This window comes from Cervus elaphus, chromosome 22, assembly GCF_910594005.1.
Source record: "Cervus elaphus chromosome 22, mCerEla1.1, whole genome shotgun sequence".
NCBI lineage: Eukaryota > Metazoa > Chordata > Mammalia > Artiodactyla > Cervidae > Cervus > Cervus elaphus.
The window spans coordinates 59,877,492-59,933,285 of record NC_057836.1 but is presented as its reverse complement, the minus strand read 5'-3'; the positions used below and the strand labels follow the sequence as shown (position 1 = coordinate 59,933,285).

The following is a 55,794-nucleotide window of genomic DNA, read 5'->3' as shown; positions in this document are numbered from 1 at the left end:
CTTTTCTTTCAGGATTGTGATGTCAGCTTTTCTTCCTAGACTTAAAGTGGAATAGGATTTCTGAAGAGTGTCTAGTGTTAGTGGCTCAGTCATGTTTGACTTTTTGTGATCCCAGGCTCCTCTGTCCATGGAATTCTCTAGGCAAGAATACTGGAGTGGATAGATATTCCCTTTTCCAGAGGATCTTCCCCATCCAGGTATTGAACCTGGATCTCCTGCATTGAAGGCAGATTCTTTACCATCTGAGCCACCAGGGAAGCCTGAAAAGCATCCATGTCTGCTAAAATCAATTGCACTGGGAAGACCCAGAGGGATCGGGTAGAGAGGGAGGTGGGAGGGGGAATCGGGATGGGAAATACATGTAAATCCATGGCTGATTCATGTCAATGTATGACAAAACCCACTATATTTTGTATATATATTGTAAAGTAATTAGCCTCCAACTAATAAAAATAAATAAAAAAAAGAAAACTCAGATAGATCATCTCTGTTCCCCAAAATGCTGTGAGAATGTGGATGGGTTCATGAAAGAGTTACTTATGAATGTATTGACTTCACTTATACATAGTTTCATTTTGGGACTAGAAGAATTACATATTCAACTAAAGCTATGATTGCTAAGAGCAAGTATTTTCTTTTTGGTAATATCAGTTTTTCTCTTCATTCACATTTTATTTACTTCATCTCTGTAAAATATCAGATTTATGTTTAAAAATAAGGCAATAATTAATTTGGATATCTCAAGGGAAAAAATAGTTCTGTCTGATATTTTTTTTTCTAGAAAATTAAAAGGTGAAGGGATTAGACTCACTGGAGATATTTATTACACACCTCAATTGAGACATGGGTTAATTCCTGTTTAGTCTTTTTAAATTCAGGAGTAGATTGGTACCAATCACATAATAAGTTTTCAAGAAATTTATCTTGAATAATTTAATGTGTACTCATTGGAGCAGAATAATTGAAGGGACAATCAGAAGTGATGTGCTCGATAATATCACTGTCATTAATCAATATTTATACCAAGATATAACTATTTCATTCTTCATTAGAATGCCAGATATCTGCAATGCTGTCATCAGTGATTACTGAGCTGTATCATGTAAATAATCATGGAAGTAAATAGGAAATATTAATTTCCTATTAAATAGTAAATGCACCTGAATTAAAACAGTTCATCAGCATTCACTAACATCTAGATATGACAGAAGAGAATTGTGGATGTGATAAGAGCTAATTAGAATGGGAGAGTTTTAAAAATTAGATACTGCTTTGAGTTTCGTTGCCACAGTGAAATCTCAAGGGCTTAAGAATTTTCTAGATTTATTTCAGAAGTGTCACTTTCTATGGGATTTTATCTAAAAAGGTATGAGAATATCAGAAGAGTATTTCTCCCGAGCCTGGACAGTACCTCTTTCTTTTGATGGTAACTATAATGGCACCCCACTCCAGTACTCTTGCCTGGAAAATCCCATGGATGGAGGAGCGTGGTAGGCTATAGTCCATGGGGTCACAAATAGTCGGACAGGACTGAGCGACTTCACTTCACTATATACCTATAGGTACTTTCCTAACTATAGAAGATAGATACTGTCAGTTGTTTCAGTCTCAATGGAAAAAATTACCTAAATTAACAAAACACCAAAAAAACCACACGATGGGTTTTTTTATGGGTGCAATTTGTAGCAAATAAGTGAAAGCCATTTATATGACTAATGATGTTCTCCATGGGAAATCCTTTTCTGCCTCATTATGGAGGAAAGTAAGAAAGCTTGTGATCTTTACAAATGGAAATATCTTTCCATGCTATTAATAAATAAATTATGGCTGAGAAAGAAATGTGGAACACCTAGTGCGTCCTATGCAGAACTGCAGAGTCCATAACTCTGGCATTAATTACTTGTTAAAAGAACATTGAACATACCCAGTCACCAAAATTCTCCTGCTTCGTGGAGAATGCAGAAAAGAAAATCCATTTGTCACAGTGGCCATTGCTTAGCGCTCAGATGCATTAACATAACTTCTGAGTAATTTGGGGTCAAAGAAAAGAATATGAGAACAGAGAGGAACATTAAAAAGAGAAACAATTAGAAGTTGAGGCTTTAATTTGCTGTCTGCCAAAGTCTCTGTATGGATTATAGAATGAATGCTCAAAATAATTTTTTGAACTACAGGTTATTAAGTAAACTGAAACTAAAAGGAACAAAGTGGAATAAGAATTCAGGCAGTCTAATTCTAGAAACTGCACAAAACACAGGATGTTTACTTTAAAAAGACGTTAGTCCATAGGAAAGCAATACAGAGATTTGGGGTCAGGTTTCCATAACATTAAAGTTAGTCTCAAAAGTCAGTGCAGTTTTTTCTGATTAACTTTAATAGAAAGAAAGAAAATAAAAACTTTCTTTCTAAACGCTTTTTAAAATAGTTTTGTTATTTTCTTACTAAAGTTATGTTGACTTACATTTTTTAAAATAGTTTTAAAATTATAACTTGTTCTTTGTCTATAAGGCAAAAATAAAATTCACTCTGATTATTTCTATAAACTTTGGATGAACACTGACTGTGCCCTTGGCAATAAGATGCTGATGAGAACACAATGTTTAAAATGAAATTTACCAACATGACTGGAAATCTAGTCATAAAAGCTGCTGTAAGATAATCATAGGTTACAGTAGGAATAGTTAGAGGAAAGATTAACTCCATCTTGAAGTATTAGACATGGATTCCTGGTAGAAATGATCTCCAAATAAAAACTCAGAAAAGAGAAGGAGGAGACTGGAGAGAGTTCAAATAGAGACATTGTTAAGGAGAGAAGGACTAGCACATGGGAATTTCCACAGGGAATTTAAGCATAGCCTTTTGTGAAAACCTGCAACTAGATAAGTTAGATGAAAAAAAAAAGAGGAGACATAAATTAGCTGTCTGATGCTGTAGACTGACCTGTTTATCACTATGGTGTATTATCTCTTGATAGCATCCAGAATCATTATACTGGTGGGATAGGGCAAGAAATTAGGCAAATTGTATGATTTGCTACTGGAAATATTAGAATGATTCTCATACACTTAAATTTTATGATGAGGCCAAAAGAGACTAATTGATAGGATTAAAGTTAAATGTGCTAGTTACAAAAACTCAATTTATAAAATATTTTAAAAATTAAACTTAATACCCAGTCCCCCAGGCCCAATAAATAGTGAGATGGACAAACCTCCAGGGGTGGAAAGCAGATCCAGAGGAGGAGGGGTAGAGGAAACTGAGGGGTCTCCAAGGCATCGTGACAGTCACCCACTCCATAGCAGCCTGCCTCTCACCTGCCACCCATTATCAGAAGGGAGTCCTGCCGTGGCCACTATGTCACCAGGTACTTAAAGCCCTGGTCTTTCTGAGCTAGCTGCCTTGCTCTGCTGCCTACTTCCTACCTTAGTGTGGGTGTTCTCAGTTTACTGGGGAATGGGACAGAGGGAAACAGACAAACCCAGGATGGGCAACATTTAGGCCATGTCCAAGGTTGGCCAAAGTCAAAAGACTGGCTTCCCAGCAGGGCAGGAAGTTGAGCAGTGGTTCCAAGTCTATGTCTCCTTTGCTTGTTGCTTTTCAAAATTCTGCAATTGTTTTAAGCAATACAGTTTTTTAGACCAACACTTTTATTAAACTTTAAAATTTTCTTTACTGTTTTTTTTTAAGTTAAACAAACAAAGAAAATTAAACAAAAAACCTACCACTCTTACTCTCCCCAACTTGATCCATGAGAGTCCCCCTGCACTCCCCTCTGCTTTTGCATTTGATCATTCCTCCCTTTTCCCTCAGCTTGAAGCATCTATGACCAGTGTCTGTGAGATGATGTGTTTTTTAGTGTCTCAGGATAAGAAATGGCAATCATTCCACCAGCTGCTGGAAACTGGTTAGCCTTGAGACAAGGGTTTCTAGGGCTTCAGCTCAGGATGAGTATTTAATCACAGGGTCTCCAGAAATCCCTCTTCTGGCTACCACAAGCAATGGCTTCTTTTCTGGGCTTAGGAGCCAGACCTGGACTGTTTTGTCAGAGACAGGACCCCACAGACTATGCTGGGGCTTCCTCTTTGACCAAAGCTGGGCTCGCTTGAGACTTGAAGACTTCAGGCAGTCCTGTAAGATGAGCCTCCATGATCCTGCCTCTACCGACTCACATGATGCCTGGTCCCTCTGCCTAATCCAGTACCACATCTGGCCTCCCTTCTCTGGGCCTGCACCCCTCCATGGGCTACAGCCCGCTCAGGGATCAGTTGCAGGCTCAAAGGGAAGCTATGAATCAGGCCAGAGCTTGTTTCAAGTCCAAGAAAAAAGTTGTCTTACTGGTGGAGGCTAGTCTCCCAAATCCTGGAGCCAGCCCTGCCAGCCAAAGGATGATTTTTGTTCTTTGGTGACCATTGTTTTCCTTCTCTGAAATATCTTAGATGATAGTGTTGTTGACTCAGATTTCTATGAAAAAGAAAAAAAAAAAGAAAAAAGCAACAAAAACTATACCTCTTGAGTGACAGACATCCTGGCCTATTCCTCTCTGAGGAATCTTGAGGGGAAAGAATACTGTAGTTCCTGCTCTGTTTATATGTTTCTGTGGAGACAGAAACACTGCCTGCCCCGGGGTGTTGGGTGTTTTTGTCCATGTTGCCATCCCAGGCCTGTGATAGGGGCTTGTGGCTACATTGTAATGTCTGGGCCATGTCTGGGGAGTCCTTCCCACCTGCCCAGCCACCTTGAAGAGGACTAGCCACCACCTTGAAGGGGACTAGCCACCCCCTTGAAGAGGCCAGCATTTCCTTCCTATGATTCAAGTCACAGGGAGCACCATATCCCGTGACACCACCTTCAGGAGCTCTGGCGACACGTGCGTCCATGATCCTCCCCCTGGGCTACCTACCTGAGCCCACCTCTGCCCACAGTCCTGCACAGGAGTCAATTAAACAGGATGTCTCTGAGCCCATGTCCCCAAAGAGTCGGCCAAGGGCTGCTGGCCAACCTGACTCCATAAGTCCTGCATGGCCAAGTGATAGTTGGCAGGTTCTGCTACCCAAGACCTCTGCTACCTTCCACCCTGCCATCTGGCAAGGAATGGGCCCTTTTATGTGAATTGACTACCTTTGGAAATGTGACCAATTAGTGTGAAATGCATGTTTAGGAAATGTTAGATACTGTATTTGAACCAATAAATGTGAATCCTTCTGCAAATAAATAAATAAACCTAATTTCTATTTCAAAAAAAAAAATTCTATTTCTTTCTTGCTTTGTGGTGTTGGTTTGGTCATTAAGTTGCATCCAACTCTTGCAACCCTATACCTGTAGCCCACCAGACTCTTCATCTATGAGATTTCCCATGCAAGAATGCTGGAATGGGCTGCCATTTCCTTTTCCAGGGGATTTCCTGACCCAGGGAATGAACCTGCCTCTCCCATACTGCAAATGAAGTGAAGTGAAAGTTGCTCAGCCTTGTCCGACTCTTTGTGACTCCATGGACAATACAGTGGAGTGGGTAGTCATTCCCTTCTCCAGAGGATCTTCCCAACAGAGGGATTGAACCCAGGTCTCCTGCATTGCAGGCAGATTCTTTACCAGCTGACCCACCAGGGAAGCCCTTCCTATACTGCAGGGAGATTCTTAACTGACTGAGCCATCAGGGGATGTGTTACCAAAATTCATTATAGGGCATTGTCTCAGTATATCTGTGTTGCTGTCCTCTGTCCAAATTTGTATTAATTCTACTGCACTTATAGTTTTGATGTGATTGGAGTAGAGGGATGTCTGTATCCATTAGATATAGAGGCATCCATCATATCTTCTGGTTCTCAGTTACCTAAGTGCATGCATGACTCTGTGATGCCTCTTGTTCCTCTTGATTATTTTCCTTTTCAAGTTCAGTTGTTCTCTGTGTAAGGTTTAAGACACTTTCATATTCCTGTAGCATACTATGAAAAATTGTGAGATATCTGAGATTCTTCTTTACCTCCATGTCACTGCTTCAGTTCAGTCGCTCAGTCGTGTCTGACTCTTTGTGACCCCATGGACCTTAGCAAACCAGGCCTCCCTGTCCATCAACAACTCACAGAGTTTATTCAAACTCATCTCCATTGAGTCAGTGATTCCATCCAACCATCTCATCCTCTGTCATCCCCTTCTCCTCCTGCCGTCAATCTTTCCCAGCATCAGGGTCTTTTCGAATGAGTCACCACTTTGAATCAGGTGGCCAAAGTATTGGAGTTTCAGCTTTAACATCAGTCCCTCCAATGAACACCCATGACTGATCTCCCTTAGAATGGACTGTTGGATCTCCTTGCAGTCCAAGGGACTTTCAAGAGCCTTCTCCAACACCACAGTTCAAAAGCATCAATTCTTCTGCACTAGGCATGAAAAAAGTCATTTATTTATTAATATATCTGTCAATCTTGGGGCTTCCCAGGTGGCACTAGTGGTAAAGAATCTGCCTCCTCATGCAGGAGATGTAAGAGATGCTGATTCAATCCCTGGGTCTGGGAGATCCCTTGGAGAAACAAACGACAAACCCCTCAAACATTCCTACCTGGAGAATCCCATGGACAGTGGAGCCTGGAAGGCTACAGTCCACAGGGTCACAAAGAGTTGGATATGACTGAAGCAACTTAGCACATGCACATGTCAATCTTAAGAGCAGGAAAATGTGATTAGGCTTTCCAAGATTTTTTTATCTATGTTCAAGAAATAGCTAAGTATTGCCTATTGATATTCTACTTAGATATCCATATGGGAAAAAAAATCCAGAAATCTGTCAAGTTTCCTTCTTTGCTTGTGTTAATATCTGTGGAGGCTGGCACAGAACCCCCAATCTGATTTAGAACCACTAAAATCTAACAATTATTCTCCAGTTCTCTTACCCTCTGTTAAAGAGATTTCGTAAAATCTCTGAGGATGAATATACATTCTGCCCACAGAATAAAATGCATATTGATCAAAAATATGTCATTAATCTTACAGTTTCATAGACTTGAAACACAAATCCCAAGAGTGTGCTCTTTCATCATAGCTCGTGATTAAAGCTGAAATTTAGCCCTGTCTAAATAGGAGATGATATAAGTGGTTTGAGGAAAGATCTAGCAAGGAAAGAAAGTCATTTATAAGTACTTTAAAAGCTTTGTCCTCCCAGAAAACATTGGGGTGTGTTCATCATATCTGGGCTTTCTTGAAAATAATTTTGATTGTATTGCTTTTAAAAGACTGGATAAGGGTCACAAAATGTATATTTTGAGTATGTCAATATGTTTTTGAAGTATCTCAGCACTAGTATAAGGCAACCTAAGTGAATTAATGTTGTAAGTGAGAGAAGAAAAGGAATAAATTAGGAAGATATTAAGGGCACACACATAATAAGACCAAATGACAAACTAAATGGGAGGAGGAAAAAAAAAAAAGAAATATAGAATGCTACTCTGAGAAATTTAGGACTGACAGGAAAGGAGTGAAAACAGTGAGTATCACATTTAAAATCTTGAAATATGCATTATGAGCACAACATAGAGTGAGAAATTCATTGGTTTTGCCACCAGAAATCCACCTCAAAAGCTATTTTTCCCTCTTCTGAGTTTCTTCTTTCTCTGATTTCCACACAGTTTGGGAGAAAGTGTGGAGCCAGGAATGAGAAACCATATAGCAGTCATCACTTTCATCCTACTGGGACTTACAGATGACTCACAATAGCAGATTCTGACTCTCATATTTCTACTCATCACCTACATGTTGAGTGTAATTGGAAACCTGGCCATCCTCATCCTCATATTGGTCGATTCCCACCTTAAAACTATGATGTGCTTTTTTCTCCAAAATTTTTCCTTCTTAAAAATCTCATTCACTTCTGCCTGCACTTCTGCCTGTACTCTTGTACAGTATATCATCAGGTGACAGGACCATTACCTATAATGCTTGTGTATGCCAACTATTTTTTACAGACCTGTTTGAAATAACAGAATTTTTTCTCTTGGATGACACGTCTTATGGTTGCTATGTAGCCATCTGTAAACCCCTGCTTTACATGACCATCATGAACCACAGGGTCTGCAAAAGACTCATCTCTGCTGTTGGATGACCACTGTGTTGATCATGATCCCACCATTTAGCTTGGAACTGAGCCTGGAATCCTGTGATTCTAATGTTCTTGACCACTTTTTCTGTGATGCTAAACCTGTCCTGAAGATCACATGCTCAGATACACGGTTCATGGAGAAGATGGTTATCATCTGTTCTGCATTAATCCTCATAATGATTCTCATGTTTGTGGTTTGGTCCTGTGTAAGTATTATCCAAACACTTCTAAGATTCCCCTCTGCCTAGCAATGGAAAAAGGCATTTTCCACCTGTTCTTCCCACATGATTGTGTTTCCATTACCTATGGCAATTGTATATTTATCTATATCAAAAATTCAGCAAAAGATGAAATGGAAATTAATAAAGGTGTGTCAATATTAACGACTTCCATCTCTTCCATGTTAAATCCATTTATCTATACCCTGAGAAACAAACAAATGAAACAAGACTTTAATAAATTAGTCAGAAACATTACATTCTTCTCAAGGAGTTAGGGAAATGTTGAAGTAGGGTTGTGTGCGCAGTGGTAAAGAATATGCCTGCCAGTGTTGGAGATGCAAGAGACTGGGGTTCAATCTCTGGGTAGGAAATGGCAACTCACTCCAGTACTCTTACATGGAAAATTCCATGGACATAGGGGCCTGGCCCTCTACAGTATAATAGGGTCCCAAACAGTTGGATACTACTGAGCACCATTACCACCACCACAAAAGGGTCCATAAACTTACTTGCTTGTTTTCACCCCATTTTTTCCTCTTTCTGATCTATATTTCTTTACATCCTCATCAATACACCTTTTACTTCTCCTTATAGATTATCTTCTCTGTCTCTTTTTGTAAAGGCACATGAACAAAAAATGCTTTTTTAATCAAGAATTAACTATCTATATATATAATCAATATATAGATATCTGCTTCAAAAATGGCAGTGATAAAAAACAATATTCAGAACTCATGATAATACACTAGTCCATTTGGAAATTAAAAACCAAGCTACAAATGGTAGAACCTAATCACAGGATCTTATAGGTAAAATATTTCTGAGGCCACTTTGTGTAAACTAGGATTTAAGACTAAATTAATAATTAATATTTATTAAGAAAATTTTAGAATATATATATAAGGGTGAAATCTCTCTGGGGGTACAGAAACATGCAAAGTGTTACAGCCATAGAAGAGAGTAGTTTTCAATCTCCAAAACAGATTTTAGAAATAAGCTGATTTGTTCTTAAGACCTACATCATGATTCTTTCTTTAACAGTGTTATGTTAGAAAAAAAATTCAAAATCTTTTTCTCTCTTTATATTTATGTTGGTCTATGAAATTTCCTCCTGCTGTTGATAACTCTTTCTCAATATGTTTCTCAGCTGTTTTAAAAACCTACTCTATACCAAAGACCTATATAAGACCTGTTTGTCTTATTACTCTTTTCTGTTTCCATCATTTTAAAATTTATGACTACCTCCTGAAATAATTTATTTCTTCTCTGTATAATCTCCTCTTAGTTTGACCAAAGTCTCTGAACTGGCCTAGAAGATAGTTTAAACTTCACAGTGGTTTCAGAATCAAATGAGAAAGACTCACTACAATTTTTATATTCCCTATGTCTTAATTGGTCTTGTTATTTATTAATTTCACATGTAACCAGCATCTATATAGCTCCTTTTTTCCTCCTTATTAGTTAATGGAAAAATAATCTTTCTAGGATGCTGTCATCTGGCAAAAAGAAAAAATTCCCAGACGTATTGTAAGAAAATGATAATCATAAAGATATTTCCCTTTCCAGTGACCAGCTTTCAGAGCCTTTTTTCTCAAGTTATTGAATACTATACTTAACTTATATATATATTATATATAATACATATATATATATATATGTATATACATACAATTAATCAGAAAATAGAGTGGCAGAGATTTAGTTAGATTTAATAAACTCTGTGCCTTGACATTTGGTGAAGGCAATGGCAACCCACTCCAGTACTCTTGCCTGGAGAATCCCATGGACGGAGGAGCCTGGTGGGCTGCCGTCTATGGGGTCGCACAGAGTCGGACACGACTGAAGCGACTTAGCAGCAGCAGCAGCAGCAGTGCCTTAACATTACAGAATTGTGTGCAATAAAATTACGTTAAATGATTAATCAAAAAGGAAACAAACTAAATCATTTGTAAATCTGTTTTAGATTTTCCCAGGAATTAGCCTAATTTATATATTTAAAAGATTCATATCCTCAAGTACTTATCTCATGTAAGCTATTGAAGCATTTGTACTTTTTTCTAGAATGCAGAAAAAAATTAGGTACAAGTCTAAGGCATTATGAAGGTACTCTTTACAGTCAAGAAAAGCTTTTTTAATGAATTGGAAAATAAAAGTCCAACGTATTTAAGTTGTGATTCAGTTGTAGAGATATGGTTGTGCAGTCTGCGAGTCTCATCCCCTCATGCTATTTTGAACTTATATAATGCTTAGGAAAACCAGAATATATTTGATTTTTATCCCCCTTAATTAATACCCTGTTACTTTCCCACCTATGTTGAAAAGATAGAAATGAAACAAATATTAATACCAGTGTAACATTTTTTAAACATTTCTTATAATTGGTAATGGGAATGCAAAAATTCAAGAATTGCAACCTCTAAGAGAGGAGCTTCTTGTTATTGTTTAGTTGCTACATCATGTCTGACTCTTTTGTGACCCCATGAATAGGGGGCTTCCTTTATTAGTCTGTCAGGTTCCTTTGTTCTTGGGATTTTCCAGGCAAGAAGAGTGGAGTGGGTTGGCATTTCCTTTTCCAAGGGATCTTCCTGAACCCTTCTGCATTGGCAGGCAGATTCTTTACCACTGAGATACCAGGGAAGCCCAAGAGAGGAGCTATATCACTGCTAATGTTATATTTAAAAAAGAGTATATTTTTTAGCATCTTATTAATTATACATACAAGGGATCTTATTGGGTGGGATAATTAAACAACTCAAAAGCAAAATTTTCCTTGGGATAAATGATCAGAAGACACTAATTATATACAATAAAACTAACTCATATATCATATTTTAATAAAAGGTGAAGTATACCCTCAGTAGTATACCTGCCTATAACTGAGTTTATTAAAAATCTGTAACAGAATGAGTAAGACCAACCATCACATTAGTTTTACCATTGAAAACTTGATTTTAGGGAGTTCCCTGGTGTTCTAGTGTTTAAGGTTTGGCGTTTTCACTACGGAGGCCCACATTTACTCCCTGGTCAGGGAAATGAGATCCTGAGTGCAGTGAGACTTTTTTTTTTTTTTTTAATAATTTTCCCCTGAAGCTTGGAAATTCCCTGATAGTCCAGTAGTTAGGATTTGGCACTTTGACTGTCCAGGAACTAAGACCCCAGAAGCCAAGTAGTATGATTAAAAAAAAAGTCTAAAAAACTTGACTAAATTTCACTGTAATGGCATAGCCATCAAACTCACCACATTAGAATATATCTTATTCAGCAAATCCTTGAAAAGATTGTTGAAAAATAACTCATTTTATAATATGTGATGGCATCATCCAGGCAATAAATTTCGGTAATTTTTCCAGTAGTCATGTATGGATGTGAGAGTTGGACTATAAAGAAAGCTGAGCACTGAAAAATTGATGCTTTTGAACTGTGGTGTTGAAGAAGACTCTTGAGAGTCCCTTGGACTGCAAGGAGATCCAACCAGTCCATCCTAAAGATCAGTCCTGAGTGTTCATTGGAAGGACTGATGTTGAAGCTGAAACTCCAATACTTTGGCCACCTGATGCGAAGAACTGACTCATTTGAAAAGACCCTGATACTGGGAAAGATTGATGGCAGGAGGAGAAGGGGATGACAGAGGATGAGATGGTTGGATAGCATCACTGACTCAATGGGCATGATCTTGAGTAAACACTGGGAGTTGGTGATGGACAGGGAGGCCTGGCATGCTGCAGTCCATTGGGTCACAAAGAGTCGGACATGATTGAGTGACTGTACTGAACTGAACTGAAAGATTGTTTCAATGTACAAAGTCTAACACAAGAAGAGCAGTAGCTCAAAACTCAATTTACTAATAAATTAATAATTTAGCAATTAACTCAATTAATTATCAAATAACATATTATGAAATTAATAGCTAATATTAATAAAACAAGGTGTGGCTTTATACTTATTGGGGAGTTATGCCCTTGAATTATAACATTTAGGAAACTTGCACTGGTACAAAAAAATAAAAAAGTAAGACAATTTGATATTAGTAATTTTAAGGTCTCTCTATCATATAAGTTGTAACAAACAAAAAAGAAGGTGTCATAGTTTCATGTGTCAACTTGGCAGAGCTAATGAACACCCATATAGCTGGTAAAATATTTCAGAGTGTGTCTGTAAGGGTGTTTCTGGGAAGGATTAGCATTTGAATCTGTAGACTGGCTAAAGAAGATGGCCCTCAACAAAGCAAGTGGGCATCCTCCAATTTACTGAAGGCCTGACTAGAAAAAAAAGGCAGAGGAAAAGTGAATATGATCTCTGCCGGGAGACATTATGGGAGGTCCCGCCCGTGACGAGGTCATGAAGAAAATACTGGGCAGGCAAGGCCGTCCGGGATCACATCCATGATGAGGTCATGAGGAAAAAACCTGACAGGCAAGGCCATCTAGGATAAGGGACACTCCAGATTGGCCTCAGCCTCTACCCCACCCTGTATCCTCCCCACTTTTCTGCTGTTGTTCTTCTTTGTCCTGCTGCAAATTCTTGTGTTGCCTGCCGAGAGTTCTCCTGCTCCTCTTTCACTGAATAAAGAACAACTTAAAACCTTAACTAATAAATCTCCTGGATGCTGGTACCCTATGAAGGGGCCAGGGATGAAGGAAATGCTTCGATTCAAACCCTTTTGCTGGCATTCTGGCTTGTTTGATAAATTTTGTGCTCTCATTGCACAAAATGCTCATGATTGTCCTAAACATCCTAAGCACAGTATGCTAACAAAAGAAACTATTAAGCATAGGTCCCTCTGTGGGGTGAGAAAAGCTCCACAAATATTATAGCCACAAATGTGCCTAATAGAAAATGCTTTAGATAGATAGAGATTAGCTGGTGACTTCTTGCAGGTAGTTAACTTTTAGACTAAGAGCCTGTTTTGTGCCATATCTGCTGTTTTTGCAATCCTTTGCATTTCTGTTCTGTAAAAATGTAATCCTATCTAGTTCCCATGGAGATGATACCTAATAGAAAGAAAATAGATTAACCACAAAAAAGACAGGGTTGGCTACTGAAGTTGCTTAAAGTTGCACCAGGTGCAAGCCATAAATTGTCAACAGGCCTGAAAGCCAAAAGATATTATACATAGAGAATAACCATAAAACCTCATCCTGAGGGTTCCCCTGCATCCGGCTGGGGCTGGATCCTGACAGATCTCCACTTGAAACTGGACAAATTCTTATCTTGCATTGGCACTGACAGTTCTGGTTCATGGGGCTTCAATTTTGGACCAGGATTTCCAAGATTGGCACCCTGGTTTTGTTTATTTGTATTTTTGCTGTGTGTCATGGAGGGATTGAACCTTCACTCCCTGCAGAGGCAGTGCCAAATCTTAACCATTGGACAACCAGACATGTCCAGGCTCCCTGGTTTTAAAACCTTCAAATTTGTTTCCCTTGCCGCTTAGCTGGTAAAGAAACTGCCTGCAATGCAGGAGACCTGGGTTTGATCCCTGTGTTGGAAAGATCCCCTGGAGAAGGGAAAGACTACCCACTCTAGTATTCTTGCCTGGAAATTCCATGGACTATATAGTCCATGGTGCCACAAGAGTCGGACACGACTGAGTGACATTCATATTCAGTTTTTCAAACTTGAACTAGAACTTAAACCATGAATTTCCCTGGTTCTCCAGCTTGCAGATGGCAGCTTGTTGGATTTCTCAGACTCCATGATAATGTGTTTCAATTACTATGATAAATATCACCTTATATCTATCAATTCAGTTCAGTTGCTCAGTCATGTCCGACTCTTTGTGACCCAATGGACTGCAGCACGCCAGGCTTCCTTGTCCATCATCAACTATTGGAGCTTGCACAAACTCAAGTCCATTGAGTCAGTGATGCCATCAACCATCTCATCATCTGTCACTCCTTTCTCCTCCTGCCCTCAATCTTTCCCAGCATCAGGGTCTTTTAAATGAGTCAGTTCTTTGAATCCCGTGGTCAAAGTATTGGAGTTTCAGCTTCAACATCAGTCCTTCCAATAAATATTCAGGACTGATTTCCTTTAGATGGACTGTTGGATTTCCTTGCAGTCCAAGGGACTCTCAAGAGTCTTCTCCAACACCACAGTTCAAAAGCATCAATTTTTGGAGCACAGCTTTTTTTTATAGTTCAACTCTCACATCCATACATGACTACTGGAAAAAAACCATAGCTTTGGCAAGATGGAACTTCGTTGGCAAAGTAATGTCTCTGCTTTTTAGCATGCTGTCTAGGTTTGTCATAACTTTCCTTCCAAGGAGCAAGCGTTTTTTTTTTTTTTTTTAATGTCATGGCTGCAGTCACCATCTGCAGTGATTTTGGAGCCCCCACAAATAAAGTCTCTCACTGTTTCCATTGTTCCCCCATCTATTTGCCATGAAGTGATGGGACTGGATGCCATGATCTTAGTTTTCTGAATGTTGAGCTTTAAGCCAACTTTTTCACCCTCCTCTTTCACTTTCATCAAGAGGCTCTTTAGTTCTTCTTTGCTTTCTGCCATAAGGGTGCTGTCATCTGCATATCTGAGGTTATTGATATTTCTCCCAGCAATTTTGATTCCAGCTTGTGCTTCCTCCAGCCCAGCGTTCCTCATAATGTACTCTGCATATAAGTTAAATAAACAGGGTGACATTATTCAGCCTTGACATACTCCTTTCCCAATTTGGAACCAGTCTGTTTTTCCATGTTCATTTCTCACTGTTGCTTCTTGACCTGCATACAGATTTACTCAGGAGGCAGGTCAGGTGGTCTGGTATTCCCATCTTTCAGAATTTTCCACAGTTTGTTGTGATACACAGAGTCAAAGGCTTTCGCATAGTCAATACAGCAGAAGTAGATGTTTTTCTGGAACTCACTTGGTTTTTCGATGATCCAACAGATGTTGGGAATTTGATCTCTGGTTCCTCTGCCATTTCCAAATCCAGCCTGAACATCTGGAAGTTCATGGTTCATGTACAGTTGAAGCTTGTCTTGGAGAATTTTGAGCATTACTTTGCTAACATGTGAGATGAGTGCATTGTGCAAAAGTTTTAGAATTCTTTGGCATTTCTTTTCTTTGGGATTGGAATGAAAACTGACCTTTTCCAGTCCTGTGGCCACTGCTGAGCTTTCCAAATTTGCTGGTATATTGATTGCACAGCATCATCTTTCAGGATTTGAAATAAGCTCAACTGGAATTCTATCACCTCCACTGGCTTTGTTCATAATGATGCTCCCTAAGGCCCACTTGACCTTGCATTTCAGGATGTCTGGCTCTAGGTGAGTGATCACACCATCGTGATTATATGGGTCGTGAAGATCTTTTTTGTATAGTTCTTCTGTGTATTCTTACCACCTCTTCTTAATATCTTCTGCTTCTGTAAGGTCCATACCATTTCTGTCCTTTATTGTGCCCATCTTTGCATGAAATATTCCCTTGGTATCTCTATTTTTCTTGAAGATATATCTAGTCTTTCCCATTCTATTGTTTTCATCTGTTTCTTTGCACTGATCACTGAGGAAGGCTTTTATATCTCTTCTTGCTATTCTTCTGAACTCTTCATTCAAATGGGTATATCTTTCCTTCTCTCCTTTGCCTTTTGCTTCTCTTCTTTTCAAAGCTATTTGTAAGGCCTGCTCAGACTACCATTTTTCCTTTTTGAATTTCTTTTTCTTGGGGATGGTCTTTATCACTGCTTCCTGTACAATGTCACGAACCTCTGTCCATAGTTCTTCAGGCACTCTGTCTATCAGATCTAATCCCTTGAATCTATTTGCCACTTCTACTGTATAATTGCAAGGGATTTGATTTAGGTCATACCTGAATGGTCTAGTGGTTTCCCCCACTTTCTTCAATTTAAGTGAATTCGGGAATAAGGAGTTCATGACCTGAGCTATATTCAGCTTCCAGTCTTGTTTTTGCTGACTGTATAGAGCTTCTCCATCTTTTGTTGGAAAGAATATAATCATTCTGATTTCAGTATTGACCATCTGGTGATATCCATGTGTAGAGTCTTCTCTTGTGTTGTTGGAAGAGGGTGTTTGCTATGACCATGCATTCTCTTTGGAAAACTTTATTAGCATTTGCCCTGCTTCATTTTGTACTCCAAGGCCCAATTTGCTTGTTACTCCAGATATTTCTCGCCTTCCTACTTTTGCATTCCTGTCCCCTATAATAAAAAGGACATCTTTTTTGGGTGCTAGTTCTAGGAGGTCTGTAGGTCTTCATAGAACCATTCAACTTCAACTTCCTCAACATTATTGGTCGGGGTATAGACTTGGATTACTGTGATATTGAACGGCTTGCCTTGGAAATGAACAGAGATCATCTATGCCTATATCTATACCTATATCTAATTTATATATCCTAATTGTTATGGTTATGTACAGTTTACTGCTTATACAGATTACATATATCCTATTGGTTCATTACCTCCAGAAAACTCTGATTAATACAAATATTGTTACCAAGAAAGATTCCAGAGGAACAGAATTTTAAGGATGAGTTTGGTGAATTGATTCTGGGGTTTCTGGAATGCTCTCCAAGCTGGTTAGGTTTAAAGATGATAATAATTTTATTTCCCATAATAAAGAGAGCCTTGATAGTCTATGGCATGCACTATTTGTAGAGACATATAATATATCTATATGGGCTACTCTATAATAAATCTCATCCTGTATCTATACCTATATCTAATTTGTATTTCCTATTTGTTATGGCTATGTACAGTTTACTCTTCAGGAATAATTGGAAACTTCAAGGGAGCATTCCACCCAGATGGGCACAGTAAAGGATACAAATGGTAGGGACCTAGTAAATGATGAATGGATCAAGAAGATATGGAAAGAATACATGGAAGAACTGTATAAAAAAGATATAATGAACTGGATTACGATGATGGTGTGGTTAATCACCCAGAGCCCCAGACATTCTGCAGTGCGAAGTCAAGTGGGCCTTAAGAAGCATAGCTGTTAATATGCATAGTGGATCCAGTGAAATTCCAGCAGAACTGTTCAAATTTCTAAAGGAGGATTCCATCAAGACTTTGCATTCAGTATGCCAGCAAATCTGGAAGATCCAGCGGTGGCACAGGACTGGAAAAGATCAATCCTCATCCCAATTCCCAAGAAGAGTAGTACCAAGGAATGTGCTAACCATCAGACAATTGCACTTATCCTCCATGCTAGTAAGGTCATGCTTAAAATCTTACATGCTAGGCGTCAGCATTATGTGAACCAACAACTTCCAGATGTCCAAGCTGGGTTCGAAAAGAAAGACAAACTAGAGATCAAATTGCCAACATTCGCTGGACAATAGAGAAAGCAAGGGAACTTCAGAATTTCTATCTCTGTTTCATTGACTATGTTAAAGCTTCTGACTGTGTGGATCATGTAAAACTGTGGAAAGCTCTTAGAGAGATGGGAATACCAGGCCATCTTACCTGTCTCCTGAGAAACCTGTATGCGAGTCAAGAAACAACAGTTAGAACCCTATGTGGAACAACTGATTGGTTCAAGATCAAGAAAGGAGTAGGACAGGGCTGTCCGCTCTCACTCTGTTTGTTTAACCTATATGCTGGGCACATCATGAGAAATGCTGGGCTGGATGAGTTATAAGCCCAAATCAAAATAAGCAGGAGAAATATCAACAATCTCAGATATGCAGATGATACCACTGTAGTGGCAGAAAGTGAAGAGGAACTGAAGAGACTCTTGATGAGGGTGAAGGAGGAGACTGCAAGAGCTGGCTTAAGGCTAAATATTTTAAAAACTAAGATCATGGCATTTGGCCCTATTACTGCATCACAAATGTAAGGGGAAAAGGTGGAAGTAGTGACAGACCTACTCTTCTTGGGCTCAACAATCACTGAGAACGGTGACTGCAGCCTTGAAACCAGAGGACAATTGCTTCTTGGCAGGATAAACGATGGCAAACGTAGACAGTGTTTTGAAAAGCAGAGACATTACTCTGCTGACAAAGGTCCGTTTATTCAAGGCTATGGTCTTCCCACTGGTCATGTATGGTTGCAAGAGCTGGATTGTAAAGATGGCAGAATGCCAAAGAATTGATGCCTTTGAACTGTGGTATTGGAGAAGACTCCTGAAAGTCCCTTGGACAGCAAGGAGATGAAACCTGTCAATCCTAAGGGAGATTAACCCTGAATATTCACTGAAAGGACTGATGCTGAAGCTGAAGCTCCAATATTTTGGTCATCTGATGTGCACAGATGACTCATTTGAAAAATTTCTGGTGCTCATAAAGATCAGGGGCAGAAGGAGAAGAGGGCAACAGAGGATAAGATGGCTGGACTGAATCACAGATGCAATGAACATGAACTTGGGCAAACTCCGGGAGATGGTGAGGGACAGGGAGGCCTGGCATGCTGAAATCTATAGGGTCACAAAGAGTCAGACACGAGTGGGTGACTGAACAATAACTTTTAATAAACCACTAAAAAGAAACAAGAAACTAAGTGACTGTGTTTGATATTTTTGAATATGTTTTGAAAACTAAGGGATATAATGACTTTGGGTGGTTGTTCCTAAAGTCACTAATAATAAATAATAATAAATAAAGTAGTGAAGGAAAGGATGAGTTAGGGGATTCAAATTCCCAGCTCAGGTACTGCATGTATAACCTAAGAGGTTTCATTTTTCTCTGAAGGAGATCCTCATCTCCTATAGCTTCAGAGCTGAAATTGCTGAAGGTTAACTGCAGAATCTGATCCAGCAAAAGTTGCCTATCTACCCCTAGTGGCAGTGGCATCTCCAGCCGCAGAGGTAGTGGCCTCTCTACTCACTTTCATCTGAGGTCATAAAATAAGTCTCAGCAAATTTAATAAATTGACATCACATAAAGTATCTTCTCTGACTATAGTGAGATGAAGCTAGATATCAATAACAAAAGGAAAATGAAGAATTTACAAATATGTGAATATTTTAAACAACACAAAATAGACAATCAATAAATCACAGAAGAAATCACAAAGGAAACTAGGAAATACTTAGAGATGAATGTAAACCAAAACATAACTTTCAAAACTGGCCAAAGAGGCAAGAAAGGCAGTGCTTAAAGGAAATTTAGGTATGTAAATATCCATCATTAAAGAAGAAAGATCTGATCAGGAGCCTAACCTTAACAAAATGAGGAAATAGACAAAGGAAACACTAAACCTAAAGCATGGAGAAGTAAGATAATATAGAAGTATAAGAAAATAATAAAGTTATAACAGAGAGAAATGAAAAAGAGAATAAAGTGTAGAGAAATTAGTTTATTCAATCTGTGCTTGCGTCCAAGTGGAGTGGAAAATGAAATAAACAAGCAATTACAAAAACTTACAAGAGGCAGTTAAAAGACTGTATGGCAAGTTAGCACAAGGAGATACCACAAAGTTCTGCAATCATTGGAATCAGTAAGCCACCATTGATTTTTTAGTGTTTTCCTTTCTAAGTCTAGAATTTATAAGTTGTGATTGGGGAAAAAATAACCTTGAAAAGAATGTATATATTTCTTCAAGCAATTTTTAGTTCATTCCAATTTGACGTAAAACTTAAGAGTGTCACCTAAGTTATGAGACCTTCCTAGAAAAATCCCACTCATGTGCTCTGTCTACATTTTGTCTGCAGAAAAAATTTAGTCAAAGAACAAATTGAATCAGAGCAGGGAATAAATGCAGAATGAAAGAAAAACAGTCAGCAAGATGAAATCATGATACTTTACCCATTAAACAAAGTCAAGGACCTTTAGTTCTTGAAGGGCTATAGATAATAGTCTTGAACCATGTGCTTTGACCTGTTGTTCAGGTACTGAAACCCCCACCATGTGGAAGAATTTAACTGTGTGCTGCTCACAAGCCCATTGGCCTCACACAACTCCTTAGAACCAGAAGGTTGACAATGCTAACTTGTTGGCCCTTTAATGGACCGGAACCTGGTGGTTCCGAGATTAAGAGAGAGAAAGAGGCTGATATCCCTTGGTTTACGCGGAAAGCCAATAGAGTCCTGTTCTTGGGGCTTGCGCTACTGCACGTAGGCACCGGGCACCCTCTCGAGTGGGTGAAGGCACAGTGCGCCTTCTCGAGAGAGTCTTAGAAGCCCAGGCAAGAAAGTGAGCTCAGCGGGCCTCCGTGCTCCAAGGAATTAGCCAGGAATGGAGAGAGAGACAGAGAGACAGAGAAGAAAGAAAGAAAGAAAGAAAGAAGGAAGGAAGGAAGGAAGGAAGGAAGAAAGAAAGAAAGACACGGGGACCAAAGCTCTGATGGAGCAAAGGTGTTTTAATCAACATGGCGTGGGCATATATACTGTCTTACAAGGTGGTTATTCTCAGCAAAGACAAAGATTAAAATTCCAGACTTACAAAACATAAGATGATCCCTATCAAAGAGAGAGAGTTGCAAACAATCACCTTTTACCATTTGGCTCATAAAAAGGAAGAGGGTACTTATCACTATAATGAGAAATGCCTGGATTCCTCAGCCCTGGGAAAGGTATGCCTCTCCTCTTAATTCCTGAATATTCAGGAATCAATAAGGGCCAGAGGGTTCATGACAGATCCAAAACAGCACACAGGAAGCCTCTTGTTAAATGCTTCCTGACACTAACTCCCCATTACCTCGCCACCATCCAATCAGAAGAAAGTCCACAAGCTGATCATTTCTTGCTCTTTGAACCTTTACTGTAAAACTCCTTACTACCCTTTTCTGGTGGGGCACACACTTTTGAGAACAGTAATCCCCTTTACCTGAAAAAGCAATGAGCAATTTCTTTCTACTTCATCCAAAACTCTGTCTCTAAATTTTTTTTAAAGCCATCTTTGCACTATTTTTTTAATTTATTTTTTATTAAAGGATAATTGTTTTACAGAATTTTGTTGTTTCTGTCAAACCTCAATGTGAGTCAGCCAAAGGTATACATATATCCCCTCCCTCCAGTGTACAGAGGATAAGTTTTGGTGTTAAGAAAGTGGTGATTTAAAAAGAAAGAAAGAAAGAAAGTGGTGATATACGACTGTTTTCACTCTCTCCTCTCTCAGTTTGTATTGCTTTATTTCTATTATGAAGCATTCTTTTGTGTTTTAAAATTTCATAGCTTCAAAAGTGTGAAGTGTATATGTTCACACTGTAATCACATTGCTAAATAATACATTTGTGTGTGAGTGTGTGCTTGGGTGTGTTTGCGTGTGTGTGCACTCAGTCATGTCCAGTTCTTTGTGACCCCATGGACTGTAGCCTGCCAGGATCCTCTGTCCACGGAATTTTTCAGGCAAGAATATTGGAGCACGCTGCCATTTTCTACTCTAGGGGATCTACCAGATCCAGGGATTGAACATGCATTTCTTGTGTCTCCTGCATTTGCAGGCAGATTCTTTACCACTGTGCTACCTGGGAAGCCCAAATAATGCATTTTACATTTTTCAATTAAAACACCCTACTATATTTTTGTAGTTATGTTGTCATTGTTAGAAAATGATTTATCACTATTGCTGAAGACTATTTTATGCATTAGTGTCTTAACTGATGTTTTTAAAAAGTTATACATGTATACTATGTAAAGAGTTTCCTTGAAGTTACACTTCTATTATGCTGGAGAGGCTGTGCCATATAGTGGAATAGACATATACATTGGAGGTGAATGCTACTGGGTGCAAATAATATTCTCCAGCAATTACTAGCAATGCATAGCTTTGCTAGATCTATTCAAACATATTTTGTAGAAAAAACACATGTAAATAAAAATTAAGCTTTAAAAATAATAAAGATGGTTCCCAGTGGAGGAAAGGGAATGAGAAATGGACATACAAGAGAAAAATTTAAAAAAAAAAATAAGGGAATGGGAACACCTAAAGATAATTATTATACAAGGACCAAAAGAAATGACTTTGAATTGTCTACACAGAAGAAAGAAATGGGAGTCATTAAACTTCAATCTTGCCATTTCTCAAAAATTTACCTGGGAGTCATGGCTTGAGAATTAGCAAGCACATCTTATGTGAAAAAGTTTATTACTCTCATTGTATGATTAGCATTGCTTTCAGTGAAAAATGTGAAAAGATTTTAAAATTAAAAGATATATGGAACACTGTATTATGAATATTTTTTTATTTCACAAAATTACACTCATCTTATTCTCTCTATATGATTCTTATTCAAAGTTAGAATTTTTATAGATGTTCTTTCTCTGAAAGTTTAGTCCTTCATGTTTTATACAGGATTTATTCAACTAATATTTCTTTAAAAACAATACTGATCCTACTTGTCTTCACAGGGATTTGTATGCACACTAAACACATAACAGCAATACTTGAGACAAAATAGATGGGAAATTCATGACTTTTAGGGGAAGCATAGTGTCTGTGGAAATTAGATAGCAAAGATGGCTTGCTCTCTCTGTATCTGCACATTTGCAATGTGTGTCCCGGCTGCTTCCATGCACAAGTGATTCTGCCTTTCTGCCTTGAATGCTGGTTGGTCCTGTGACTTGCTTGACTAATAGAATGTGTGATGTAGAAGGGATATGTGCCTAGGACTCCAGAGGCCTTGCCTGCTTCTACTCTCTCCCTCAAGATCTTGCCATGTGAACAATTGTCAGCTGGAAGATAAAACATCATCTGGAAGAGGGTTCATTTATCTTAGTAAGGAGTTATCCAGCTTCTAAAGTTGTGAGTGAGGCCCTACCTGACAACAAGACCTAGTCATCCTTAGTGACATTCATATAAAGAAACCCAGTCAAGATCAGCTAATATCTGCTCAAACAGACAGAAACATCCCACTGACTCAGAAGCTCAGGCTTTAAACCACTGATTTGGGGTGATTAGTCATTGCATAATAACTAACTGCAGCACGGGACAGGTGCCCCATGAGGGGCTCCACACAGAAAACTAGGGAGGGACACAGGGAAGGAAATCTTTGTGAGAGGCGATGCCTTGAGCATACATCTAAAAATGAAAGTCACAAACATTCCATTTTGGACCACTGAAGTTTATGGTGAGAAATGCAAAAGATAGTAAGGTATAAAATAAACAATTGTAGAACATCTTTCTTTGAGAAATATTAGTGAAGTTTACACCTTATGTTTTTTCTGTGTTAAGATAATCTTTGCCTTTATATTGAATTCTTTGTCTATAAAACAAGGTTTCCTTGTACTTACTGATTTAATTTTTTTAATGTCTAAGGACTTTAATTTGCTGAGATTCGCTGGCTCCTGTTGGCTTAATTATCTATATTTAGAACTTATATTGTGTTATGTATTTCAGCACTAGTCTTGCTTTATCATCAAATGGATGGTTTTATGACTTTAATTTCTCAGTATATTTTAATAAAATCACTGAAACCCACTGATGAGTTAATGAGGAGGCTTCTTCACTTGAGAGAGAATCCAGTGAATCTAAACTCTAAATCTTTGGACTTTAAACTTTCTTTTATAAGGTAGATGTGGATCTCATATTTTCCTCTCTAGCAATAAAATCTTTTCCTTTTGCTCAAACTAAACCATCTTCAGCTGTTAATTCCTGCTTGAGAAGAGTAAATCTAATCATACGTGTGTGTGTGTGTGTGTGTGTGTGTGTGTGTGTGTGTATGTTCTTTTTGGGTGTTTACCTTAAAGTAAGACAATGGATACTATGACTCCATTAATATTCCCATCAGTTCAAGAATTCAATTTTTTTTCCACACAAGATTTAATACTTATTTTATTGATCGTAGCCAGATTAGAGTTTAGGTAAGTCCCTTCTCCTAGAAGTCTAAGTTCATATTCTTTTGATATAAGATGTCATCTTGCAGAAAGTTTATTTTCAACAGGAGTTGAAATGGTGCAACTTGTTTATTTCAACCGGCATTGAAAAGATGGTTTGGGATCTGAGATTAAATAATAACAGTGATATAAGAAAGTTAATATAAACAGGCAATAGACCAGGGTACATTAATTAAGTAATGAAGATATGACATTAAGGACAAATGCTCTTTTTAAATTCATACTTTATGCTTAATTTCAACATTCTTTTACTTCCTTGAAATCAATGAAATTCTTTTGATTAAGTCAGTAAAAGCTTCTTTCACTTGCTTGTTCCTCAGGCTATATATAAATGGGTTTAACATGGGGGCAACTGAAGTAGTAAGCACTAACCCACCCTTATTAATTGCCACTTCATCTTTTGCTGGAGTTTTGACATAGATAAAGATACAACTGCCATAGGTGATGGAAACCACAACCATGTGAGAAGAACAGGTAGAAAAGGCCTTCATCTTTTGCTGGGCAGAAGGGAACTTTATGATGGTCTTGATGACATATATATATGACAGAACTACACATAGAAATGTCCCAATATCAGTCAGCACAGCAAGGGCAACAACCATCTGTTCTATGAACCATGTGTCTGAACAAGAGATTTTTAGCACAGGAGAAGCATCACAGATAAAATGATCAATGACATTATAGTCACAGAATTCCAGATTTAAGCCCAGGCAGAGTGGTGGAAATATGACCAGCCAACCTGCTATCCAACAGCAAATAACAAGTCTTCCACAGACTCTGCTGCTCATGATGGTTGCACAATGTAAAGGTTTGCAGATGGCCACATAGCGGTCATAGGACATGATGGCCAGGAGAAAAAAATCTGTTGCTGCAAAAAGGAAGATAAAAAATAGTTGACTGACACAGACATTATAGGAAATAGCTTTGTCCCCAGTTGATAAGCTGTATAAGAATCTGGGAATGCACACAATGGTGAATAAGGTTTCTAAAAAGGAGAAGTGTTTGAGGAAAAAGTACATGGCAGTTTTAAGGCAAGAGTCTACTAAAGTGAGTATAATGATGGTCAGTTCCCAGTTACACTCAATAAGTAGGAGACAAGCAGAAATATAAAAATCAGAACCTGCATTGGAGAGTCATCTGTCAGTCCCAGGAGTATGAATGTAGGTAATGATGTATGGTTTCTCATTGCTGACTTGTACTTCTTCTCAAGCTCCTCACACAGTCAAGTGACATTGGACTGAGAAAACTTGCATGAAATTAAGAGGCCATGGACATTGGGTAAAAAAGAAAATCCAATCAATGCAATGAACATTCATTTTATTCTTTGACTTGACAATGACTGATCATAACTCTGGGATTCTCAGGTCTTTCAACGTGTGTTATGTTTATAAGTATCTTCAATATCATGGTTTCCTGAAATAAGTTTGTTCTACTATTCATATTTTTAGATCTCCTTGCAGGCTCTCAAATCTCTATTTCTCAATTCCCTTAAACTCTGTCTTCTACTGTCTGAAATATACTTAGCTACAGAAATAGAAAGGATCATCTATGTGACATGATTTTTTGTTTATTATAATATTATTTTTTCTCCTATTAATTCTTTACTACTCCCAAGTTTGAATGAACTCACAAGCTGCTTAAAATTTTGGCTCCTGTTAAATGCAAATAAATGGCTGAGTTTGACATTTTATACAAAGTCTATATGCCACATGTGTAGTATGAATGTTTGCTGTTACTGCAATGAACAAAGAAGTTATTTCATTTTATATATTTTACTTTTGGTATCAGAATTGTCATCCAAACAACACTGATACTTTTCCATTTTGCTATTTATCTTGAAGGTTCTATATCAATATCCAATTTTCCCTCCATTTTAACTCTGATAGAAGCAGTGTTTATTGAGTACTACATAAACAAGTAGTCATATATGTATACAGTCAAAAAAAAAAAAAAAATCGGGAGCTGATTGTGACTCGGATCATGAACTCCTTATTGCCAAATTCGGACTTAAATTGAAGAAAGTGGGGAAAACCACTAGACCATTCAGGTATGACCTAAGTCAAATCCCTTATGACTATACAGTGGAAGTGAGAAATTTAAGGGACTAGATCTGATAGACAGAGTGCCTGATGAACTATGGACAGAGTCTCATGACATTGTAACAGGAGACAGAAATCAAGACCACCCACAAGAAAGAAAGGCAAAAAAGCAAAATGGCTGTCTGAGGAGGCCTTACAAATAGCTGTGATAAGAAGAGAAGCAAAAGCAAAGGAGAAAAGGAAAGATATGGCCATTTGAATGCAGAGTTCCAAAGAATAGCCAGGAGGGATAAGAAAGCCTTCCTCAGCGATCAGTGCAAAGAAATAGAGGAAACCAACCGAATGGGGAAAACTAGAGATCTCTTCAAGAAAATTAGAGATACCAAGGGAACATTTCATGCAAAGATGGGCACAATAAATGACAGAAATGGTATGGACCTAACAGGAGCAGAAGATATTAAGAAGAGGTAGCAAGAATACTCAGAAGAACTGTACAAAAAAGATCTTCACAACTCAGATCATCACAATGGTGAAATCACTCACACTCACCTAGAGCCAGACATCCTGGAATGTGAAGTCAAGTGGGCCATAGGAAGCATCACTACAAACAAAGTTAGTGGAGGTGATGGAATTCGAGTCGAGCTATTTCAATCCTAAAAGATGATGCTGTTAAATTGCTGCACTCAATATGCCAGCAAATTTGGAAAACCAAGCAGTGGCCACAGGACTGGAAAAGGTCAGTTTTCATTCCAATCTCTAAGAAAGGCAATCCCAAAGAATGCTCAAACTACCGCACAATTGCATTCATCTCACAAACTAGTAAAGTAATGCTCACAATTCTCCAAGCCAGGCTTCAGCAATATGTGAACCAAGAACTTCCAGATATTCAAGCTGGTTTTAGAAAAGGCAGAGGAACCAGAGATCATACTGCCAACATCTGCTGGATCATCGAAAAAGCAAGAGAGTTCCAGAAAAACATCTATTTCTGCCCGATTGACTATGCCAAAGCCTTTGACTGTGTGGATCACAATAAACTGGAAAATTCTGAAGGAGATGGGAATACCAGAGCATCTGACCTGCCTCTTGAGAAACCTGTACGCAGGTCAGGAAGCAACAGTTATAACTGGACATGGAACAACAGACTGTTTCCAAGTAGGAAAAGGAGTATGTCAAGGCTGTATATTGTCACCCTGCTTACTTAACTTCTATGCAGAGTACATCATGAGAAATGCTGGAGGAAGCACAAGGTGCAATCAAGATTGCCGGGAGAAATATCAGTAACCTCATATATGCAGATGACACCACCCTTATGGCAGAAAACGAAGAACTAAAGAGCCTCTTGATGAAAGTGAAGGAGGAGAGTGATAACGTTGGCTTAAAGCTCAGCATTCAGAAAACTAAGATCATGGCATCCGGTCCCTTCACTTCATGGCAAATAGGTGGGGAAATAGTGGAAACAGGGAGAGACTTTATTTTTTTGGGCTCCAAAATCACTGCAGATGTGATTGCAGCCATGAAATTAAAAAATGCTTGCTCCTTGGAAGGAAAGTTATGACCAACCTAGACAGCATATTAAAAAATCAGAGGCATTACTTTGCCAACAAAGGTCCATCTAGTCAAGGCTATGGTTTTTCCAGTAGTCGTGTATGGATGTGAGAGTTGGACTATAAAGAAAGTTGAGCACAGAAGAATTGATGCTTTTGAACTGTGGTGTTGGAGAAGACTCTTGAGAGTCCTTTGGACTGCAAGGAGATCCAACCAATCCACCTTAAAGGAGATCAGGCCTGGGTGTTCTTTGAAAGGACTGTTGTTGAAGCTGAAACTCCAATAGTTTGGCCACCTGATGTGAAAAGCTGACTCATTGGAAAAGACCCTGATGCTGGGAAAGATTGAAGGCAAGAGGAGGAGGGGATGACAGAGGATGAGATGGTTAGATGGTATCACCAACCCAATGGACATGAGTTTGAGTGAACTCCAGGAGTTGGTGATGGACAGGAAGGCCTGGCACGCTGTGGTTCATGGAGTCGCAGAGTCAGACACGACTGAGCGACTGAACTGAACTGAAATGAACTGAACATAAACAAGTTACCTGCTACTGTATGGGGTAAAGAAATTATTATAAGCAACTAAAGAAATCAATCCTGAGGAATTTAACCTCTATTGTTTGTACATTCATGGTCACGAAGGACAAGGGGAGACAGGATGAGACACGAGTTGGAAACCAGGGACATGTGACAATTCCTTTTCAATTATTTAACTTGAATTGGATCCTGCAACTGAGAAATGACGTTAGAGGAAAAACTGGGATTATCCGATAAAGTCTGTATTTAATTTAATCAATTTATTTTAATTTTACTTAATTATCTTTTTCAATGATTCTTTATCTCTTCTGAAACCCTCTCCTCTCTGTGCCTTTGTGGACTTGCCTGCCACAGCGAGTCACCTGATGCTCCATGCAGGCTGAGTCCATGGGCACTGGGAACTCTTGGCAGGAGACAGGATGCTGCTCTGCTGCTGACTTGCAGGCACGGGATGCACAGAGAGAGCAGGGGGACTCAAGACAGCGATGGAGGAGGCACCCTTGCTGCCTGCCTGGCCTGGTCATGACTGAGACCCACCAAAGAAGGACATTTGCTTTCCACAAACCAAAATGACATCTCTCTACAAGTTTGAGTGGAGTCTGTTTCCTGATACAGCTCTGTTCATTACCAGCTTCCCACCCCTGCTTTTCCTTTCGCTAAACTGATACTGATACCTGCAAGTTTAGCAAGTTTTGGCTTAGTGTACTTCCTACAAAAACATTTCTTGAAACTTCATTGTGTAAGTTCTCTGCTTCTCTTTTTCCCCTGTAGCCCACTATGCTTCTCTGCTACAACTAAATATGTGAATGTAATTTTATTGAGACTGGGCTATATATTTTTCATTGAGATCTCACAGCAGAAAGCCCCATTCAACATTTATCAACAGCTGAATAAATACATTATTGTAAAATTCATAAATTTTTATGTACTCTTCTGACTCAGACCAAGGAATCTGTTTTTTCATATAGTGAAATTTCCATTCTCTTTTATGATACATTCTTTAAGTATGTAATTCCACTTGAGGTTCCCCAGTTTTTTCTAACAAAGGGTCGATTAGATTCTTTTGTATTTTTGCTTGAGTTATAAATGACCTAAAAATGTATATACTTAATACATACCATATACAATCTCAGTTGTCCATTCTCTTTCATTTTAAAAATGAGGTCGTTAAAATATAAAAATCATTCTTTGCTACTTGTCAGCATAATAAAAGTCTTTCTGTCATATTTAGTCCTGGACTAAAATAAAAAGTTATTTAGAAATTTTTGCTTTGACCAGAAAGTACTATATATTTGGCCTTCTCTCTGATAACTTACATAGCGGCTAAGTCAAATATTTCCTATCCTTCAGTCATTGTCTGGATACCTTATCACCTTCCTATGTTGCTGAATCAAAAGACATTTGCCTTAGAGGCTTCAATTAAATGGCTACTTGGAGTTTCACCTGGTTGTTTTAGAAAGTTCTTTTCTAGTCACTAAGAAAGTTGCGTATAAGCTCCCACTTGGTGCCTAGGCCCACAGTTCAGCCTAAACTAGGCTTCCATTACAAGGACGTACTGGGCATGTTTTGCCTAAAAGTTAACCTCCTCATTTCAACACCAGGTTAAAGGTCATAAAGGGGCCACCAGAGCATTTCTGATGGTGGGACAGGAATGAACTGTCTCTGCAGCCCAGATACCTCCCCTCAGTCCTGTCAGCACAACTTGACTCCCTACCAACTACCACACTCAGCCTGTGTGTGCTGAGGACAGAGACTAATCTTTTCTTCCAAAAATGCCACTATTTTCTTCTGCTACTCATAGTCAGCCTTTTTAACAACACTCTCATGAAATTAAATGACACTGATATTGATATAGATATTAAAAACCTGGGTTTTCATTAATATGTCTAAGACTATTAGAGAATTTGGCCACCAACTGATGAAACACAAGCAAATAAATCACTCAATGGGGATACAGTTCACATAATTTATACACAGTTTTTGTTTAAAATGAGAGTGAGTGTCCTTCTAAAATTCCCCTGCATTTAGATGAAATTCATCATATTGATACTTGAAAACAGCTAATCAATGACTCTTCTATAATTACTACTCATGTTGAGAAGCCACACTTCATAAAGGGTGGTCGAAACCTTTCACAAAATATTAAAATGACAAATCATATCAGTTATTTTTGTAGAAATACTTCCTCAGAGGAAACTATTGTTCAAGTGTTCAGAAAAGGGAAAGAAAATGATTTAAAAAGTACTTCTCTGATAGTCGTAACCTCAGATGTTCACTGAATCCGAAAGTTGCAAATGGTGAAAAAAGTCATCCAGGAAGATTTTATGGTAGAGAGAGAGGTGGGTAGAGATGTGGGTGGTCTCTGATCATTCTTAGGAGCACAGACTCCTACTCACAGAGGGCTCTGAAGTTGGAGAATTTTCACTAAGTCATCCTCCATCCACACAAGATGATTTTCTCAATAGAAAACCTACCTCCCAGTGAACCCTGGAAGTCTAGTATGGAACTGCAAAGCTAACAGTAGTTTAACTGGCTAGGTAGGGATCTCCCTCTGTTGTTGGGAAAGTTGATATTCTGTTATTTCTGGCAGAGGACATATTTCTAAACTGACAGAATTTACCTTTTAAAAAAATTGACCTAATCTTTAATTAAGTGAAACAAAGAAACATATCCTTGGTGGTCCTGTCTTAAACATTACTAATGAATTTCTTGTGTAATAGATTTTGGGGACTGAGCAGGGAGCACAGACCTGGGGAAAATGTCCTCAGAGAGGTACCTGTAAATAATGTTAGCATTGAAAGGGTCCAGGTATACAATGATTAGTATCAGATTACAAGACAAAAGTCAGCCTCTGTTATTTTATTTCCATATTATGCTAGGAATTTATAAGATGATAAAGACTTTTTTTTTCAATTTGTTAATCCTGTAAAAATGTGATTGGTGGTTAGCATCAGTATAAGTAGAGAACAGCAGCCCATTTCACTTTCTTACCTGCAAAATTCTATGGACAGAGGAGCCTGGTGGGTTACAGTCCATGGGGTCACTGAGAGTCGGACATGACTAAGTGACTAACACTTTCACTTTCAAGTATTCAGATAATAATAGAGAAAAAATCTTTTATCAAAAGAAAAGGAAATGTGGTAACTTATTGTTGATAGTTTTAAAGTTACTTCCCAGATCTTTATAATTCTTTTGTTTTTACATTTCATGGGACTGTATGCGAGACAGCAAAAGAGACACAGATGTATAGAACAGTCTTTTGGACTCTGTGGGAGAGGGCGAGGGTGGGATGATTTGGGAGAATGGCATTGAAACATGTATATTATCATATGTGAAATGAATTGCCAGTCCAGGTTGGATGCATGAGACAGAGTGCTCGGGGCTGGTGTGCTGGGATGACCCTGAGGGATGGGATGGGGAGGGAGGTGGGAGGGGGGGTCAGGATGGGGGACACATGTACACCCGAGGTGGATTCATGTCAATGTATGGCAAAACCAATACAATATTGTAAAGTAAATGTACATATATATATATATATATATATATATATATATATATATATATAAACAGATTGAAAAAAATAATAAATTGAAGTAGAGTTGATTTACAATATTGTGTTAATTTCTGCCTTACAGCAATTCAGTTTTACATACACATACATTCTTTTTATATTTTCTATTACAGTTTATCACAGGAGATTCAATATATTTCCTGCACTATACTGTATGACCTTGTTGTTTATCCATTGTACACATACTAGTTTCCATCTGCAAACCTCAGATTCCCACTCCATCTGTCCCCCACTGTACCTTCTTTTGGCAGCCACTAGTCTGTTCCCCATCCCTGTGAGTCTGTTTCTGTTTTTGTAGATAAGTTCATTTGTGACATAGTTTAGGTTCTACATATAAGTAATGGCAAATAGTACTTGTCTTTTTCTGAGTTACTTCCCTTAGTATATTAACTTCTAGTTGCATCCATGTTACTGAAAATGACATTATGTTATTCTTTTTATGGCTGAGTAATATTTCATTGTATATATGTACCACATCTTCTTTATCCATTCATTTTTGATGGACATTTATGTTGTTGATCATGGTCCATTGTATTTCTTTACTTATTTATGGTATTATTCTATTTCATTAAAATTTTAAATATATATTTTTGCATATGTTTACATATATTTTATATGTATTCATGTTCATATATCTTACATTTAGTTTGCTTTATAAGCACATTTAATAATTCTTTCTCTATGATTTGATTCTAATATATCTATGTGTTATTTTCTTCAAATATCACTTTTATGAGTTCATTGAACTTCTTAATATATAAATTTACTTTGTTGCAATATTTGGAACTACCCACTCCAGTATTCTGGCCTAGATAATTCCATGGGTCCATCTTTAATTATCAGCATACAGAGATTTCTAATATTTTTAATGACTAAATTTATATAACTTTAATCTCTCTTTAATAATTAGTTTCTGCTGCTAAGTCACTTCAGTCGTGTCCAACTCTGTGCGACCCCATAGACGGCAGCCCACCAGGCTCCCCGGTCCCTGGGATTCTCCAGGCAAGAACACTGGAGTAGGTTGCCAACGCATGAAAGTGAAAAGGGAAAGTGAAGTCGCTCAGTCGTGTCTGACTCTTAGCCACCCCATGGACTGCAGTTTACCAGGCTCCTCTGTCCATGGGATTTTCAAGGCAAGAGTACTGGAGTTGGGTGCCAGTGCCTACTCTGTACCACTTAATAATTAGTAAGTTTAGAAACTTATTTATATTTCTTCTATTTATGATAAAGATGATTGCTCTCAAGTTTCTATTTAAATATTTTTGCCCATATAACTGCTTATATACATGACATTCTTAGTTTTAGGTAGAAACATTTTTACAATAGCATGGCTTTGATATATATTTTTTACCAGATATATTAAAAATATTTGTAGTCTCTATGTGGGAAAATAAATCATTAGAATGAATGTGATTTGGTGGATAACCTTCATAGATTACTTTAGAAAAAACTCAGCATTTTTCTTTGTACCAGAAAGAGATCTTTCAACTACAGAAAAATAGATGATCAGTAGACAGTTCAGTTCACAATTTTGTTTTCCTAAGTCTAAGGGGACATCTGTAGAGGGTCCTGGGAAGAATTTCCTCCAATAACAATTACAGGAATCAGAAAATGACAAATGAAAAACCAACTCCACTGCAGCAATGACAACCCTCTCTGCTACTGAGAGGGTGAGAGAGACCTTAAGAAAAAGCTAGGGTGTGCACTTAGACACTTAGACACAATTCCAAATAAACTGGCCCAAACCTCATGGAATTCTCTTTCTTCGTTTGTACACTACAACACTATCACTTTTTATTTATTTATTTATTTATTTATTTATTTTACAATTTCTAAAATACAGTTGTTAATGTATTCTGTCAACATTTATTGAAAACTTATTCTATATTCTGTACCCTGTGTCTCTTCAGGTAATGGTGGCTTTGTCCAAAAATGAAAGGGTACTTTTATGTGAATGCAGGGCAGAGTGCAACTTGTGATGACTCAGCCAAATGGCACTTGAGAGACACTATCAAACTTCAGGGACAATGTCTTATATTTATGGCACATGAAAGAATTTAGCCAAATTATGGGCATTTCATACAGGTGGCCTTACCTGGAATACAGTAGCCATAGGGAGGAAATTTCTGTGGCTTGAATATGAATTACACATATACACATTTGGGAGTTGCAAATAAGTCTATTTTTTTTTTTCCCCAGGAAGATTGGGATGAGATTCAAGATTTATAGGAATTTTTGTGCTGAACAAAAGTTTCTATTAAGTGGCAAAGAAATTGAGTTTCCCATTGGTTACAAAACACTGAAGTGGTTCTAACTTTAGTTGTTAGTGTGAGCTCTGGGCTTCCCTGGTAAAGAATCCACTTGTAATGCAGGAGATCTGAGTTCAGTCTCGAGATCCTGTGGAGACGGGAATGGCTGCCCATTCCAGTATTCTCGCCTGGAGAATCCCATGGACAGAGGAGCCTGGCAGGGTCACCTGAAAGGCAGACATGACTGAGCAACTAAGCACATACACTTCGGAGCTCCAGGTAGACAAAATAACAGACTTTCCCAAATTCTCGTCTTTTCAAAGTCTATTTTGAAGTGAATTCACTGGCCAAAGGGAAGATATAGGGGGATGGACTAATTGGATTCTTTTAGCTGGTCAAGTTTAAGAGTTACTCCTGGAAGACATCTGGGAAGATGAAGAGAGTAACAGCTGCTGAGAAAACCACCTCTCATTATTTCTTCCCAAATAATAAAAAACAGCAAAGTGAATTCTACACCAGACGTGGACAAACATTTTCCGCAAAAGGCCGGATAGTAAACATTTTCACCTTCCTGGGCCCTGAAAGTGTCTGTTAAATACTCAACTCTGACATTAAAAGTAGCCACAGATATTATGCAAATACTGAGAATACACGATCTTTTTTTATAAAAACCAGTGTGGATAGATTCTACTCTCAGGACTTAAGTTTCTACTCTTGCTCCAGAATGTGGAACTTACTTCTAAGTAGCTTTCCCAGTGTTCAGCTAGAATCCTGTCATCGAGGATACATTTATTCACAAGAGCTGTTTACTTTGGCTAGGCCAAAACTCCAAGCCTGATGACTGCTTGGCCTCTACTATCTCTGTCGAATGCTCAGCGTTATCACTGGTGAACATGGACTACACTTTCCCTACATGCAATTTAGTCAGTTGCTCAGCCAAGGACACAAGGGGAACTCATGTCCAGATTCCAGTTCAATGAAGCCCTGACTGGAGGACACTAACCACGTCAACTGACCTGATCTGTGACAACTAAACTCAGAGAGACAGTCATGTTGAGCTTAGTCTCCATCTCACAGTGTGGACTGAACTAGTGCTAATGGTGGACTCCATTTACATAATCTCCCTTTTCTAGAGGGAAATTTGAGCTGCTTGTCAAACATTTTCTCATATACTTTATTCAGTTTCATGATTATTTAAGAAAGAAAATACGGTTTCAAACTGCTTTTCTGATAGAGATGGAAGCAAAAGTACTAATTTTTTTTTATTCTTTTTGTTTTTATGTGTGCATGTGTGTATGAGTGCTAACATGCTATTGTTATATAGATGTGGTCTAAAATTTTCACTTATTTCTTGAAGTAAACTCTCTTGTATCATTTGTGGATCATTTTTGTTTTCAGATGCTTGATATTTATTTTCATGTTTGGCTTACAATATGATTTAGTTAACAAGCCTATTTTGAGTTTTTTTATTTTAATGTTTGTCTTGTTAATACTTTAATCAAAAATAAAATATTTCTTCCTATATGTCACATGTTTCTTTCAGTATATTTCTTGAGTGTGAGTGTGAAAATTGCTCAGTTGTGTCTGACTCTTTGTGATCCTATGGACTGTAGCCCATCAGGCCTCTGTTCATGGAATGTTCCAGGTAAGAATACTGGGGTGAGTTGCCATTTCTTTCTCCAGAGTATATTTATTATACATATGCAAATTAAAGGAGTCCAGCAAAAATAATTGTTCTGAAATTTTCCAAGGAATCATAGATACTATATTTAACATGGTATACAATTCTTTTTTGAATAATATTAGAAAAACTTAGTGAGAGATGAAGGAAGATTTTGTTTCTGAGAAATAAATTCTCATGTTCTTTTAATGACTTAAACCTTTTGGTTGAGATTAAAAAAAGGAATAAATGATTTGCTCTAAGTAGTTTTACAATTAGGATTTCCAGAGAAAAGTGTTTAAGTAAACAATACGTTATTTTTATCTGATGGTTTAAATCCAGTATGCTCTTAACCATATAAGAAAAATGCAATTTTTTTTTGATAATGTCATTGACAGCTTGTTTCACCTGCTTGTTCCTCAAGGTATAAATAAAAGGGTTCAACAGTGGGGCAACAGATGTAGTGAGCACAAATACCCCTTTGTTAATGTCCACTTCTTCTTTGGCTGAAGGCTTGATGTAGATAAAAATACAGCTGCCATAGGTAATGGAAACAACAATCATGTGAGAAGAACAAGTGGAAAAGGCTTTTCTTCCCTGATGCAGAGGGAAATCTTAGAACTGGCCTGATGATATACATGTAAGAAAGAACAGCCCCTACCAATGTAATGATGAATGTCACCACTGCACAGATTATAACCATCTGTTCAATGAACCATGTATCTGAGCATGAGAACCTCAAAAGATGAGCTGCATCACAGCCAAAATGATCAATGGCATTGGAGTCACAGAATTCTAGCTGGAGGCCCATAGTGAGTGGTATGATGATTATCATCAACCCAGATTTCCAGCAGCAGAACACAAGGATGGTGCAGACTCTACCATTCATGATGGTCATGTAATGAAGGGGTTTACAGATGGCCACGTACCAGTCATAGGACATGGCTGCCAGTAGAAAAAACTCTGTGGCTCAAAAAAATCCAATGAGAAATGTTTGACCAGCACAGGCGTTACAAGTAATGGTATTGTCCCCACTTGATATGCTATACAGGAATCTGGGAATACAAGCCATTGTGAATGAGATTTCTAAGAAGGAGAAGTTTTTAAGAAAAAAATACATAGGTGTTTTAAGATGAGAATCCAGGAATGTTAGAATGATAATAGTAAGTAAGAAACAAGAAGACAAAAATCAGAACTTGCAGCTGTGGGTCCTCTGTAAGTCCCAACAAGATGAATGTTGTTAGGACTGTGTGATTTTTCATTACCACCTTTGATGTTTTAGGTAATCTACATGTAAAAAGTCAAACAGAGGGTATGCAAATAGAAAAAAGAAAATAATTTTAAAAAATCAATGTAATGGAAAACAGAAACAAGAGACAAGATGAATATAATCAAAAGCTGATTCTTGGAGAGGATTAATAACACTGATAAAACTGTCATTGAGACTGATCTTGAAAGAAAAAAAAAGATGGAATTTATCAGAAATGTGAGGTATGGCATCATTATGAATTATACAGCTATTGAAAAGATAAAAATGTGCTAAAAGAAAAAATCTGCTAAATGGATTCAGCAACTTGAACGAATGAGTGAATTCTATGAAAAATACAATCTACTAAAGTTAGTGCAAGATTAAATACCCAACCTATATAGTTCTATTTTTAACATTAAAGTAAACAAGTGAAAAGTGAAAGTGTTAGTCACTCAGTCCTGTCAACTCTTTGCAATCCCATGGACTGTAGCCCACCAGCCTTCTCTGTTCATGAAAGTCTCCAGGTAAGAATACTGGAGTGAGTAGCCATTCCCTTCTCCAGGGGATATTCCCAACCCAAGGATTGATCCCATATCTCCTGCTTTGCAGGCAGAGTCTTTAACACCTGAGTTACCAGGGAAGCCCAAAGTAACCAAATACATATTTAAATTATTCTACAAAGAGAACTACAGCCTCAGATGGCTTAATTGTAGATTCCTACCAAACAATTAAAAACAAACAGGAAAACACCATACTATACAAATCCTTTGAAATATTTGTTGAAAGCAAAATTCATAACATAATCTGATGGAATTAACACTGTATATAGACAAGTTAGGACAACCATAATGAAAAGGAGAAGGGTAAAGGGTAACAATTTTTTCTGTTACATTCTACCCTCAGTGGTAAAATATATCAAAGTGGTTTGTGAAATGTTCAATGTGTAGATTATAATTTACAGACCACACACAAACTTTTAAGAAATGATATGGTAAAAAACATTCTATAAATTAAAATGGAACACTAAAACTGTTCACTTGAAGGCAGGAAAGTAGAAACAAAAGAATGAACAGCAATGGGAACAAAGAACAGTCAACTAACAAAATGATAGAAGTCCAAACATAAATGATGATACACTGCCTATAAGTGATCAAAGCATATCATGGTAATCAAAAGAGATTATAAGAACAATTAAAAAAATTACTTCTCTGGAAGCTATATACAAGCACTCCACTTCAAATATAATAACCTTATCTATGTTATTATTTTAAATATCTATTAAATAATACCAATTATTTAATGAATAATAATTAATTTAATTAAAATAAGAAATTAATAATATCTATTAAAAACTATCGATTAAAAATAAAAAATAGAAAAATTTTATCATATAAAACACAATCAAAAGAATGCTGGAGTGCATATTGCTACCAAAGAAAATTAACAAGCAAACAAAAGAAAATTACATACTGATAATTGAGTCAAATAACCAAGAACATAGATTCTAATTATTTATGTATCTAGTGATGCAATCAAAATATATGAAGGATAAACTGGCATAAGGGCTTATAAAGTGGCACCAGAGGTAAAGAGCCTGCCTGACAATGCAGGAGACTTTAGAGATGCAGGTTTGATCCCTGGGTCAGGAGGATCCCCTGGAGGAGCGCACGGCAACCCAGCCCAGTATTCTTGCCTGGAGAATCCCCACGGACACAGGAGCCTGACGGTCTATAGTCCATAGGGTCACAAAGAGTCAGACACTACTGAAGGGACAGTGAGTTCTCATATCTGCTTCTAACAGCGCGCGTGCTCAGGCCCTCAGTCGTGCCCTACTCTTTGCAGCCCCATGGCCTGCCAGGGTCCTCTGTCCATGGGATTTCCCAGGCAAGCATACTGGAATGCTTGCGTTAAGGCAAACATTGAGATTTGCAAAAGTGGAAAACTGTGCCACTCCTCACCTTTTTCTTTTGGAATAAAGAAGTCACACTAAAAAAGAAGTCAGGACAGTAACTCTATTCAGGTAGCAGCATGAAGGTCTAGGTACGTCTACAGCTTATAAGTTACTCTTAATGCTCTATTTCTATCCACAGCAGTGTGCCCATGACATTTGTCAACTTTTCTGTGATGTTAAACTATGGCAAACCTTTATAATTTTTAGAAAATCAAGGTGAACTCTGATATTTGGCCATATCACCTGACACTGTAGTATTCTATAACAGTGCTTTATTTCTACACTTTTCCCCAAAGTTTAACTCAGAAAACCTTTTAAAAAATACATCTGGACTATTGTAGTATGATTTGGCACAGGTTATATTCACATAGATTGGGTTAACATCCACTCAGTCACTGAATTTCAAAGAACATACCATTTAAATGAAGCTAAAGGGAATGGCTACCCACTCCAGTGTGCTTGCCTGGGAAACCTCATGGACAGAGGAGCCTGGCGAGCTACAGTCCATGGGGTCACAAAGAGTCGGACAGGACTGATCGAACACACACACCATTTAAATGAAGCTTTAAAATAATAAATTCTCCTGGTCATCATATATGTGTGTGTAGTATATATATATTATTTTAGTTTTTATAGTATATATATATATATTTATATACTTATATTTTTATATTATTTATATATATATAATTACATACATATAATACACACACATATATATACACACTTTATATATATATATATACACACACACGTATATATACACACTTTATATATATATATACACACACACATATATATACACACTATATATATATAAACACTGGAAGTGTTAAGAGTGTTAGTTGCTCAGTCATGTCCAACTCTTTGTGACCCTGTGAACCATAGCCTGCCAGGTTCCCCTATCCATGGGATTCTCCAGACAAGCATACTGGGATGGGTTGCCATTCCCTTCTCCAGGGCATTTTCCCAAACCAGAGATCGAACCAGTATCTCCTGCATTGGCAGGCAGATTATTTACCATTGAGCCACTAGGGAAGCCGAGGGTCTTCCTTAGATCTACAGAATTTGTCATCCGATGGGCTCAGGCCCTTGGCAAGCATTTTTTCCCCTCCAGAGCCACATTCTCCTCCACTGTTAATTCCTTGTAAAAGGTCATCGAGCAAAGGAAAAAAAAAAAAAAACCAGAGATCCTTTAACCTACTTTGGACAGGAGAATTTTCAGACTCATGTCACTGATTTCTAAAGCACGACAAGTTTTATGAAGATGGAAAACAAAGTTCAGAGAGGAAGAGTGAATTCCTCAAGGTCATACAAATGACTAGTGGGCATCTTTCTATGAAATAGAGGAAATATACTCTCTCCTAAGACCAAGGCACATTCTATGCCCTCAGGCCAAATAACCAGATCTTTTCCATCACAGGAGTAGCATTCTGTTCTCCAGAAAAGGGGCTGTTTTAATTTTTTCCCAAATTTCGAATAGAAAAAAATACTGATTTGAAAAATATGCAAGTACTTACACTTTAGTCTGTCATTCAGGCTTCAGATGTTTTTTTCCTCCCCACAGAGTCTCACAATTAAATCAGTTATTAGTAGTGACATGGATGTAGTCTAGTGATTCTTTTTCACTTAACACTCACTCAAAGATAGCAATGGAAATGCATGAACAAGTTATATCCATTTTTATATCCCTGTGCCTAACATTTACCATGAATGAAAAAAATCAGTCTAAATTTTAAAATTACCTATTTCCACAAAATATAGATAGAAGGAAAGACTAGTAAATGGGTCAAGGAAAACAAAAATTATCGTTCATTCCTGCAAAGTTGATGGCCTGACCCAACAGTTTAACACAGAGTGGTTCCCTGATGTTTCACCACAGATATGATTGAGGATGTTTTTTGTATATAGTCAACCTGTAACACGTAAAATTAACTATGCTAAAAAAAAAAAAATGTGTCCTTGGTGACCATGCTCCAAAGTCACTAAGGAATGTAAAATATTCATATAGGAAAAAAACAAAGCCAAACAAAAGCTAACTAATGCACCTAGGAATTGAGACAGTGTCCTTGGAGACTGGAAGATGCATTAATAACAGCAAGGTCAGAATGTGTCATGAGGATACTAAATCTTTGCCAAAATGATGAACCAAGTAACATTTTGTTCATGTTAATGAACATTTTGTAATTGCTAATAATGTGTCATAATTTTCAAATGTTTATCAGCAATGTTTGAACATGATATTACTACCCTTTCACTGTTCTTGAAGTAATTCCTTATGCTTTCTTAAGATATTTGTATATATCCAGGATATTAAGTCTGTGCAAATCTCATATGTAATAAATCCTTTTTCACAGTTTGTTATGTAACATTTAATGCAATTTGTGGTGATGGTATACAGAAAATTTGGTTAAATCGCAGCAAAATCTATTTACCTTTTTTGTTTGTTTGTTTCTAAATCTATTATTATGTGAAAGGCTTTAATAGTCCTAATCATATCATATACTTACTTATATTTTCTTCCAATTATTTTATTATTTTACTTACTTTAATATCTGCATCCAACATCCAGAAGGTAATAACAAGGAGGTGTCGAAAAATATGTAGAAAGAACATACAGTGAAATAGGAGGGACAAAGAGCTGGTGAGCATGGTATCTTGGAAGTTGAGTGTAAAGTGTTTCCTGTGCCATGAGGTTTTGATACAGTGACTATTAAATTTTTTTCCTTCTTTATATGTGACTGATTTGGCATTACAATTCTTTTGTAGAGCTTCCCTTTTTCACGATGAATTCATATTCACATCACTATCCATACCATTATTTATATTTACAGTGGTGTCACTATATATCCTTTCTCAAAATGCTCTGATTCTTTGTTTCTATGGTAATTTTTCATTTCAGTACTCTCTCATACAAATTTGGCCTTTAAGAAGGCTTCTATGTCATTCTTGAATTTCCTTCTTAATTTTAGAGCATAGTAATGCTATTAAAATGTTTGAATCTTTCAAAAGACAAAGCTGGAATATAGCACATTAAGAAACTATTATTTTACACTGTTGCTTCTAATTTTTCTACTGAACTATTTTCCTATCATATTTAATTTTCCCTTACTTTCTGTTTTTCTTGCAGTGATATTCTCAACATCAATATAAGTTTGTCCAATGTTAAAATCCACACAAAAAGAAATTAGAATTACTCAGTCAATACCACCAATGATAAAATCCAAACTATATGCAGTTACAAATATATTTATAATACTTTTACAGAGAGTCAATGATAAGAATGTGATGCTTTTAAGTTCAGTTCAGTTCAGTAGCTCAGTTGTGTCCGACTCTTTGCGACCCCATGAATCACAGCACGCCAGGCCTCCCTGTCCATCACCAACTCCCGGAGTTTACTCAAACTCATGTCCATCGAGTCGGTGATGCCATCCAGCCGTTTCATCTTCTGTCGTCCCCTTCTCCTCCTGCCCCCAATCCCTCCCGGCACCAGGGTCTTTTCCAATGAGTCAACTCTTCACATGAGGTGGCCAAAGTATTGGAGTTTCAGCTTCAGCATCAGTCCCTCCAATGAACACCCAGGACTGATCTCCTTTAGGATGGACTGGTTGGAACTCCTTGCAGTCTTTTAAGTTACACACCAAATTATTTTTGTGTTTTTTGGGTTTTTTTGCTTTTTACCTTTGTGATTTTTTTATTCACTCTGAAATACTGTAATTTCTTTTGATTTTACCTTTATTCAATTTTATTGTTTATATGTTACTTTAAACTTTAATGCATATGAAATAATGGTATGTTGAAAAATAAAATTTTATTTAAAAGGTATTCTTAAAAAGCTTCATGAGACCATTTCTTGACAATTTTTTTTGCATTTATGGTATAAAAATATCAATCTTTCAATCATATATTTATTTACTCAAAAGTATGTTGAGCATTTGGATCCTAGGTATAGTTTGAGGCATTCAACATCTGGCTAGCTAGGCAGCTGTCATCTACATATCGTCTAATGATTTATTTACTTAGTTGGAAGTACTGCATAACAGTTAACAAACTACATTTTAGAATCGAAGATCTTATTACAGCCCTGTCTCCATAATTTCTGAACTTTTCCATAGTGTGAGCAAGAAAAATAATGTCTCTAAGTCTCAGTTTTTTAAAAAGTAAAAAAGTTCATAATTATGTGTACCTTGCTTTATATGGTGATTAAATAATATAAATACAATTAACACAATAATTCATGCATAGTAAATGTTCAACACACAATGGACATTATAATAATTAGTAATACTTCAAAATGCTTAAATGTAGATCCACATCCCAGATGGTGCTAGTGGTAAAGAACCCACCTCCTATGCAGGAGACAAGAGAGGTGGGTTGGATCCCTAGGTTGGGAAGATCCCCCAGAGGAAGGCATAAAAACCCACTCCAGTATTCTTGTCTGGAGAGTCCCACAGACAGAGTTCCCTGGCGGGCTATGGTCCATAGGGTCGCAAAGAGTTGGACATTACTGAAGTGACTTAGTATGCGTGCATGTACATCCTCAAATCTGCTGAAGAAAATATTTCTTAATTATAATATTATGCAGAAATCCTATTTTTTTTCTTAATATTGAATAGAGTTGTTTTAGAAAAATAAGTAGGAGTAGTATTTGTGGTAGGTACCCATATGCTCTTTTCCTAGTGATAATTCACATATTGAAAGAAAAAATTATCTTGGTATGTTGACATATATGTGTTATATATGATACAAAATAATCTGCTAATTCACAATGTTTACATAAGTTTCCCTTTTTAGAAATATTTTGGTCTGCTCACATTTTTGAACTATCTTAGTGATGCAATAGCTTCAATTTATTATCTTGAATAGTCTTTAAAAATTCATTTGAAAAAATAAAAGCCTGTTACAATTCTAATCTTAAAAATGGATTATTCTTCATCTCAGTAGCCATTAATGAGTTCTTCTTCAGATCCACAGTTGGGTTGTACGTGGATCAGGTTGGCTGTGTTGGATCTTCATTGCTGTGTGTGGGCTTTCTCTGGTTGTGGCAAGCAGGGGATACTGTTCCTTGCAGTTCACAGGCTTCTCATTGTGGTGGCTTTGCTTGTTGCAGAGCATAGGCTGTAGGCACATGGGCTCCAACAGTTGCCACACACAGGCTTGGTAGTGGATGCATCCAGGCTCTAGAGCACAGGCTCAGTGGTTGTGGCACCCGGGCTTAGCTGCTCTGTGGCATGTGGAATCTTCCTGGCCAGGGATCAAACTGGCATCCCTTATACTGGCAGGTGAATTCTTAATCATGGTACAACCAGGGAAGTTCTTAAAGTCCACTGCTAACAGGCGCTGGGCTTCCCTGGTGGCTTAGATGGTAAAGAATCTGCTTTAATACAGGAGACCAGGATTTGATCCCTGGGTTGGGAAGATTCCCTGGAGAAAGGAATGGTTACCAACTCCAGTATTCTTGCCTGGAGAATTCCATGGACAGAGGGCTATAGTCCATGGGGTTGCATAGAGTTGGAAACTACTGAGTGCCTAACAAATTCCCTCATTGCTATGCTTCTGCTCCATTAGTCACACTCTTTTCATCCTGGGCCACTGGAGATTCTGAAAACCTACAATTACAAACACATTTATTCCATCCAAATCATCACACACATCATACACTAGTATTTCCTTAGATTAACGGTTACTGATTAGGTATGGGCTTCACAGTGGTACAGATTCTGTCTGCCAATGTAGGAGGTGTAGGAGGCAGGGGTTAGATCCCTGGGTTAGGAAGATTCCATGGAGGAGGAAATGACAACCCACTCCAGTATTCTTGCTTGAAAAATCTCATGGACAGAGAAGCATGGTGAGCTACACAGTCCATGGGTTTACAAAGACTCAGACATGAGCACATACACAAACACACACACAATTAGATGTATGAGTGCTTACTGGGGACATGAGGATATAAGCAATTTGACAAGAAAACGGTAGTTTTTCACCCTCACAGAGCTGCATCTGGCAAGTGGTGTTAGACTCTGGATATCTGTAACTGGGTGGAGATTGTGATGGCCTTTTCTGTATTTTTTATTCTTACGGTGTCAATTACATGTGGCAAAATGCTGAAGTCCTAAATATATTATTATTTTTTTTTTTTGTAAATGTGGTCGTATCTGTTTTATATGCGATTACATTTTTCCCTATACTATATTCAATTACTATTTATTTTGTTGTGGTAGGACACACTTACACTCTATTTTTCTGTTATTGTCATTTTCTATGTCTTCATCAGTAGTTTCTATAGAGGCTGTAATGGGGCTGGAATCAAATGTAACTTTAATATGAAATTTAAAATTTCAGAATTTAACTATTAGGTCTTAATTTACTATGCTGGCAAGATTTTATTTTGATGAACTTAATAGTAAAAGATTAATGAATTATTTCTGAAGCCTGAACCAAGAGTTTACCTAATTTACTTAACAATGGACAAGTATTTGATTAGTTATATATGACTGCAAGTTTGTAAATGAGAATGAAAAAAAAAAAAAAACTGTTATGGATTTTGCAGGCCAATTTCCAAAACTGAGTTGACTTTATAATAATAGTTTTTGCAGCACAGTTTTAGGACATATCTTCAACCTCATGCAATTGGTATATTTGTGCACATTGATTTTTTAATATGTCATATATTGAAACTATTCATGTAGTTTCTTATTTTTATACCTATTTATTACAAGAAGCTGTTTGAAATCACGAAAGGTAAATGAAGATTCATACAAGGCACATAGAGTGTATTCTGGTACTGACAGATAATTCTCCATTACAGATAGTAGATTTTTTGTTTCTGCTTCTACATTATATGTTGAATGTGACTGGAGAATTTTTTTTTCTTTTTTTTGTGATTGGAGACTTAACCATTATTGCCCTCACTCTGTTGGATTCCCATCTCAAGACCCCAGTGTATATCTTCCTCATAATTTTCCTTTCCTGGAAATTTCATTCACAAGTGCTTGCATCCCCAGATTCCTAATCACCACTACAACCAGAGAAAAGATGATTTTTTATATTGGTTGTATGTCTCAGTTATTATTATTATTACTACTATTATTATTATTTTTACATATTCTTGGGCATTACAGAATTTTTCCCTTCTGGCGGCTAGTCCTATGACCACTATGTTGCCATTTGCAAGCCTTTGCATTATACATCTATCATGAGCAGCACAATATGTCATCAGCTGGTACTCAGTTCTTGGGCAGCTGGCTTCCTGGTCATTTCCCCTCCACTGATTTTGGGTCTTCACCTGGATTTCTGTGATTCAAATATCATTGACCATTTCATTTGTGATATTTCTCCTATCCTACAACTTTCTTTCTTAGACACACATTTACTAGAAATGGTGGTATGTTTATTAGGTGACCCTCAGGATCACATTGCTATTGGTAATTCTTTCTTACTCTTACATCATCAAGACAATTATAAAATTCCCCTTTAGCTCAACAACAGAAAAATTCATTTTTACTTGCTGTTCACATAAGATTTTTGTATGCATCAGTTATGGTAGTTGTATATTCATCTATTAGGTTGGTGCAAAAGTATCCGTGGCTTGCACTGATGAACTTTGCTGTATGATATTGGAATACACTCAAATAAATGTGGTAATGTTATACAATATTTTAATGCACATGTCTCAGTTCTTTTTTTTTTTTTTTGCTAATGACATTACTTGCTGTGTATTTTATATTTATTTTAGACTAGGGAAATTATTTTAGACAAAAGGCACATTTGAGAAATTTTTTTATTCAAGTTCAAAATGGGTCATAAAGCAGGGACACAACTTGCAACATCAACACATTTGGCCCAGAAACTGCTAATGAACATACAATGAAGTGGTAGTTCAAGATGTTCTGCAAAGGAGATGAGAGTCCTGTAGATGGAAAACATGGTGGCCAGCCAGTGGAAGTTGGTAATGACCAACTGAGAGAATCATCAAAGCTGATCCTCTTACAACTATCCGAAAAGTTGCCAAGGAACTCAATGTCACCCATTCTATGATCATTTGGCATTTGAAGCAAATTGGAAAGATGGAAAAGCTTGGTAAATGGGTGCCTCATGAGCTGACCGAAATTCAAAATATTGTTTTGATGTGTCATCTTCTCTTATTCTATGTAACAAACAACAATGAATGGTTTCTTGATCAGATTGTAACATGTGGCAAAAAGTGGATTATATATGGTCACTGGCAAACACCAATTCAGTGATTGGACTGAGAAGAAGCTCCAAAGTACTTCCCAAAGCCAAACCCAAACTTGCACCAAAAATGGTCAGGGTCACTGTTTGGTGGTCTGCTGCCTATCAGATCCACTACAGCTTTCTGAATCGCAGCAAAACTGTTGTATCTGAGAAGTATTCTCAGCAAATCCATGAGATGCAGATGTAAACCACAGTTTTCAACAGAATGGGCCCAATTCTGCACAACAACGCCAGACTGCAGATCACAAAACCACTTCAAAAATGGAACGAATTGGGCTATGAAGTTTTGCTTCATCTGCCATATTCACTTGACCTCTTGCCAACAAACTACCACTTCTTCAAGCATCTAGATAACTTTTTGCAGGGAAAATGTTTCCACAACCAGTAGGAGGCAGAAAATGCTTTCCAAGAGTTTGTCAAACTCCAAAGGGTGAATTTTTATGCTACAGGAATAAACAAACTTGTTTCTCATTGGTAAAGATGTGTTGATTGTAATGGTTCCTATTTTGATTAATAAAGATGTGTTTGAGCCTCATTATAATGATTTAAAATTCACGGTCTGAAACTGAAATTACTTTTTTTTAATTTTTTATTTTTACCAACCTAATATGTGAATCCCTCAGCAAATGAAAGGATCATTTTAAGCAAGGGAGTAACTGTGCTCATTACTTCAATTGCCCCTTGTTGAACCTATTTTCTTTCTTTCTTTTTTTTTTTTTTTTTTAATAATCTGAGGAAACATTGAGTTAAATAAACCTTCAGTGATGTGTTTAGAAAGATATTTTCTGCTTCAGAGGCATAATATTATTTATTGAAATAATAAACTGAAAGTATAAAATGAACATTTAACAAAAGCTATTTTGACTCTTCTAGTTTAAGAACTGATCTCTAATATTCAATTTGTTAGATCACTTTAGCTAACCTGAGCTTAGAAACACTTTCCATTTTACTAATATACATCTAAATTTACCTTTCTGTTATTCAATATGAAGTGTTTTTGTGTTAGAAACATAAAATTGCAAAATTTAATTTCTCTAATAGCATGTTAGAAGAAAATGAATGAAGGGATTTGGTTGTATTATAGAATATAATTTTTTAGAATACTGTGTGTGTTAAATACATATGAACAAAGCTAGTGGAGGTGATGGACTTTCAGTTGAGCTCTTTCAAATACTAAAAGATGATGCTGTGCAAGTGCTGCACTCAATATGCCAGCAAATTTGGAAAATTCATCTGTGGCCGCAGGACTGGAAAAGGTCAATTTTCATTCCAATCCCAAAGAAAGGCAATGCCAAAAAATGCTCAAACTACTGCACAATTGCACTTGTCTCACACGCTAGCAAAGCAATGTTCAAAATTCTCCAAGCCAGGCTTCAACAGCACTTGAACCTGAACTTCCAGATGTTCAAGCTGGATTTAGAAAAGGCAGAGGAAGCAGAGATCAAATTGCCAACATCCGTTGGATCATAGAAAAAGCAAAAGAGCTCCAGAAAAAAACATCTACTTTTGTTTTATTGACTGTGCCAAAGCCTTTGACTGTGGATCACAACAGACCATGGAACATTCTTAAAGAGATGGGAATACCAGACCACCTGACCTACCTCCTGAGAAATCTGTATGCAGGTCAAGAGCAACAGTTGGAACTGGACATGGAAAAGCAGACTGGTTCCAAATCAGAAAGGGAGTACATCAAGACTGTACATTGTCACCCTGCTTATTTAACTTATATGCAGAGTACATCATGCGAAGTGCCAGGCTGGATGGATGAAGCACAAGTTGGAATCAAGATTGCTGGGAGAAATATCAATAACCTCAGATATGCAGATGACACCACCCTATGGCAGAAAGAAAAGAAGAACTAAAGAGTCTCTGGGTGAAAGTGAAAGAGGAGAGTGAAAAAGCTTAAAACTCAACATTCAGAAAACTAAGATCATGGCATCCAGTCCCATCACATCATGGCAAGATGGGGAAACAATAGAAATGGTGAGAGATTTTATTTTGGGGGGCTCCAAAATCACTGCAGATGGTGACTGCAGCCATCAAATTAAAAGACACTTGCTCTTTGGAAGAAAAACTATGACCAACCTAGACAGCATAATAAAAATCAGAGACATCTACTTTGCCAATAAAAGTTTATCTAGTCCATCTAGCCCCTCGTGTTTCCATTTCTCCTCACTCTTCCTCTGTCTTTCTCTCTCTACATCCTCCTCACTTCCTTGTCAGCAGCTTTGCCAATCTCCCCTTTGGAATCTTCACTTCTGCAAAGCCCCAGATCCCTGTGTGGAGGAGGTGACTTGCTCTTGGGAGTTCTTCAGTCCTAAATCCCATCCTTCTGAAAAGCGTATTCTTAGGAGACAAGGAAGCCTGGCGAGCTGCAGTTTCAAGGGGTCGCAAAGAGTCGGACACAGCTTAGCGACTGAACATCAAGGGGATATTGGGCCTTTTATCAAGGCAGTGGGGGAGGGGGACGGCGGTTTCTCAGGAAGACAGCTCAGTCTGCAGAGTCCTAGGGCCCAGGAAAGAAGCCAGGCCCCTGTGGGCCAAAAGCGATGAGGTGCAAAGTCTTTGAATCTGTCTCAAAAGTCCATCTAAACAGCGCAGGGTAGGAGGGGTGGTCTGTGAAAGATTCTACAAGAAAACACAGTAGGCAGGTCTAACGGCCTGAAGGTCCAAAATCCATGGGTGGGGTAGGCCTCAGAAAGATTTTAATCAAAAGCCAACCGTGGATCCGGCCCCAAAGCAAAGTGGTCAAGCTTCTGGAACTCTCACCCGGATGCAGGAACTTACCCCAGGTAGAAGGCATGGGTGCAGGAATTGTAACTCAGCAGCAACCTCAAGATGCCAGGAGTGTAGGTCTGTGGACTCATAGACGCCTGAGTAAACATAGACTCTCCTAGCCTCTTCAGGGTTAAATGATGGAAGCTTATCAAAAAGACAGAGCAGGCTTAAAGGGGTTTCAGTTGAACACATCTGGAACAAACTGGAAATCATAAGGTAAAAAAAGGAATGCTTTAAAACTCATAGAATAAGATGAAAACTATATGATGTAAAAATGAATAAATATATAAAGGAGGACAAAACAATTTTTCTTACAGTCATCTGTGAACTAACTAGAATAAATGTAATGAGGGAGTTAGAAAATCTCAATAGATGTGAAAATGAGTAATTATATGCTCCATGGAATAGGATATATATAGTCATTTTCAAATTATTACTTACCTTTAAAATGAAAAGAATCCCTGACAAGGCTGGAAGATGATGCTTATCAGGATGGCTACTCTTCAATGAGTGTTGGTAAGGTGTGAAGAGATATGACATTTGTGCACTGTTGGTGGGATTGTGAAAATGGTATAGCCTCTGGGGAAAAAAGTATAAAGTGTTCTAAAAAAAAAAAAAAAAGACTACCAAATGATCAAGCAGTTATACTTCTGGGCAGATATCCAAAAGAATCTCTACAAGAGATATTTGCCAGATTTGCGATCTACAAAGAAGATTTAGCTTCAGGCCCAGGGAACAGAATTGATCACTCAAGAGCTTTTGTGTAGCAGAGTTTTATTAAAGTATTAAAAAGGGACAGAGAAAGCTTCTGACATAGACATCAGAAGGGGGACAGAGAATGTCCCCCTCGCTAGTCTAAGCATGGGAGTTATATACTTTTCAATTGGTATTACAAGAAATCAAAAGAATGTCTCAAGGTTGTAAAGATCTTACCAGACTCACTCCCACAGTTTATATTTTAAGATAACAGGATTAGAACTTAACAATATAAAGATTTTACCAGACCCACTCCCATAATATACATTCTAAGATAACAGGATTAGTCAGAAGGTTTTCAGGAAGGAGAAACTGTCCTCAAGCGGGGTACTTTGTTGTTATATAATCCTCACTAAGGAATGTAGAAAAAAAAGTTTATCCTTTCCTCCTCCTGGAGAATTCCAGACTCCTATCTCCTCCTTGAGAGCCCCCCGGACCCCTTTCTCCTCCTTGGGGACCCTGACTTCTTATTAACCTGCCTAGGAATTGAGACGGTTGGATGGCATCACTGACTCTACGGACATGAGTTTGAGTAAGCTCCAGTGTTGGTCCTTTAATGGACCGGAACCTGGTGGTTCCGAGAGTAAGAGAGAAAAAGAGGCTGATATCCCCTGGTTTATGCGGAAAGCCAATAGAGCCCTGTTCTTAGGGTTAGGGTTAGCACCAGGCGCCCTCTCGAGTGGGTGAAGGCACAGTGCGCCTTCTCAAGAAGGTCTTAGGAGCCCGGGCAAGGAAGTGAGCTCAGCGGGCCTCCGCGCTCCAAAGAATTAGCCAGAAATAGAGAGAGAGAGAGAGAGAGAGAATAGAGAGAAAGAAGAAAAGAAAGAAAGACACGGGGACCAAAGCTCTGATGGAGCAAAGGTGTTTTAATCAACATGGCGTGGGCATATATACTGCAGTAATTCTCAGCAAAGATAAAGATTAAAATTCCAGACTTACAAAACATAAGATGATCCCTATCAAAGAGAGAGAGTTGCAAACAATCATCTTTTACCATTTGGCTCATAATAAGGAAGAGGGTACTTATCACTGTAATGAGAAATGCCTGGATTCCTCAGCCCTGGGAAAGGCTGTCTCTCCTCTTAATTCCTGAATATTCAGGAATCAATAAGGGCCAGAGGGTTCGTGACAGATCCAAAACAGCACACAGGAAGCCTTTTGTTAAATGCTTCCTGACAATTCCCCCTATTTTATTATATTTGTAAAAAAAAAAAAAAAGGTCCTGACCAAATGAGTTTGGTTAGTATTAACCAACCTTATAGAAGGGCGACGATTAATAACAAATACAATTATCAAGACAATCACCAAAGTTACAGTTCTAGACCCGATGCTGTGGGTAGTACTTTGAAATCATCTTTGTGGGTCTAGCCCGGATAATTTGTTTAGCTAGTTTCCGTTAGGAAAAATGCTGCGGGAGGAAAAAAGCCGCCTCTAAGGACCGGTGGTAAAGGCCTTTTATTAAGCGTCGCTCTCGGGCAGAACTCCCGGGGGCTGGTGAGTGAGGAGACAAAGGGAGTCTGCAAGGTATGAGGGGTGGGGAGGGGTTTTATAGTCCGGGCAGGCATCCAGGCCAGGTCTTTTCATATAAGGAAGAAAGTGCGGGCTACAGCGGTGGTCAGTGTCCGAGGGCCTTATGTTGGTACCTGATTGGGCCAGGCTGCAGGGGGCCAGCCCCTGGAAGTTTAGCCAGCCTCCAGAATTTGCCTTGCAGCACTTTCCCGGGGGCATGCCCCCACCTTTCAGTTTCTAAATTAGTGGAGGAGGGCAGACGTTTAGAAAGTTTCAAAGATTTCCTTTTGCAGTAATTGTACACTCAGAGAGGCATTATCATGTGAATGAAATTTGGTTTGTTCCCAGCTGTAGGTCCTATGATTGAAATGAACAGGAGTAACACAAAATTGGCAATTAATACAAGTTACAGATCAATTTGAAAATTTCTTATGGCTATAACAAAAGGAAGTGGGACACAGGCCTGTATATAAATAAAATATGACTGATTATAGAGAAAGAAATAGTTACTATGACCACGACTGCTCTCTGTGAAATGTCCGGTCCGAGTCCCAAGTTCTTTGGTGCTGGCAGCAAGTTTCCATATGTTTTATATGTCTCTAGTTCAGGCCCAATTTGTTTATCGAGGATGATTTGAGGAGGAGGAGGGTGTCAGCCAAGAAGTCCTTTGTCATGGTAATGTTTCAACTTTGTGTTAGTAACCTTTTACATAATGTTTTTTGTTCTTTCCCTAACTCTTTCCCTAAAGTTTCAGTAGTACACATGGTTCACAGACAGAAAAAGGGCAGCAATGTCCGAAAGTCTTTTGGAGGCAGGATGAAAGCCCAAGTTTGTAGGCCGACGTTTATGCATAATTTTGCTGGGCCCATACACAAAAGCAGGACTTCATTACCTAAAGAAATGCTAATTAGTTTTCCCTCCTCCCCAGGGTGTGAGGGTTCCAGGGAGGGGACATGTGGGTGGAGTCATTGGTTGATATGCTGGGTCTTCCATTTTATGACCTGAAATAAAGGGGGGTTGGGTAAGTAAATTAGTTAATCCGGCTTGAGTGGGGGGGCGGGTAGGGGGGATGGGTTGCAGGCCAACAGAGCATAACGATAAGGTTTCAGGACTCTGAGGCATTCCCTGTTGAGAAATCAGATTCTTAACTTGATTAGTGAGGGTTTTTATTTGTCCCCAAGTGGGGAGATCATAGGGTTGATGTCGTTGAGGGCGGTACTTTCTGGAGATCTTTAGAACAGCCATGGCCTGTATTGGAATTTCTTCCTCCCGGGGTTTTTGTTGTTTCCATTTTGAATGTCGGGGGCCCCCTTGGGTCGAATTTTCTGAGGAAAAAGTTTGTTGGATCCACCTGGGGAAATACAAGCATATCCCTTTCCCCATAAGATTAATTTCTCAAATTTCTATTGTTTATTGAGCCCGTCTTGGTCCCAAATGGGCAGAGGAAGAGAAGTGTCCTTCAATTCCTTGACGTCTTTCTTCTCTTGTTAAAATATTTCCCTGTGGTAGGTTTAAAAAATTTAAAAGAAATAGAGCTGTATTAACAATAATTATGGGTTTAGAAAATATCTTATGTTGGAATCTAGTCAAGTCTGCTTTAGATAAGGAAGACAGTAGTGTTCCTGTGTATTCCCCCTTCTTTAGTTTTTTTTTAATTTGTAACTTTAGTGTGTGATGTGTTTGTTCGACTATGTCTAGTGTCTGTGGATTATAAGGAACCTGTAATATGTTTAATAGAAAAAGATGGTAAAAATTGTTTAAAGTGTCTAGAAATATAGGCAGGGCCATTGTCTGTTTTAATAGAACTAGGTGTTTCCATTTCAGCAAAACAAGCTAACAAATGGATGATAACATGTTGTGTAGCCTCACCGCGAAGAGGTGTGGCCCAGATAAAAGAGGAATTTGTATCGATACAGACATGTAGAAAAAAGGATGGAGAAGGTTTAGGGCAATGAGTTACATCCATTTGCCATCGTTCATTAGGTTGTAAACCGCAAGGATTAATACCTTGTGCGATGGGTCGAAGGTGTAGGGGTCTACAAGTGGAGCAGTTACTAATGATTTCTTTAGCCTGACGATATGGGATTTTCCATAGCTGGTGTAGGGAGCCAACATTGTTATGCAACAGAGCATGCTGTTCCTCCGGAGTAGCAAAAGAGACCAGTTTATCAGCTTGCTCATTACCATAGGTCATGGGGCCTGGCAGACAAGAAAGAATGCGCTCGAATATGTGTAATATAAATGGGAGAATTGCGATTTTTAACAACAGATTGTAGTTCAAGAAAGAGTTGTTAAATAATGGGTTGATTGGAGTTTATGATGGAGGTTTCTATATTTATTAATACAAAAACTGAATATTTAGAATCAGAGACTATATTAATGGGGTAAGGATATAGGCAAATAACTTGAATAAGAGCATATAATTAATTTTGTTGAGCAGAATGAAATTTAGTGTAAAAGACTTTGTATTTTTTAAGAGACCAGAAAGAAGCTTTGGCGTTTTTAGTCCCATTTATATAAAAAACCTCAGCTTGTGGTATAGGCTGTGAGCTGATAATGTGAGAAATAATAAATTTAGTATTTTTGAAGAAATTCCACAGCTTACCAGAAGGATAATGATACGAAATTTCTCCAAAATATTTTAGAAAAGCTATTTGGAAATTAGTATATGTTTGTAATGTGTTCAAATTGAGACTTATTTGTAATAAAGTTTTATTAAAGTATAAAGGAGATAGAGAAAGCCTCTGACATAGGCATCAGAAGGGGGCGGAAAGAGTGCCCCCCTCCTAGTCTTTGGCCAGATGTCATATAACTACCAGCAGTCTGTTAATTAGAGAAAGGAAATGTCTCAAAACTGAAGAGAATAGCACCAGGCCCCTCACCTACAACATGTACTTTGGGATAACCTTAGCACCAGGTGAGTTGTCTCGGGCCACAAAATGATTGACATGAATCTTGAAGAAAGGCAGGTTTCCAAGCAAATACACTTTCATTAACATAGCTTAAGAGAACATTTGCCTGAGTAAAACATACCGGTTTGTCAAGTCTGTTTTGAGTCTTAGGCAGAACCACATTAACATAGCTTAAGACAAACATTTCCATAAGAAAAATATATTGGTTAGCTCAAGGTTTGAGAAAAGTTAAGTTCAAGTGAAACCAGTTGTCATTATGGCAACACAATATTTTAAGAGAAACCTCTTTTTAAATTTGTATAGAGAAGGAAAAAAATATATATATCGCTAGTTTGTTTTTTCCTGCTGTTTAAGAGAGATAAAAATGTCTGACACTTGCAGTCTATTTTTTTTTTTTTTCATTTGGAGACCCCAGTCTTTTTTGTCTGTTAAGTCAAACTAGATCTGTCAATAAAAGACTGAAGGTTTGTGGGGGCAGGGGCCCAAAAAGTCTAGTAGGTATTCTAGGGAGGACTGCTTGAGGGTAAAGGAGTTTAGGGCTGGTATAATTGAGGGGAACGCTGCTGGATGTTGAGGGTTTGAGGGAAAAGATGGAATTTGCCCCTGGTTTTTGTTGAAGGGGACCTGGGAGGTCTCCTGCTTGGGGTTTTCCTGAATAAGTTTTTCTTTAATATCAAATTTAGATTTACACTCTTTGGCCCAATGCATTTTTTCTATGGCAGCAAGGGCAGATTTTGGGAGGTTTTTTAAAGTTTTCTTA

The 55,794-nt window shown here is 37.9% G+C and overlaps 3 pseudogenes; 1 reads left to right on the top strand and 2 right to left on the bottom strand.

The window, feature by feature from the left end:
* The first annotated feature begins 7,641 nt into the window (after window positions 1-7,641).
* On the top strand, window positions 7,642-8,582 carry LOC122680020 (annotated as a pseudogene).
* A 15,710-nt stretch (window positions 8,583-24,292) lies between these two features.
* LOC122680418 lies at window positions 24,293-25,230 on the bottom strand (annotated as a pseudogene).
* A 5,631-nt stretch (window positions 25,231-30,861) lies between these two features.
* Window positions 30,862-36,906, bottom strand: LOC122680019 (annotated as a pseudogene).
* Between the last annotated feature and the right edge of the window lie 18,888 nt (window positions 36,907-55,794).